We start from the raw sequence: 71,240 nt of genomic DNA, 5'->3' as shown, positions 1-71,240 counted from the left end.
CATTATGTCATTTTACAAACTGGTTGTCGGTAGCAACACTGTTTGCTCCTCTTGGTAAAATAACTTGACGTCGAAGATGTTGTCAAAGAGAACCAAACAGAAGTCTTTGAGATTGCCACTTTGAAACAAAACTGTGAATTGAAAAATACCCTACAAATTTAATTTCAACTTGGATTAAATTTATGGCCATGATTTTTACTGCATCGTTAATCTCACTGCCAACAGCGTGGAGATGGAACTGTCAAATGTCAAACCGAAGAATAGGAGCTTTGGGATACTCATGAATTCAAACTCATGAATGCGAACAGAACGTTGTCAGACAGCTATAGCCACGTTTACGTTTGTTTTAAGTGATCATGACCAGATGATGTCCCTCGAGCGTGTTTGGAACTGTTGTTGCGGTTTGCTATCAGTGTTTGGTTACTCTAGAAGGAAGAAAAAGACAAAGAGCTATTCACCCTCCTGCGGCCTATTTTAAAGTAAACAAGAGTCAGTTTCTGGTTCAATAAGGCCAACAGGCAACTATCGTTGCCTAAATCTCTTGCACAAATTTATCTTGGCGCCAGTTTTTTTATATTTCTTATTCCTTTAGATAATTATATTTGCTAGAATGTTGAAACATTGATGCTTTGTTAATTTGCTACGAGGCAAGTTAAAAAAAAAACTGCCTTCTTTTTGCAGCAACGCATGCACCTATAGCAGCAGGCAGGGTTGGGCAGTGGCTGTGGGAAGTGTCTGACTGAGCAAAATGGCCTGCAAGGATCTCGTTGGGACTTATTCATAGAGGGAGGAAGGCAGGGTGGGACGCATATGTATGATTGATTGCTTTTGTAATTTTTTGTAAAAAAAAAATTGTAAAAATTGCAAAACCTGATAAACAAATAAAATAAAATGTAATATTCAAAGGTGAATAGAAAGGCTTTTCTCAGATGAGATGTTTATGCTATTCTTCCGAACGAGCAAAGGGTGCAAGATAAAATTAGTAAAATCAATTATTGCCCAGCCAAGGCCTGACTCCCCTAGCACTGATTGGTCCGTCCACTTTTTGGGTTTGGATGGAAGTTATTTCGGCTTACTTTCCACCAAAATGTTGACACCTCAAAGCAAAAGATACAAAGAACCAACTGACCAGCCGAAAGAGTTTGAAGAAGTCAACGTTGGCGTAGAGGCGGTCCTCGATTGTCTGCAGCCGCTGGGGCGTCAGGATGCACATGGCGTTGCGGACGGCGTGGAGGCCGAGGCGGCTTGGGAACGCCAGGAAGCGCTCCAGCAGACTCAGGCTACAGGCGATGTCCTTCAGGTGCAGGTCAGGCACGCCGCCGGCAAACTGGAGACGGGAGGAGAGTTGGAGGAGGACTGCAGGAGAGTCCACTGAGGCGGTCAAACCTGACCTCCAACTAGAGGCTGTCTGGAGCCTCGACAGACCTCGGTCCAAACCGACACAACATGACTACAGTGGAACTCTGTCATCATCGTGATCATCTGTCAACGTCCATGTTCATGGCGACACAGCATGACATCTTTCGTACTCAGTCAGTTTCTAACTCAGTCAGTGGGGGAAATGATGTGGTTGGAGATCGGAGGTTTTTTCTGTATGAGAGAATGTCCTTTATCAATTCACTCCGGCTACCGGTCACACACATTCTCTGCTCCTCCTCGCCCGTCGTTCTCCACAAACGGTTTGCTACAAAGATAAATGGTCAAACATTGTACACAAACACACACCACAGCGTGTGTCTCCATTAGACTGAGTACACACACTATCCATGTGTGTAAGTGTGTGTGTGTGTACTTGGTTGCAGGCAAGTGTGAGGTTGCTTGTGTCTGTGTGTACTTGGTTGCATGCATGTGTGTTTGTGTGTGTATTTGTGTACTTGGTTGCATGCAAGTGAGTGTGTGGTGTGTATGCGTGCGTACAAGCACGTCTGTGTGTGTGATTGTGTGTGTGTGTGTGTGTGTGTGAACACTATGTCTCTCAAGGCGGGTGTACATGTAGATGCATGTGGTCATCCCCTGTACTAGTGACCAGTGTGCTGCCTGGTACTGGGCCAGCCTCCCCATACCGTTGTGAGGACCTCCACATGGGAGTGTCTGCTGAATGTGGGACCAGCTGTACCCTCCGCTGGCTCGGCCCGGCTCCTCTGATTGGTATCCAGGGACTTAGAGCCCGGCCAGCGCCGTCCCGAGTGGCATGCAGTGCTCGGATGAATCAGCCAGCACCGAGAGAGCTAGCCCGGCTCAGTGTGAGGGTGACCCGGCTATTCTGCCTGCCCCTGCTTTCCATATGAAAGCTGCGATGAGGGGACACTGGGACACTGATGTCATCGGACTGGGCTGTCCTTTCTGGGAGTCTCATTTTTTTTGTGTGGGTCTGAGAGCTCACAGGTTGGCACTTTCCCTTTCATTTCCTGAGTCAAAACGGCTGCCCGGAATCAAAAGGGGGTCTGGACTGGAGGCGGTCGCTTTGTTACTGGATACTGGGGAGAAAATGCCCCGTACAAAAAGAGTTTGAGAAATGAGAAATCTGTCTGCTAAGGTCACAGGGAACTGTGAATGTTTGTGTGTGGGTGTGTGTGTGTGTGCTTGTGTGTGTGTGCGTATCATTGTGCATCAGCGTCTTTCAACTCACAGTCATGTGGACTGTTTGTGTGTGTACTCGTGTGTGCGCACACGTGAGTGTCAGCATCTTTTTATCCACCATGGTGTATATTGTAAGCGTGTGTACTGTGTGTGTGTGTGTGTGTGTGTGTGTGTGTGTGTGTGTGTGTGTGTGTGTGTGTGTGTGTGTGTGTGTGTGTGTGTGTGTGTGTGTGTGTGTGTGTGTGTTTACTGTGTGTGTATTGTGTGTGTGTGTGTGTGTGTGTGTGTGTGTGTGTGTGTGTGTGTGTGTGTGTGTGTGTGTGTGTGTATGTGTGTGTGTGTGTGTGTGTGCAATGTGTGTGTGTGTGTGTGTGTGTGTGTGTGTGTGTGTGTGTGTGTGTGTGTGTGTGTGTGTGTGTGTGTGCGCGTCTATGTTTTCATGTGTTTGTTTGTGTACTGTGTGTGTGTGTGTGTGTATGTATGTGTGTGTGTGTGTGTGTGTGTGTGTGTGTGTGTGTGTGTGTGTGTGTGTGTGTGTGTGTGTGTGTGTGTGTGTGTGTGTGTGTGTGTGTGTGTGTGTGTGTGTGTGTGTGTGTACGTGTGTGTGTGTGTGTGTGTGTGTGTGTGTGTGTGTGTGTGTGTGTGTGTGTGTGTGTGTGTGTGTGTGTGTGTGTGTGTGTGTGTGTGTGTGTGTGTGTGTGTGTATTTTCATGTGTGTGTGAGTGAGAATGCCTGTCAGTCTGAGGGTAGATTTGGGTCAGCTCTCTATCAGGGCCAACCACAGTGCAGCCAGCATTATACCAACACCACACCACTCCAGCCATGCCACCCGTCATAGTGGACAACAAGCCATTGTGCATTAGACACAACAACAACCACAACATCAACACAGACATAGAGGCCCCCAGTGAGCCATTGGTTATATTTATAGTGATGAAATGCAAATGTTATCATGTATGGGATGCACCATTTTGTAGTTTGTGGTATTAAATAATATCCAGAATTAATACTTAAAGATCCCATATCATGCTTTTTTAGGGTTAATTATTGCATTTGGGGGTACTACTAGAATAGGGTAACATGCCTGTATGTTGAAAATACAACTTATTATTGACACACTTTTCATATCCGCAAAACCAATATCAGCATCTTTCAAAAATGTTCTGTTTTGTATCATGTGTCGCTTTAAGGCCTGTCTGCTGTGATTGATCAGCATGCCTACTCTGTAGCGATTGGTCGAACGCTTTACCCGTGTGTCGGCAAATTTACAACCCCGAGAAGTTGTAAACATGCGGGTAGCCGGGAGGTGCGACTTCTGCACTTCGGCACTGAAGTGCAGATGTCGCACTGCAGTCTGACGTCAAACTGTTGCAGAAGTAAAGTTTGTGCGCAGACAAGCTGTTTCACACTCTTAATGAGGGGCGTTCTCGGTGGGCAAGAAAACTCCTCCTGGCTCAGACTTATGTTTTTCTGGTTTAACAGACATTAAACATGTATACGTATGTCATACAACAGTCTAAAGCAAAGGGAAAAGTGAAAAATCATGATATCGCCCCTTTAAAGTTATGCTAAGCATAGCAGATGAGGTCACCTGCTCAGGTCGGATCTGGGCGTTGACCAGATTGTAGACCACCGATTGAGTGAGAGGTACGTCCCTCAGGAGGAAGGAGGTGAGCACTTCGTCGTCCTGCAGGATGTCCTCCACCTTCACACCACGGCCTGGCAGAGAGAACAGAACATCAGGAGGAGGAGAGACCAGCAGGAGGAAGAGGAGGAGGATGAGGGGATCAACAGGAGGAACGTGAGGAGGATGAGAGACCAACAGGAGGAAGAGGAGGAGGAAGAGAGACCAACAGGAGGAAGAGGAGGAGGAAGAGAGACCAACAGGAGGGAGAGGAGGAGGCAGAGAGACCAACAGGAGGAACGTGAGGAGGAAGAGAGACCAACAGGAGGAAGAGGAGGAGGAAGAGAGACCAACAGGAGGAAGAAGGGGAGGAAGAGATACCAACAGGAGTAACGTGAGGAGGAGGCAGAAAGACCAATTGAGAAGGACACTTTTGGATGAATCATAATTTTCTTTTTTGTCTTTTTTCCAAAGCAGAGAATGTCGGGGCCCTGATCAGAGCACTACAAGGCCACGGGCAACATCAACCACTCAAAGAGGACACCATTTCCCAGGAATCAGCCCATGAAAATGGCACGCCCACAACCACGGTAGTCATTACTCATCTGCCAACACTGGCCTGTGTCCAATTAGTCTACAACAAAAACCTGTTGTCCTCGTCTGATTCCTCTGATTTCTCACTGTCTCCAGAGGCAGGACATCAATGTTGTGGTAGGAGGATCTGCCTGGGGATGTTGTATATTTGGCATAACTGTGCAGGCGTGATTCATTTCAGTCTGAGAAATAAAATAAACATGTCAAAAGGGGCGGAAGTGTGCATAATTGATGCATACCTAGAAGACATGTACTAACAAACACATTGAGATACATGAGGAATGTGACTGAAAGGACAAACTGTGGTTTTAAGAGCGTGCGTACTTGGCATTGGGTTAACCGTGTTGAAACCGGGGTGAAACCAAGGTGATACCGGGGTGATACCTGGGTTACACAGAGGTGATACCTGTGTGATACCGGGGTAATACCTGGGTGATAACTGGGTGATAACTGGGTGATTACTGGGTGATTACTGGGTATAATGTCAAAATTGTAAATGTATTTCCAATTTTTCTCATGTCCTGTCTCAGTGTGGCTGTGGACCCAGATCTCTACTGGCCCTTCTCTGTCCCCCGGCAGCAGCGCTTCCTACAGACTGGCTTTAAGTAACCCATCACTGGCTAGAATGTATTATTCCTCAAAAGACTTCCATCATGGAAATTATACTTTTCATTTCCCAGCAAGCCACTTTTTCCATCTCCTGAAAAAAATGTAAATGTTGACTCTAGGATTATATATTAGCAGGGGAGTGGATGGATCCCAGGAGGAAAGACATGTTTACAAGTTCTTCCAGTATGATTCCGTTATCCACATTTCTTCTCCCAAGTTTTCTTACTTGAGCTTACAGGTGAAATCAGTACAAGTCCAAAAATAATCTTCATAAACAGACAAATGACAGCTCACTCCCTCTGAAGTTTGTGTGTGTGTGTGTGTGTGTGTGTGTGTGTGTGTGTGTGTGTGTGTGTGTGTGTGTGTGTGTGTGTGTGTGTGTGTGTGTGTGTGTGTGTGTGTGTTTGTGTGTGTGTGTGTGTGTGTGTGTGTGTGTGTGTTTGTGTGTGTGTGTGTGTGTGTGTGTGTGTGTGTGTGTGTGTGTGTGTACGTGTGTATCCAATGCTGGCTTCAAGATGCATGAGAACCAACCGCATGTCTCCACCAGCACTGAGACAATAGACCTCCAAGGACCTGTTTCATATGTTCTGCATGCCTTGCCAGTGACTCATGGATAAAAGTGGCTGTCGTAGCCATTAGCCATCGGTTTCATTTCATAGTGTCTGTGTGCCCCTTTATCAAGATATATTGTTGTGAAATGGAAGATACATTTTCAGTAGTTCAGAGTGACAGTACAGGATAGGTCACAGGTAACCTGTTGTGACACGTAGCCTTGGTGGACATGACGTTGTCAGTGGTTACACGATGAGACACAGGAAGTTGCGACAAGAGTTTACGGGCTGCAGACGGGGGGAGGGAGGGGGAGCTACAAGACTACGGACATGTGCTCAGGAGGAAAAGTAAGCAGCTTACATTCTTTCCTCCCATAAGAGCTAAACTGGTGATGTAATCCAGTCCTGCTTCTCTCCTTAAGGTGACTAACAGGTGAAGACGTGGGTGTGGCAGAGGGGTATCATGGGGTTCATAGGGTGACATCTTCCCCTCTGGGTGAAACCAAGCCTCCTCAAGGCTGATTAAGTCTCTTATCAAAGCATGTTGAACAGGGGTCCAGGCGGATGGGAATAACCCTTTGAATGACTGCATTCTGTTCTGTTACTTTGAAATCATAACTCTTATTTAAAACATAAGCACTAGATGATGGAGGGGTAAAACCTGTACCTTTACTTCAAAGCACATAATTAAGTAAATATATTTGTACATTATAAAATATATTTACAACGTAGGTCAACGTAGACCAGCCTACGTTGACCTACGTTGACCAGCTCCTGCTTTACATGAATCTTAGAAGTTTTAGCCCCTTCTTCTTCCTGGGACCATGTAAGTCTCTACCCCCCCCCCCCCCCCCCGATCTCAAGCTGAACGCCCATGTCCGACATCCTGAAACATTGAGGTCATAGCTGTGCAGGGGGGCCGCTGGTTGAAGCAGCAGGGAGAGACCACTGACCTGCCACCCGTTCAGGGTGGGTGCCCAGGGAGAGACCAGTGACCTGCCACCCGTTCAGGGTGGGTGCCCAGGGAGAGACCAGTCCACTGACCTGCCACCCGTTCAGGGTGGGTGCCCAGGGAGAGACCACTGACCTGCCACCCGTTCAGGGTGGGTGCCCAGGGAGAGACCACTGACCTGCCACCCGTTCAGGGTGGGTGCCCAGGGAGAGACCAGTCCACTGACCTGCCACCCGTTCAGGGTGGGTGCCCAGGGAGAGACCACTGACCTGCCATCTGCTCAGGGTGGGTGCGCAGGGTGTCCATGAAGGTGCTCATGGCTGTCAGTTCTCTCCAGAGACGGCCCAGCTGAAGGAACTCCGGCTGGCTGAACAAAATGTCCTGGGCATCCGAGTAGAACCTGGCCAATCTGGTGGGGGGAGGACAGGGAAGAACAGATTCACATCGACTGAACTCAGAGCCACACAGGCATGCCTGAACGGACCTGCTAATGCAGCGGCGCAGTAAACTTCAAATGGACATTCTCCCAGAGCCTTTCACCTACTAAAAGCCATCCGTATACTAAATAATAGCTCTTAAATCGTACCTTCAGGACAGCAAGGGAAATAATCATCTAGCTGTGTCCAGAGCAACATGGATAATACGCCTCACATGAAACACCTAGACTCCCACTTATACATGGTCAGCACATGTGTGTAAACACACCTCGAGTGCATTGTAAAACCCATCCCTCCTCATGTAATGAACCATTTATTGGTGTGTAGCTTAGTTCTTAACGCAAGATTCAAACGAAAGTCAGGCCCTTGAATACATTCACGATCCAACAAATGCACAGACACACAGACCCTAAACACGCTCACGCATCCACATCTGAAAGTGAAGCCCTCGAGCCCCCCCCCCCAGCACCGCTGAATGAGACCCATGCTCTGTCTGAGTCGCCATGACGCCACACTGCTCCCTAACCGGCCTCAGTCTGAATGGGACGCCGTGCTGCCTTTGGGGTGGAGGGCTCCAGGGGGGGGGCTGAGGGGGTCGGGCGAGGCTCACATGGAGTTGTTGTAGTTGGACACCAGCCCCGGGGCTTCACCGCGGGTGGGGTACTGGAAGCAGGGGTTGTTGGCGTTGCAGAAGATCCCCAGGATCCACGGTAGGACCCCAGCGGAGGGCATGGCCTTGTTGGGGAAGTGGCCTGGAACCAGCGGCACCATGGGAGGAAGGGAGAGGCGTTAAGGCGTGAAGGCCCTAGTGTGGAGACACACACCATGAGGACGGGCATGCTGCCTACATTCGTGTTGGCGGTACGGGGGATGGGCGCCCCTCAACCACACCAGTCCTATGAACAGCGTCACAGGCCACATGATCTCCATGAAGAAGCGCCCCTGGAGGAGAACCACACAGCATGTCTCAGTGTTGAACGAATGCTTTCCTTTACCGCTGTCTACAAGCCGTGTTTGAGAACATGGCCTACATCAGTTGGCCTACATTCAACCCATTGCCGTGGGAGATTACCGTTTATCTACAGAACATTTAGAGTAATGTCAGTAAAATTCTGATTTAGATCTTCTGTGTGTACATTTGAAATAATAGGATTTCTGACGCTAGTGCATTCATAATAATAAGTCCTAAAATGAGAGTATATTATAAGGCGTCTCCTTTTTGTCATTTTGAATGCATCTGGAGCTAAGCATGCAGGCCCTACCCAACCTATGATTGATCGGATTGCTAAGTACAATTCACCACAGCGTCAAATCACTTTTCAAACAGCATTATCAGTGGCTTTGTTCTAGTCACTATTCAAGACAAGGAAAAGATCACCTTCTGTCTCTTGCGAATGGTCCAGTTCTTCCACAGGAGGAGCTTCACCTGGTACCCCATGCCTCGTCCCTCTCACCCCCCAAGAGGGATCACCACCGCACCAAAGACCTACATCCAACCCCCCTGTAGCGTTCATAGGCTCTGTGAATAACTCTTTGTCTAGGGCAGTCAACATTGTTGAGTGAAATAACTTTGGTAACCAAATCCTGCTCCAACATGGCGGCTGCTCATCTATGATGGTTTGGCGGTGACTGTGATTCTTAACATGGCCAATCATGTCATTAGCCTATTAAAATAAGGAAGTGAAAGTATATACCTTTCACCTGAAAACAGTGACACTAGGCTAGGTTTACAAGAGGCGTGTCTGACACCAGGTGTTGCTGAAGCATGTTGTTATACAATGAACGAATATGAAATGTGAATGTCGATCACTGTCTTGTGGCTGGTATACACGCTCAACACACTTCACCTGGTATAACTTTAGACCACAGATGTACATTATAAAAATACATTGCGATATATGATCTACTGATCATATATCGTATCGTACAATATACTATCAAACACATCATCTTTGCTAAATATGAGTGTCCTGGGACATTATCCATGACTGTGTCTCATGTCGCCAACCACACAATCCCGTCACATTGCGTAAAAGAAGACATTGATCATCTGCACACGGATCGATATGAAGATCTTACCTCAGAGGAACTCAGTCATCGCTGCTGTAATGGTCCATAACATACATCACTGCCTGTAGTGTCACAGGCTCCCTTAGCTCGTCTGCCCAGACCGTGTGAATAGTTAAGCAGATTGGTTTAATCTTTCTCTAAATCCACCAACCTGTTGCTTTGAATGGAGCATACCAGCTGTAGAAGCCGCAGGTTATGGATCACTGCTAAACATTAGTAAACTAAATATATCATATAAGTTATATATCTTTGTTATAAGATATTGAGGGCGAAAAAAATTAACAATTGCCACTGTTTGAGGTTGACACATTTTTTAATAACTTACAAAAAGGCGTTTGCTTTTATGTACCTAATTTGCATTTCAAACAAAACGTAATTAAACATTGTGTCAACCGAGCAGATTTCCATGAAAAACAGATACCATTTGACATGACACATACATCTCTATATAGTGACCACCTGGTGAGATTATGGATATTGATACAATTCAAATGGTCTTGGGGAGAAACCACTTTGGCTTTTGACACATTAAAAAGAGATATGTTCTCATATTTAAACGAGCAAAAAAATCTTATCATGAAACGGATCTCCATTTCTAAAAGCTATTTTTCATTTTATGGTCAACTATATATAAAATAAAGTGACACACACCTCTCCAACTTGTGGCATGTCACCCTTGTGAATGTCACTCGGGACAACGTACTGTAACATCAACAGATTAAATTGCTTCATACACAAGTTCTCACTGAAATGATTGGATAAAAAGTAGCTTAGTATAAACATTTGTTTTGCCCTAAGTAGAATTGTTTTTTGTTTAAAAGATAGCGGATCATCAGCCAAGCGAAGTGCACCCAACCTGTTCTTGAATGCAGTGGCTAATATCGTTGTAACAGTTGAAGTCATACTTTTTTGGTATACATGAACAATTCACACATAATGACCAATGAAGAATACAAAAAATATTTAAGTCAAATGTAATTGCACTTCTTTAAAAAACAATGAGGGTTATAAATATTGTCTGGCTATGGGCCAGCGAGTAGTAAGCATAGTGACGGGTCAATCAAATGTCTGTTTGACAGTGAGCTGAAGCAAATGTTTAATAAGTGCATTCTGTTTTGCCTTTCGGGAAGTGGTATGACTATATATATATATATATATATATATATATATATATATATATATATAATAACTAAACAAATGTTTCCACACACATTTTTCTTCTCAGTCTTCAGTCCTTTTGTCTTCCTCTTATACAATATATGGCACAGAATACCCCCCCTGGGAGGAGCCAGCCGCTAAAGCCCTACCGGGTCCGATCCAATGGGTACTGTGACGCCAAGAGAGGGGCCAGACGGCCGCTGGGTGAACCAGGCCCGTGGAGCCCCCCAGGCCTTCACACAAAGTGGGCCTCGCGGTGCTCCACCTCCTGGAGCCGCCGGGGCCGGAGTCTCTGGTACAGGGGTCGCGCCTGGCCCTGGCCCAGCTCCTCAGGGCTGGAGCTGGAGGAGGAGCGGGACTCCCGCTCTTCATCCTCCTCCTCCTCCTCCTCCTCCTCCTCCTCCTCCTCCTCCTCCGGGGGCTCATCCACCGACACCTCGATCTCAATCCCCAGCTCCTCTTCGTCGTCATCGTCCTCCTCCTCTTCTTCTGCGCTGTGGGCCTGTGAAGAGCTCTGCAGCAGCTTGGCGCGGGCGCCGGTAGAGGGGGGTTTGTAGAAGGTGCCCGGCGGGGGCCTGAGGGTCCGGGGGGCCCTGAAGGGGGCGGCGCCCAGGCTCTGCTCGTCCACGTTGTCCTCCCTCCTCAGAGTCCTGCCGGGCCTCACGGCCACGGCGTACTGCCGGCCGGGGCCCCCCAGGGGGCCGGCGGCGAGGCACACGGGGGGCCCCGAGGCGGGCAGGACCAGGCCCTCGGCCGGCGGGGAGCCACAGGCCGGGGCCCCGGTGGTAGTCCTGGGGGCCCCGTCGCCGTGCTGCTTGTACTGCCGGTCCCAGGTGCGGCGCAGCGTGTGTGTGTCGATGAGCGTACTGCGGTACCGCGAGCTGGCCCGGGACTTGGGGCCGTCGAGGTCCCAGCGTGGCTCCCCCTCCTCCTCCTCCCCCTCCCCCTCCTCCTCCTCCTCCTCCTCCATGGGGCGGGGCCCCGTCTCCAGGGCCGCCGCGCTCAGGGGCCCGTGGTTGTTGTCCAGGTGGGAGTGCGAGGCGGGCGGCGGCGCCCGGTCCACGGGCACGCTGGCGGGCCGGGAGTAGACCTTGTTGCGCGTGTGGCGCAGCTGGACGCGGGACACGCCCCCGTGGCTGGAGCGGCTGAGGCCGGCGGGGCGCGGGTGGGAGACGCCCGGCAGCGCCGCCCCGTTGACCGAGTCTGTGGAGTCGGTGTCTGGAGCTGCGGGGAGAGGAGAGAGGCATGAGGCTGATGGACTGCTGGAACACGTCATTCACTCCATAGGGGCTGAGTGTAATTAATGTAATCAAGTGTTAGTATTTGATCAATGCAGACACACACGCACACACACGCGCACATGCACACACACACACACACACACACACACACACACACACACACACACACACACACACACACACACACACACACACACACACACACACACACACACACACACACACACACACACACACACACACACACGCATAAGCAGAGAATCTAGTATTTCCAGCACTGACCAGGTTCAAAGTCTGTCCTGTCTGTCCTGTCAAGCCCTGGCATGGTCTCCTTGACCTCAGCCAATAGATGGGAGGAGGGGATGATGGAGGAATGCCTCTTGTACACCTTGGAGCTCTGCTGTAATGGGGAGACAATGTAGAGAACAACATATACACAATGAGCTTTGGTGGACATTATTTATTAAACCATTACCTTCTATTTAGCAGCAGTTATTATGCATTATGGAATATTAAAAAGTAATAAAACAACTGTACTGTTGATTATTGATTGATCATACTATAATTCCATGATAAATCCTATTTTACGGAGCACTAATCTAGCTCTGCAAAAAAACTAATTTCCTTCCAAGCAAGTATACAACTGAAACTGCAAAAATGAATGTTTGGTAGCTAGCAATTAAAATGTATCATAGTTCATAATATATGTGTATTAATGTTCAGTATTATCTATATTCATTGTAAAGATGTGTCTTTAGCGTATGCAGCACTGGGACATAAGCAACAATGCAAAACCATCCTAAAAACAAACCTCCTTGATGTCCCCCAGGGACTTGGAGTGCCTGCTCAGCTGCTGAGGCTTGAGGCGGGGCTGGGCCGCGCCTCCACCTTCCCCTCCACCTCCGCCCGGCAGGGGGCTGAGGGGCGTGTCGAAGATCATCTGGTAGTGGCGCACCAGCAGCTCCACGATGAGGGCCTGGTAGGGGTAGTCCACCAGCGAGGAGAGGGACACCTCGGCGTCCGCCTGCCGGGGTTTGACCAGCGTGGGGCCGAAGATGATGCCCAGGTTGCTGGCCGTCATCTTGTTCTCCTCGGCGCGCTCCGATACCCTGGGGGGCGGAGAGCCGTGGGTTAGAAGGGAGTCCAGTCGTTGGTACGTCTCATGCTACAGATGTTTTGGGATGGCAGTAGCTCAGGAGGAAAAGCAGGTTGACTGGTAACCGGAAGGTTGCTAGTTCCATCCCCAGCCTCTCCTATCGGGAGTGTCGATGTGTCCCTGAGCAAGACGCCTCACCCTGACTGCCCTTGACAAGCTGGCTGTCGCCCTGCGTGGTTGACACTGCCGTCGGTGTGTGATGTGTGAATGAATTGTAAGTTGCTTTTACTAAAAGCGTCAGCAGAAACCTCTAAACGTGATGCTTTGTAACAGCAGATAAGAGCCGGTGAAAACACGGGCCTCGACCGAAGTCGCCGCTGGTTCAATCCTCGGGGCTGGTTCAAATCCTCGACCCATCCCCCAGAAAGAGATGTCCAACAGGCAATGCCACTATGCCGCTCTGCTCCCAGACATTGTTGTCTGGGAGTAGAGCGGCCTATGAATGAGTAATTAATCAATCAGAGTGTGTGTTTCACGGCCCTGTACCTGTGCAGGTGCTGGATGATGAACTGCAGGGTCCTGTAGTAGGTGGAGGGGAGCTGCCGGAGGAGGTCCTTGATCTTGAAGAGGACCCGGTTGAGCTCCACGCTGACCTGCGGGGGAGGGGGCAGACACGAGGGGGTCTCCGGGGGGGGGCTGTGCCGCGAGGCCTCCAGCTCCTCTATGATGACCGCCTGGCTCTCCTTGGCCAGGCCGATGAAGTCGTTGTAGTAGCGGAACATGATGAGGGGCTCTGGGAGCTGGGGGGAGGGGGGGAAGAACACGGACAACATGTTATCACGGGAGCTCAGACCTTTTCTCCCGCCACACGCCGGGCTCGTCTCACTAGCTTCGTTAATGTCATTACTTAGCCAGATAAAGGAACACCCGCCTGATCCCGGCAGCATTAGTAACACAGAAGTAGCAGTAGTAGTAGTCGTAGTACACAGCAGTAGCCCACCTGTCTCAGGTAGAGCTTCAGCACGTTGCTGATGTCGTGGGGGTAGAGGTCCGACAGCTCCACCAGCTCCTTGCCGTTCTCAAACGCCTGGCACAGCTTCTCCACGCGGGACTTGGCGCCGTTCACCCGGTAGATCCCCTTCAGGGTAACCATGACGACAAGAGCAGTGAGCAGGAGTAGAACTACAGCGATACCAATCGGCTTCAACCCCATTCATTTGAATGATCCACCAGTGAACGGATCCCTCCCTACCTTCAGGTTGAGCGCCCTGGCCTCGATCTCTGAGGTGCACTTCCTGATGATGAAGGGCACTCCGTCCGGGCTGTCCTTGGAGGCCTGCGTAAAGTCGATGCCGAACAGGTGCAGTCTCCCCTGGAGCTTCTTGTGGCCACACTGGATGGCCAAAGTCTCCAGACACTTCTTATGGCAGGCCAAGGAGCACTGGGGCGGCACACAAACTTGATCAGTCACCCACCGTTTTAACGCCAGAGTATAAAATCTGATTTCTTTATAAATGTTATAACAATTAATGTAGAAAATAACACTTGGTCCGGCTTTTGCATTTTTGGCTGAGCCTGTCAATTAAACAAGAGGTAAATATGTTATTGTTTCATTCTACCATTAAAACAATATAGAAATGTTTCGCCTTTATTAGTGCTGAAATATTTTATTATAAGATAAATAAACAGATTGACAATCTACTTTGAGTGCTAGTCTAGAGATTATTCAGGCTGAGACTGTTGTTTGGTGGACAGGCTGAGGCACAAATAATTTACGAGAATGAATCTCATGAATCAAATTTTGAGTCAACTGCGAGTCCTTTTCTGAAAGTTCCTTCGTCTTACGGCAACGCTCAATGCATCTGATCTCAAACTTTCCAAAGGAAGTGAGCGAAACTGGATCTTGCTAGGGGCAGAGTAGCGGGTGAGAACCGCAGGGCTTTGGGAAGCAGGGACAGACCTCAGAAGACAAACAGAGATCCTTATTTTCCACTGCGTGTTGCCCAGACTGCAGTCTATTGGTGGAAGGGTTCCCCCGGGGGGGGGAACAGGGCCAATCTAAACATCAGCGCTCACGTTCTATATCGCCGGGTTGGAGTGGGTGCTGGTGAATCTTTTTGATAAAGTTTTGCTGAATCCAAGTGAATAAGCAGAGACATTCCAGAGAGCCAAAACACTGCTGCTGTAGGTCAGACTCTCAGCCTACTATTTGCGTGTAGCTTGTTAGAATGGCACAGAAGTCTGTCAGCTATTCGTGAGTGCTATGTGCTGTGAGGATATCTCTTCTGGTAGAGTACGCCCTCCCCGTATGAGGCTATTTCGTTTTTAGATGATGCCGGACTGTTGAGTCGCCCAGCCGCTGTTCCCCCTCTGATCCCTTAGTTAACGCTGGATTTACACTACTGTTCAAAAGTTCAGGGTAACTTAGAAATGTTGTTATTTTTTGAATGATGATAACATTAAATTAATGGATTTACACTACTGTTCAAAAGTTCAGGGTAACTTAGAAATGTTGTTATTTTTTGAATGATGATAACATTAAATTAATCAGAAATACAGTCTAGACAATGTTAAGGTGGTAAATGACTATTCTAGCTGGAAACGGCTGATTTTTACTGGAATATCTACATAGGTGTACAGAGGCCCATTTCCAGCAACCATCCCTCGAATGTTCTAATGGCACATTGTTGAGCTAATAGTGTTGAAAGGCTAATCGATGATTAGAAAACGTCAATTTTGTTAGCCCTGCTGAAAACTGTTGAATAAAAGTGTGAGTTTTCATGGACAACATGAAATTGTCTGGATGGCTCACCTCCTCGCACTCGGCTCCGTGGAACACCACCAGGCTGTCACACTCGCGGCACTTGGACGGGGCGCGCAGCTTCCTGAGCTTGTGTGTCTGGGCCGCCTTGGACATCTGGGTGTTGCGGAAGGGCCCCGGGGAGCTGGCCATCTCCGTCCCCATGTCCATGTTCAGACCTGGAGGAGCAGCGCACGGTGGGGCCCCGGGACACAAGAAGGGCGGGAGGGGGGGAGAAGAGTTAGCTAGCTGTAAACGCCTCCCAGCGGTCCACCGCAGCGTGGCTAACTGGGGCCAGAAGCATCTTTCATTTACATTTAAGGCAGTTAGCAGATGCTTTTATCCAAAGCTAATTACAATAAGTACATTTGTCAGAATTTGTGAGATCTTAAAGAACCCTGATGCAACCTTTGCCCTTTCACTTTTGCACCCGTGGTCCTTTTCAGTCTGACAACCAAGGAAGAATGAATGTTATGTTGCCAGTAGAATACCTTCTGTAGCTGCACTATGAACTACATGTCTCTGAGAGCCAAAAACGATTAAAGCTGATATACCGGTTGTACCTCCCTCGGGATTAGAGAACAAAAGACTGATTACTCTAACAGCCTTTGCAGACATCTACTCATGAGCCACACTTAACCGTCTGTGGAATTACAGACGGCAATGGCCCAGTATGACTCAATGTTTCTATTCAACAGGAGCTCCTGTTTTTAAGACATTCAGTGGCTCAACGCTCCTGCTGTGGTCGTCTGCCCTGACACATCAGACAATACACTTAAATAAGGCAGGGCTGCTTTTGGCATCAATAAATATGAAGGACAGTCAAACGCAGTTTCATTGAAAGCGTAAACGGTGTAAGACCAGATACTACAATGTAAACAGTGATGCTTCCTCCAATGGTGTCTACACTGCAGAGGAGCAAAATATCATAGCAACATATTTCCAGATTTCAAACTGCATTTATCCTTACTGGTGGGATTTCCACCTTCATTCGAGAAGAAAAAGAATAGTAATCAAACAAGGCAAATAACATGGGTCTAAACCAATGTAGTGAGCCTGGCAGCACGTGTCTAGCAGCCGCTCTCATAGGGGCGGGGACAGGGGCCCCCTCTGGTCCAGGTATATGACATGGGTCTAAATCAATGGCGTCCGCAGCACCTACCGCTCTCAAAGGGGGACAGGGGCTCCCTCTCGTCCAGGTCGTCGGCAGAGGACATGGTGCCCGTGGAGGGGGTCCGTGGGAGCCTCCTCTTGAAGTCCCCTGAACAGGACCACATGCACCAGTTAATCCTCATGGCCAGGCTACACAGCAGCGTGTAGAGGCCTAGTGTCGCTTGTTGCTATGCTGTCCCTGCATCGGCCCGTCACTCTCCATCTGACAGGACCCCACTTTATGGGATTGGCTTTAGGTGCTGTGGGGGTGTGGTCGACTTCAAGTTGGTAATATTGAGGGGGGGGGGGGGGGGGGGGGGGATTGTTTCATCACTCAGATGAGTGATTGTTTCATCACTCATCTTTCCATTGCCAATAATGCCATTCCACCAATCAGGGATGACTTGCAAGGTCATGGAGGTCAAGTTCAGTTTGTGGAGGTCTGAAAGGGAACAGTAGGGGGAGGGGTGGGGGGGGGCAGGGCTAACTTGGCCTTCGTATCCGCCATTTTGAAGCATCTATACATAAGCCAACACGGAAAACAAATCCAAAAAGTGGAGTGATCAAACAGGTCTTGTTAACCGATTTCACCCCCACTTTGAGTTTATTGGAATACGTTTTTTTCATATTGATGCACTTTGACAATTTCGGTCTCGGAGCTCTCAAACGTCTTCTTCAAAGAGACGGTTCGGTGGGTACCCCCGGCCCTATAACCCTTACTGAGTGATGGAGAAAAAGGAGAACTCAAACGTAGGAGTGAGAAAGAAACCATGACAAAAGCCCTCAAAAGAGGGGAACCCCCTTTTCAGTATGGCAGGGATTGCAATTGGTGCAGAGCGGACAGCTGTAGCATTGCAATAAAACATGTACAATAAGGTGACAACTAACATTAGCCGCAAGGAATGCAGCCATAGTGCAGGGGAATTAGCATAACAGAGGAGGGCAGGAATGGGAGACATTTAGATTCATGAAGATTAGCAAATGATCCATTGTGATTCAACTGTGATCACATGCAGCGCATGTGATTGCAGAAGACACATGCAGCAATAATAACCTTATACTTACTAAAACAACAAACAGACATGCTTTATACTATCGGTTTCCCTAAACAAACTGGCGAGGTCACAAAACCTCACTTTCACTTCTGTGAAACAACCACAGAAGTGCTTTTGATTAGATTGCGCCTTGTTTTTGAGATCCAAGTCGTAACTTGGATCTCAAGTTACGGCGGGAGAATCTTGAAAGACAATTGTTTCTGTTTGGCGCCTTTAAAATCCTTGTCATGATAAACATGTCTTAACAACATTGTTTTTTAAAGTAGTTTTTTTTTAAGGTTTCATCTTTTTTACTGTAGCATGAGTAAGACAATTAGGCATGGGATTGCGGGCAGGAATCTAACCTGGGTCGCTGCGGTAAGGACTGGGAATTAATGGTACGCGCTCTACCCAGTGACGCACCGGGGAGCCCGATCTTAACAACATCGATGTACAACCTGCAGCGAGAGTGATGCACACAGACACTCCCAACATTTTTGTGAGCACTGTTGACTGCCAAGTTTGGAAGCGTGCGCTGCCGTATCGAACCCGCATCTGTTGGAACACGATGGCTAGGATAACATTGCATTGGGACACTTTGGTACCATAGCAACTGGGACACACACACAAACACACAAATACCACCCTGCACACATTGCGGCTAAAAAGCGTTAGTTTATGCGGATGCGTGTCTGTGTGTGTCATCCCCAAGGTGGCCTTGTTTTTATAACACAGCTAGATATATCAAATCACAAACAGAACCCTCAACAAAGTGTTTTGCTACACGAAATGTTCACAGGTTTCCAGAAAACACCCTTGCTGCTTTACTGGGCGAGCACCAATCAAGCTTTTACCCCATAGTAAAGTCTGCTGCCCTTCTTGTATCTCTGGTAAACACACTTTCACAGCAAAGCCATAAAAACAAACAGCCGCCCAGCATGAAGGAGAGATAAGATGAAGATAACTGCACAAAGACCCTCAGACCTGGCATCCTGTATCTAGATATCAGCTACTACACAAGTCCCTTCTTTCTAGAACAGAATGCAAACTGACTAACACTGAAACTCAATTAGGCAGTTTGGAAGCTGTGGTTCATGGTTTTGCGTAGTCTCACTTTTCCACGCTGGTATCGGTTACCACATTATGGGACATGCTTTGTGAAAGTCAAATCAGAAACGGAATTATTTTTATTTTATATATAGGCCTATAATATATTTTCAGATACAAGGAAGGGGACTCTGTGCATCCTTGCTGCCATAAACCCAAAGCATCATCTGATGTACTCTGACTGGAAAGGAACATGTTTGATACTTTGTTATAATGAAGCATTAGTCAGTAACTGACACTTAGTTGTTTATAATGAAGTACTGGTCAGTATTTGACACTTAGTGGTTTATAATGAAGTACTGGTCAGTAACTGACACTTGGTGGTTTATAATGAAGTACTGGTCAGTATTTGACACTTAGTGGTTTATAATGAAGTACTGGTCAGTATTTGACACTTAGTGGTTTATAATGAAGTACTGGTCAGTATTTGACACTTAGTGGTTTATAATGATGTACTGGTCAGTATTTGACACTTAGTGGTTTATAATGAAGTACTGGTCAATATTGGGGCCTTAGTGGTTCATAATGAAGTACTGGTCAGTATTGGGGCCTTAGTGGTTTATAATGAAGTACTGGTCAGTATGACACTTAGTGTTTTATATTGAAGTACTGGTCAGTATAAAACACTTAGTGGTTTATAATGAAGTACTTGTCAGTATTTGACACTTAGTGGTTTATATTGAAGTACTGGTCAGTATTTGACACTTAGTGGTTTATAATGAAGTACTGGTCAGTATTGGGGCCTTAGTGGTTTAGAATGAAGTACTGGTCAGTATTTGACCCTTAGTGGTTTATATTGAGGTACTGGCCAGTATTTGACACTAGTGGTTTAGATTGAAGTACTGGTCAGTATTTGACACTAGTGGTTTATATTGAAGTACTGGTCAGTATTTGACACTAGTGGTTTATAATGAAGTACTGGTCAGTATTTGACACTAGTGGTTTATAATGAAGTACTGGTCAGTATTTGACCCTTAGTGGTTTATAATGAAGTACTGCTCAGTATTAGACTATTAGTAGTTTATATTGAAGTACTGGTCAGTATCTGACACTTAGTGGTCTATATTGAGGTACTGGTCAGTATTGGGGCCTTAGTGGTTTACATTGAGGTACTGGTCAGTATTGGGGCCTTAGTGGTTTATATTGAGGTACTGGTCAGTATTGGGGCCTTAGTGGTTTACATTGAGGTACTGGTCAGTATTGGGGCCTTAGTGGTTTACATTGAGGTACTGGTCAGTATCGGGGCCTTAGTGGTTTACATTGAGGTACTGGTCAGTATTAGGGCCTTAGTGGTTTACATTGAGGTACTGGTCAGTATTTGACCCTTAGTGGTTTACATTGAGGTACTGGTCAGTATTAGGGCCTTAGTGGTTTACATTGAGGTACTGGTCAGTATTTGACCCTTAGTGGTTTACATTGAGGTACTGGTCAGTATTAGGGCCTTAGTGGTTTACATTGAGGTACTGGTCAGTATTGGGGCCTTAGTGGTCTACATTGAGGTACTGGTCAGTATTAGGGCCTTAGTGGTTTACATTGAGGAACTGGTCAGTATTGGGGCCTTAGTGGTTTACATTGAGGTACTGGTCAGTATTGGGGCCTTAGTGGTTTACATTGAGGTACTGGTCAGTATTGGGGCCTTAGTGGTTTACATTGAGGTACTGGTCAGTATTGGGGCCTTAGTGGTTTACATCGAGGTACTGGTCAGTATTGGGGCCTTAGTGGTCTATATTGAAGTACTGCAGTGCTCAGTATCGGGGCCTTACCGGGGCTGGCGGTGGGAGAGTCCATGGAGCGGGACTCGCTGCTCCCTCCAGCGCTCTCCGAGTCGCTGCACATCCCTCCACCCTGACTGGCCGAGGCCCAGGGTCTGAACGGGCCCTGGATCCTCAGAGCTGCCCAAACAGAACCACACAAGGCTTAGGAAAGAAACCGGCATTCTTCTTTGTGGACTCATCATTCGATTAAGTTTCACTGATTCATTCGCTTGTAACAACACTGTTACAAGTTGCCCTTTCTGAGTTCCCACAACCCCAGAAAAATGTCAGTATTATGATTTGATAACAGTCTGAGAGATGATTGCCCAAATATCTGTATGTCTGGAGAAATAAGTAAGCAAATGTATTATCTGCTTCTGTACTATTTATTCAATGCAAAAGACAAAACTAGAGGTTGCAAGTCAGAGTTGTATAGCGATGTTCGGCAATGTCAAGTTTGGGCATTTGGATTAAGCTGGATCTCTCTCTCTCTCTCTCTCTCTCTCTCTCTCTCTCTCTCTCTCTCTCTCTCTCTCTCTCTCTCTCTCTCTCTCTCTCTCTCTCTCTCTCTCTCTCTCTCTCTCTCTCTCTCTCTCTCTCTCTCTCTCTCTCTCTCTCTCTCTCTCTCTCTCTCTCTCCTCTCTCCTCTCTCCCCTCCCCCCTCCCCCCCCGTCTCAAACATTACCATTGTCCTGTGATTAGTCTTAAATGCTCTGTTGAAACCCACTTCAAACCCCCATAAAAGTCTTGGCTAACAATGGTCAATTGTTTATTTCATACTAATATTCAGGCAGCTTCCCTCCCTTCACCACAGAAGGTTACCACTTATATTCTAAACCCTTAACCATGTGTCATGCTTTTCAAATACTGATCAATGAAGACCTAAGGGTTAAACAAAAACAATGGCTCTTGCCAACGACACGCTATCACCAAACAAAAGAGCTTGCCCCGTAAAGCCGCTGAGAGTCCCAGTGTCAATCAGGGTCAATATCGATGGTGTCAAACACATTTGTTCTTGTTTCACATTCCAGGGTACTTGCCCTCACATTGACACCAATTAAGGTTACAAATAGTTAGTCTTTTGTCCTCATTTTATTTGTAACGATTTAGAAATAAAAAAAGACAGCTAATAAAGAGAGCTTCTGAGGTGAGCTGAGGCTACTGTTGAAAGTATCCTGGTTCATCCATTGTGAGGAGGTCTCATCCTCAGGTCAGAAAGGCCTGAGGGTGCCCACCTTGGATGTCTGTGCTGCTGTTGGAGCGGCGCTCAGAGATCTTGGCGGGCCGTGCGTTGACGGGGCTGTCCACCTCGTCGGCGCTGAGGCAGTCGGCGGGCCCGGACCCCGCAGGGGAGAGGTTGCATTGAGAAGAATGGCTTCCGGTCAACGGTCGCTTGGAGAACACAGACCTGAGGAGGACATCCGACAAACGTAAGGCCATGAGAAGAGACTCGCTGGTAGTCATGAGCAGCGAATGAGCGGTAAAAAAGCGGTGTTTGTTATCGGATTGGTTAAAGGAATACATTGTTGTTTATTTGAGGAGCCTTACGTAAGAGTAGATGTAACCAGTGGTTTAATGGCTTTCAGGAAGGCAATGTTCCGGAATTGTGAGCTCAAATCACAAACTAAATTAGAACTGTGTACATGATAATAATTATAAGGAATCTTTTTCAATAAAATGAAGAATGATATTACCATACACCCCATAGTAAGATCAAAGTAGAAAATAGAATCAGTAGAGTGCCAGAAGGTGCTTGTAAAGGTGTTTCATAACCCCTTCAATGCTTTGTAACATGGGGGCAGGATGAGAGTCCTTCTCTCAATATATCTGACCCAGTTGTCTATAATAAACCATTCAAAGACCAGTGTGTGTTCATTTCCTGACTCTCATGCTCCATTCTTTTGATCAGAAGCGATTAGGGTCGGCCGAGAGGTAAACGTTCTGAGAACAAAGCTTTCTCTTATGGCCACCTGCTTGGTGTGTGCACGTGTGTGTGCATGTGCGTTTGTGTGCATGTGCAGTGCGTGTGTTTGTGATGCCTTGGGGACCGCAAACAAAACTGAACAATAAAAATGACAAAGGAAAACATTCTCTAGGCTACAACAGGATTCCCACTTTACTGGGTCACAAAATTAGATGCCCTCTTAGAATTGCAACAATAAACTATAAACAAAAATCAACTTCTGAATGACTAGATAAATAGCTAGCTATTTAAATGGAGAAGATATTTAGACAACTTATGAATGACTAGATAATTAGCTAGTTATTTAAATGGAGAAGGCTATTATAATAAATGACTCATAAGTAAACCCTACATAGAGCTTTTGAGTGAGGCGATGATGTGATGGTATATACGTGCGCGCGTTGTTGAACCTGGTACGTGCCACACACGCCGGTGGATCAACACGCGCCTCCCGGTGGTCTCCTCCACTGACCACCGCTTCCTCAGGAAGACCCCCAGCCCGTGCTCACTGGGGGGAGACCCTCTCCACAACAACGCTGTTCCCCTACGTCCTCCCACCCCCATCTGACCTCACCAAGGGCCCCCGGTGTGGCAGGGGCCCTTCTGCCTTACTCTGCAAGCACCAAGGGGCCAGTGTGTGTTAGCGCGTGAGTGCATGTGTGTGGTTGCGGGTGCGAGTGCCTGTGTCTGTGTGTGTGTGCACGTGTGTGGCTGTGTGTGCGTGTGACTGCATTTGTGTTGTTGCGTTTGTGGGTGTACGTTTGAGTGCCTGCGTGTGCGTGTGCCAGCGTGTGGTTTTGTGTGTGTGTGTATGAGTGCCTGCATGTTGTTGTCTGCGTGTGTGCTTATGTGGTACATGCGTGCTTGCGTGCCTGGCTGCGTGCATGCGTGCGTGCGTACGTATGTGTGTGTGCGTGCTTGTGTGTGTGTGTGTGCCTGTGTGTATAGCTCACCCTGCCTTGGGCTCAGAGGAGGCGTCGGGGCCGGCGGGCAGGCTGCTGACGTACTGGACGTAGCGCTGGCCCGGCTCGTACAGCTTGGCCCGCTCACACAGGCTCTGGTGGTTGACCGGCAACGACACCACCTGGGCTTGCTGCAGCTGGAACCAGTTCACCGTCACCTGGGCGACCAGAGACACACAACATCATCAGCCAACTGCTTATCCCTTCACACGTCCACATAGACATTAGGGTTGGCAAACTGATGATGTTGAACTTGTTTCTCTCAATTAATTGATTGACAGCCGTGGCAACTGAGCTCCAGCGTTGCCCAATATTTGCTGGCATTACACGGGAAAGGATGACTACATCTGCCCTAATGGGTGCTCTGAAGGGGCACTGAAATACAGGTGTTCTGCTGGGCAGACCACAAAATTGGCTCCTCTCCCTGCAGGTAGGAGCCAATCAGGTCCTAGATCAGCTCTTTAGCTCTTTGAGCCCCGAATATATTCTGTTGAGTGGTGTAAAAGTCGTCCAGGGGTCACAGTGGTGCCCCCCGGGGTTGAAGAGGTCCTCGGAGAACAGGGACTGGACTCACGGCCTTGAGGGTGAGGTCACACTGGAAGACCATCTCCCGCAGCTGGCTGAGGATCAGGCTCTTGGTGGCGGCCATGTCGGCCCTCTTCACGCCAACGTCCATCTGACACGCCCTGCAGTGTTCCCGGGCCTCCTCCGCCTGACACACACAGGGGAGAGAACTCAGTGAAGCCAGCAGACGGGCACATATCCCCACAGCCACACGTTGGACGTTGGCAGATAATGTTGTGTCTCTGGCCTGTTACCCTCTGCAGCGCCTCCTCCTCCAGCCTCCTCTTCTTGTCCAGCTTGGCCCCCACGGGGCCCACGGACCCCACGGGGCCCCCGGCCCCGCCTTGCTGCAGGGGCAGCTGCTGCTGCAGCTCCTCCTCGGCGCGGCCCGTGGCGGCGCGGGCCTTCTGGTGCTCCTCCTGCCGCTGGCCCCGCAGGAGACGCGCCTTCCTCAGGGCGCTGTCCGCATCGTGCTGCACACACACGCACACACACACAAACACACACACACACACACACACACACACACACAGACACACACACACACACACACACACACACACACACACACACACACACACACACACACACACACACAGACACCTTAATTCTCATTGTTCCACACTTACTTACTCCTTACTTATCCTTACTACTTATGCATGCATGACTTTGCACAAATACAAGTTATATACATTGATGTGTATGCCTGTATATGCCTGTATACACACATACATAGAATGTTCATACATTTATCTGTATGCTGCCTCATGCACAGTCTATGGTTGTTTATACCCATCGATTCCTCCGTAAAGAAAAAAAGAGAAAAACATCCCTTTAATAAAGCATTATGAAGTATTAACTATCTATCCCTGGAACAGAGAATAAGCTGACATGCAGTAGCCTTGTGTGTGACAACAAACGATTCAAAAGCAGGCACTCCTCCAGCTACGATATCGGTTCAAATGAATTCAGTAGAACATTCCTTCTGACCAGGGACAGACCATTGGGGTTTGTTGTGTCAACAGAACCTGGCATACTGAAGACCCTGGTCGACCATGAACCATTCATACCACAATGTCTCAGACGCAAATGTGAAGCCTGGAGCTTGGCATCATTTGAATCGGTCACAGTCCGATTACAGCCAAGCAACCCAGCTCATCTACAAATGAATGAGCAGAAAACATAAAAGCGGCAAAGAATTTTGGGATGGCCAAGTCAAATTACGACGCTAAGGCCTGGAGAACGCTCTTTATGAATCCAACAGCCTCAAACGTCGGGGAACAAAAGTCCCTTAAATCCACGTCAATGCTCATTTATAATTATATATCCTGTAGTTCTGCTGAAGGGCAACTGAAGTACTGGGCCGTGGAGAGTCATTGAATTTTTACACATGGCCTCCGCGGGTTGGCTTAGTTTCTCTTGATTACATTTACATTTAGGGCATTTAGCAGATTATTTTATCCAAAGCGACTTACAATAAGTACATTTGTCAGACGAAAGAGAAACAACAATATATCGCTGACGGTACAATAAGGAGGTTCATAGAACCAAGTGCCCAGCACTAACCATCACTAGGTTAACCCATTCCCTGTATACAACAAAGATAGCTAAGATAAGACGCTACACAACTAAAAAGTATGACACACAATAAGTGCGTACATAAAGTGCCAGGACGTACGACATACAATAAGTGAGTACATTAAGTGAAAGGACGTACGACATACAATAAGTGAGTACATTAAGTGCCAGGACGTACGACATACAATAAGTGCGTACATTAAGTGCCAGGACGTACGACACACAATAAGTAAGAGGGTTCTGAGGGGGTGGCTATGCTTATTAACGATGAACTTCAAATGGGTAGAGATTGATCTTTCCAAATGTGACGTTCAACCTACCATTCTCTTCTGCTCCCTCTGCCACTGCTCCTTCACCTCTTTCCGCAGTTTGTCCAGCTCAGACTTTCGGGTCTGCAGAGGCTACAATGGACACACACACACACACACACACACACACACACACACACACACACACACACACACACACACACACACACACACGGTAAGTGTTTGATTGGATAGTGGTTGAGTGTCAACAGCGTGATGTTCAAGACACAGAAGGGGTGAAGGGAGCTGGAGATGTGACGTGAAGGAAGGACCCACCAGGACAAACTTGTTGCTTTGGAGTACGGCCGCGGTGTGAAGCAGGAGCTGGCTGTACTCAATGTCGTTTCTGAATGCTGACATGTAGATCTCGCGGAAGGCCATGAACTCCTTGAAAATAAGAACTTAAAGTCAGACCACTGTCGATTGACTTGACGATAAACTGAACTGAATTTGCTGGACACTCACCTGTTGACTCGCAAGGTTCTTTGCCGATTCGGCCATTTTGGCGTAACTTTTGGCACACTCAATATCTGTGAACAGAGAAAAGAATGTGAGGATCAACTGAATGTGTAGAGTCCAGCCCTGTAAACACTCCTCTCAAACAAATCTGGGTTTTACAATCAGTAACGCAAGTAGTTCATTAGATAAAATGACCATTGCACAAAGCAATAATATGACAAATGAAATTGTCATATGATTACGATGGGAATAGACCATTAAAGTGTCATTGTTGTGGGTAAAGACATTCATATATATATATACAGTCGTACCACTCTCCATCATCAGGGTGCCTATGAGGGGTTGACAAACATAACCAGCCTTGTCTACCCATTACCAGACCCTGAAGCGTACCACGATGCAAGCAAAACAACACTCTCAAAACAGTTAAGTGTTGGATTGACGACACATTGAGGACAGCTGCATTCTCCAGCTGTCAGACAGCAGACACAAGTAGATCACGGGCCTGTGCTGACTTGTTGAGTGACTCAGACCATAAATTAAGCAATGAAGTAAAAGGAGTCACAGCATCGTGCAACAGCAAGACAACATGCTAGACAGCAGGTGATCTTATTTAACCCCTAGAAGCAAAAGCTAGGCTCGGACCTGCTACGCTTTCGAATGCATTCGTCAACAGAATAATGTTAAGAAACTTTACAAATAGACCAAACAATTACACCTGCAAATAAGTTTGCATGCAAGTCATATAGTATGTTGTTGACTTTATAAAATGGGACCAAAAAGCAATCATGAGATCATACATCTAATAAAGTCAATTGTTTAGTATTATACATAAGATGAGACTGGAGGAGGGGAGGAGGAGGGGGGGAAGGTTCTCAGTGAGGGGGAAACTCATCAGAGGCACTTAATATTATTCATAAGATGAGACTTTTTCCCCATCTTTGTTCAGGCCTGAATTTTTCTTCATTACACTTTAGAAGAAATACCATCCAAACCAGCAAAAGGGCACATTTTTATCTTTATCTGACTACATTAAAATGACGTGCATCTTTTCTCGTGTCATAAAAATCTGTACAAAGCATTGTCCCAGATTATTACTGCAAATCTTAAGGACTAATGCTGGATGACGCGAATGACACCGTAAACTACATTTGCTTGCGCTGTTAAGTGTGTCACATTCCTTGTTGATTCATCTGCTTGAAATTACAACATACTCATCTTGTTTAACCATGTTCTGCTTGCATACTCGAGCATCATATGTTGCGCTACACGTGCGCTCCAAATAAATCATCCCTCAAAGGTGGAAGAAATGGGAAGATGGGTAGAAATGGGTAGAAATGGGTAGAAATGGGATCCCATTTCTACCTCTTACCCCTTCGCCTTACCCCTTCAAAACAAGGGGGAGGGTTAAGGGGAAGGGGTGAGGGGTAGAAATGGGATTGGGCCTAAACCAAACCTGGCGGGGTAGCAGCTGGGACGGGACCGGGGGACTCACCCATGGCGAGCCGCCTCTCCACCCAGACCAGCAGCTCCTTGGTGTACTTGGACCAGGCCTTAGCGTAGAGCAGCGCCGACTCCACGCCCGAGTCGCTGCGCTGCAGCGCGGCGTCCACCTCCCCGGGCTGCGCCGGGGACAGCGACGAGGGTGCCGGGGGGGAGGGTCCTGTGAGGGCCAGAGAGGAGACCCCCAGGGGGGCGCGAGGACAGAGATGAGCCCGGCACCGGCACCAACTTACACCCACCACCCATGAACTAGTCGCCCCATGGAGGGCCTCCTCGTTTGGCGTGCGCCAGTGTTTGGGCCTACCTTGGGAGCTACCCTTAGTAGAACACACGTAACAGACATTTTGACATTGGTGACCACACTAAGTGTGTGATGTGTGCTAATGCTAGTTTCGCTAAGCAGGCCTGATAGAGGGTTGAGTGACTGCATTATCTGTGAGTGAGAGTGGACAGTAGCCAACGACGTCAGCCTCCATGACACACACCTCCCCGTTTCCACTTCTGCTTTTATCTTCTTGCTCTTAAGTGCTCTTAATATTTCATGGGGTATTAGTCAATCAGCGTAACCAGGAAGTAAGCAGAAGGTGTAATCCACCAGTGTGTGTTGCTATGGTTCAGTACTAGTGTTTAAGGAGGCCGGATCTTACCCGTTGGATCATCTTTCTCTGGACCGGATCCTCCAGATTCCACAGAGAGGTTCTCGAAAGACTAGAGAACAGGAATGAAACAGTTAACCCTCTATGGCAACCAAGGGGGGACAATCCCAGGGTTTGCTCACACATAAGCGCTATACTGACTTTCTCTTTTGCCCTTTTACAATTGGTCATGAAACCTAACCACAATGGGAAATAATAATGAGCTACGAACTCTTTGCTGTCTATGTTCTTATTTGTAGAGGGAGGAGATAAAAACCTCTGGTTACACTTATAGTCCACAGTACATAACTGTAAACACAGTCACAATGAAAACCAGTGGCTGTGTGTGAGCTTCTGCTGTAGCTTCAACCTGACAAGTAGGAGTTGTAGACGAGTTAGACCTCACGGTCAAACTAAGTGTTTGACCTGCGATGCTTTCGAGTGCAACGGTCAACAGAATAATGTTAAGTAACTTTAAGTGGCAAAAAACACCAACGGATAGACCAAACAATTACACCTATAAATACGTTTGCATATGAAGCTTTTAGTATGTTGTTGACGTAATCAAAATAGGACAAAAAGGCAATCATGTGATCATACATCTAATAAAGATTGGATCAATTCTCTCACCAACTTTCATGCTGTGTTGAGGAATTTTATGTACAAATGTATGTGTCGACTTCTAGAGTCAAAAAACAAACTAATAATTGCACTCACTGACACTAAACAGAGTGATACAAGGTACTCCTCTGGGTTGTGGAAACATTGGAATCGATGCTTATATGTATTTTAATCTGTGTGACCTCGTATTTGTATTGTCATGTCATTTGTATTCTTGTCTTGTAAATGGAACTTCGAGTCCGGAATAAAGTAGTCATTCATTCATTCTCATAAATGACAAATAAGATGAGACTTTTTCACCATCTTGGTTCGGAGCTGAATTTTTCTGCAATTAATTTTATGTGTGAGGCGTAGACGAGCTAGATCTCATGGGCAAGCTAACTGTTGTCAAGCAGCATATCTCACCCGGCTCCTCTTCGTCAGGGCGAGCCCCACCGCCGTGCCGCTCTCTACATCTCCCATAAGGAAGTCAGACACCCTGGAGACACAAGACAGGGGCCAGGAGGAGGGGAGGAGGAGGGGGGGAGGAAGGTTCTCAGTGAGGGGGAAACTCATCAGAGGCACTTAATGACCGATATGTGTATGTAACAAGCAACATCAGCACAAGCACACTCGCACGCAGAGGGAACTAGGAACAAGTCGTTAATACAGGCCAGGAATTTGGTGCTTTATTTATATTGGATGAAACTTGGCAACACATTTAGTGTAGGAGGAAAGCAAGGTGCAAGCGCCCTGGTGGTTTCGATGGTGTGGACAAGTCAAGACTGGTGGTGGGTGTATTGTGGTCGCTGGGATCACTGTCTGTACTCACACATTGCCAAAAGTGAATGCCAATGTGTCGATAGCGGTGTAGATCTCGCCAAACAGCTTCCTCTTGTTGTCGCTATTAACCTCCTTGAAGTTCACACCTAGAGAGAGAGAGAGAGAGAGAGAGAGAGAGAGAGAGAGAGAGAGAGAGAGAGAGAGATATTTTAACCACAGAGGAATAAAAAATCTCTTCAGAACATTCTGTACTGTTTGGGGAGAACATGTTGGAAGGCCAAACTGACATTTTTTCCTTATGAGACATTGACTAAACACATCAATGAAAAATCTTTTCACAATGAATTAATAAACATTGACCAACAAATCCTTACTACCTCCACAATAACCCTAACCCTATGCTTCCAAAATGGAGGCATTCATTGCGACGTGACGTCACCACATCCTAATGACCCTTAACCATCAAGTAGAAACAGGAGACATTTGGTAACAAAGTGCTGTGTACCATGGTAAGCTTAACCAATTGGATCCTCTAAGTGTTGAGGGCCCTTTGCATACAGAATAAACATCTTCAAATAAATCGTAAAATAATAACAAACGGCCATAAATAAGAAAACTGCATCAGTTTCCCCGGAGTTTAAACATGGTGATGAATGAGACGGTAAACAGCCAACCAAAACAACAACGTAAATATAATGAAATCAGCCATCAAAATAAACTTCCTGCCATGGCCAGGGAAGAGGGAAAATAAACTTGCTTAGTGGCCAGGAAAGCAAGTGCCAAGAAAAAACCCCAAGTGACGTCAGTGTCAGTTCCTGGGCTTCCGTAATCCCATTATTCTTCAGAAATCCGTTTTTCTGAGCTTTGTCAGAAAATAAATGGAATACGCCTCAATGTAAATGGAGGCTGCCCTCCATGTTACTCGAGATATACATCATTTTGGTGAAACAAAATCAAACACAAAGGTTTTGTTTAAATGAATGGTTGGTTTTGTTGTCGAAAAACAGAAGTATTCCAGTACAGGAAGTACATTTTGAGCAGCTCAGAATTGGCCAAAATACCTTCACCTATCTTTAACTTAGAATATTTTTTCAAATGGTAAGACGGTGACATGTACAAACACATAATATACAACTTACCCAAAACCAAGACCGTATCCACTGGCTTCATGAAAAGGGAACTTCAGAGTAGCATACAATAATAGACATGGACCTAACAAACAAAAACTGAAAAGTCCAATGCAGTGTTGAGCACACCAAAATGGAAACCTATGCTTAAAAAACCACAATCAAAAGTACAGGTTCGAAGTACATAAGTAAAATAAAACTAAATACAATAAAAAGGCCCAGGTAGATCTTTGGCATAATGGCGGTCCAACGCCAGATGTTCAGAACATCCTAGATTGACCAGCGCTGCTTAAAAAACCAAGAACTAATGAGTCCAGATCTGTTGGTCTTGTGACCCCCTCCCCCCAGCACTACAACTACCATCCCCCCCCCTCAACAGGACATCCTGAGCCTTGCTGGAACACAATGCCAGCACTCGCACGGGCCTCCACCAGCAGCTCCCCGACGTGGAAGTTACATCACCCGGGAAAAATGGCATTGTGTTGTGTGTGTGTTGGACGAGCAGGTTGGAGGTGGAGGGGGATGCATGGGGGAGAGGGAGAGGGTTGGGGTTGACAACACACACACACACACACACACACACACACACACACACACACACACACACACACACACACACACACACACACACACACACACACACACACACACACACACACACACACACACACACACGCACATCATACATACACTGCAACGCATCCCAGATTGGAGGAGCTGAAGTTGGAGGGGGAAATGCAATGTCGAAATTAAAAGTCTTCATAGTGTAGGGTACTAGAATGCTGTGATGCATTTGATTAGCCTTGATTAGCCAGAGCTCCTGGTTGAACTCTGAGGCCAGGGCCACTGGCCTGCCAGCACTGCCGCTTGCCCTCGCTTGGCAAGGCTTTGAAAAAGTCTCTACTAGGATTCGATGCTAAAAGGTAACAAGAATAGAAAAATTACTATATGTCTGATGTGCCTGTACATTCAATGCCGTTACCAATTGTGATTTCAATTCATCTACTGCGGATTAATAATATTTTAATATTGTTTAAGCAAATTCAGCATTCACAGTATAGTTCCAGTTGGTTGTGCCATTATTTGCACTTTCGCATTCTACAGTCAACACCCTGGAATTGTCCACTTCCAGAAAGTGTACTTAAAAGGGGACATCATTGGATAACCTGACGCCTACTCCCGTTTGTATACACAATCTACCTCCTTCATGTGCGACTGGAAACCCAATACAAACTAATCTCCCAGGTATTGATGCTCACCTCTTGCACAAGGAGGGGTTATATTCCGGTCATTTTTAAACACTGTAGTAACAGTGAGAGAGAGAGAGAGAGAGAGAGAGAGAGAGAGAGAGAGAGAGAGAGAGAGAGAGAGAGAGAGAGAGAGAGAGAGAGAGAGAGAGAGAGAGAGAGAGAGAGAGAGAGAGAACATTTCAATGTACACATGCCATTGTACAAGGTGCTTAAAATGATGAATGACAATAACACATTTCTTGCATTAAGTACACTTAAAATAAATTAATTTGAAGTCGCTTTGAAGAGTGAAATACAGTATTTTAGTCAGAATAGAACATTAGCCATCGTTATGAAGAACAAAAGGAGGGAGAGTGCATTGCAACATTGCATTGGACTGAAAAAAAACAATACGACCAAAGTCTATGAAACGTAGAGCAGCAGACGCCTAGTATAACGTTTCAATAGAGCGTCAGCAGAGGCATCCGTATGATTAATAACAGAGGTGGGAATAATATGTGATGAATGTAGCGCAGCAGCGTTGGACATTCATCACTCCCGCACTAACATGAGCTCAACAATGAACCTTAAGATGAGCTGTTCAATCTTACGTCTCCAATTCAGAGGATGAAAGCTAATGTCAATGTTGGTGTCTTGACTGGGGAGGGCTTAAGCCTTTTGCTTAAGAAAATCATTAGAAATTAATATCACAGGTTTGATGCATTTTTCAGTATGTTGCCATCGAAGAAAACAATCTCTTCTGTAGCTGATTCTATTTCATTTCCTATGTAACAATAAAGCAATATACGTTAGATTTGAAAGGTATAAGAAATCCCCAATATTTATCATTTGCGCATTGCTATTCAACCACGCTGTTTTACTACAATGGTTGACTTTCAAACGTAAAGCCCTTTTCTCATGGTTTAGTCCATATCATAATACAGAAAAAAAGTTACACATTCAACTAGCTATGGTATATCTGTCGGTCTGGGGCCAGATATGATGGGGTATAATTCTGCTTCATTCTTTTTTGGTTGACGGGATGGGAGATACAGGACAAAGCCATGGCATGGTGGTCAAGAAGTAGCCCCCTGGTGGTCACTTGCTGTATTACACCCCAATAGATAAGAATGGTTGGCTTAGCTCTCCAGCAAATTTCAATAACATTGAAGATCCACGGGCAGTACTCATGAATAGCCAACATCTTGGGCTGTGGATTATTCAATGGCGTGAAAGAGACTTAAAGGGTCCTCATTATTTAGATAGAAACAACAATACCCAGAGAGAAACATTATTATCAAAGTTAAGAATTGGCATGCATGGTAGATCTTAAGTTCAATGAAATACAGACGGACAGAAATGGCTCCAAGTTGCCTGGCATCAGTCAGTCAGTCTGTCTGGACGTCTGGAGGTGAGTGTCTGAGAGAGTGGGGCTGCTCACCTTTGACCCTGGAGATGACGATGCCAGCCGCGCTGAGGATGTCCACGGAGTTGAGGCTCTGGTGTTTGCCGATGACGGTCTTCAGGACGCAGAGCAGCTGGCCCAGGCGCTCATGGACCGCCTGGTGGAGGCAGTCCTGGTGCTCTGGAGGGAGGGCACGTGGTGTTACAGAGCGGACCACACTACCACACTGTGATGAGACATGATTCCCAGAGGGATGGGCTCAATAACAGATATCCCAACCGGTCCCCTTGGTGTCTGATATTAGACCACAACGATACTACAATCCTGTTGTCAGCCTCCCTCCCTGGTCTCCTCAGATAAAAGCAGGACTACATTAAAAGTTGTATTACTAACTCCTAGCCCAAATCCTAATTAACAAATAAATAAATCCATGAGCCTAAAGAAAGTGTGCCATTCAGTTAAAACATTCTAAGAAAAACACATTTCTGTGATTGCAATGAGGCAAACCAACAATAACACTGTTGGGGCTTAGGTTGGGGTATGTTGGGGCTTTAACAGTAGTGGTTGGTACTCCTAATACCAAGCGATCATATCACATATCCTCCCATCACAATAAGCCCTCGCATTACGGAGGCAAAGACATTCAATGAATGCCTTAAAAAGGGCTTTAAATAAGGGGTTTCCATGGCGCCATGTTTGACCACATCATACTTGGGCCAACCAACAGTGCTGTAGTCCCCAAGTCGGGCCTTTAGATCAGCAGAGGACGAAGCCTTCAACATACTTACTCAAAGCCCTCAAATAGGGTCTAAACTGCCAAATAAATACTGAACCAAAAATGACCTGGGGTAGTCTTCCTACAATTAGTGGTTAGCTAGTCAGCTATATCCAACGAGTATACGGAGCACCTCAGGTATGCGTGTGTTCGCAGTTTCACTATAAGCACTGTTGGACTTTACCCTGCAGTAATGCACTGCAGATATCTGGTGGCCCTCAGCCTGATTAGCTTGTTGACATGTTTAAAGAGTGAGGTCATGGCGGGTGAATGAATGGGAGGTTGAGGATGGCGGTGTGAGTGAGCGACACGCCGACAGCAGTGTCCTGACACGTTTTATTGGCAGGCAGTATCATGGATGGTTGGTTCCACATGCTTTAAGCTGTAATGCATGTGTGTAGCAGGCCGTCACCTTTCTCCACTACAAGCCGTCACTGTACAGTGAACGCCTTGTAGTGGAAGGTTGGGCTGCTAGAGACGAGTCACAGGGAGATCAACAGTTCCTCTTGCACGTCAATAGTACAAAGAAATACATGGAATATAAGGCATGGAAATCCAATCGCAACACCTGGATTAATGAGGAAAGAAATCCTGACCATTGATCTAAGAATGCGGTTGTGGACAAATCTAAAGTTTAAATTTGAACTGGTCTACATACTTCTGTAGAAGTGCGTGGAGTAAATTGCTTATTTTTTTTATCCTGGTTTGATATCATTTTAATTGAAGCTGCATTTTAGGTGGTGATGACCTTGAGAGTTACAGCACCAAAGCTCTCACAAACATGTCATTACACACACACACACACACACACACACACACACACACACACACACACACACACACACACACACACACACACACACACACACACACACACACACACACACACACACACACACACACAAACACACACATTTCAAAGGCACATTTGTGCTGACGGCTATCCCTGGATTACACCTTGCATGGAAAGGGGATCATGGAGACTTTAGCAGTCTCCTGTTTTGACTTTTATTTGTTCCTGCCTCCTTTTTTCAAAAAGAGGACCAAAAGGACCAGTGGTCGCGGCCAGCGTTGCGGCCGTGGTGACAATGGGCCAGCTTTGTCACTGCCAGGAAACCCAGCCAGGTGACCAGGTGACCCCCCAACAACTGATCCATTACACTGCAACCACAAAAACAAACCCGCAAATGGCTCCACACATGAGGTGATGCAATGTTACACTTATAGATTTGTGAATTTAAAAATAAAACAAAAGCTCTGATATGTTTAAAGAAAAAGTGAACAAAAAAACAAATCTGTAACGTATATCTATTTTTTAAATGTGGTAATATCAAGGGCTATGCCGATAACCATATCATCGCAATTTGTATTTAAATTATTTTTTTAAGGTTTTCTGGTGAAATAAAAGATTCAGCGTCAATTCAGCTTTGTGTGCAAGGGGAAGGGATAGTCCATTAAACAGAATTTTTTTTAATACAATTTTAGGTATACAACAACACAGTACACAGTCAAAAAATACATTCAGAGAGAAAACAGTTACACTAAACAGGTACACTTTAATTACAAGTACTTATATCGAATAATCCTATCGGTTAGTAATACTCATGCAGTTCACGGATGCAGTTGAAAATTTTATCTGTCAAATGTGGAAATGTGTGTATCTAAGATCACATTTTGAAGGACACAAGACCTCCAGCTGAGACAGCTGTCAACAGAGTAATCAAATCTCTATAAGGCTGTCACTTGGAGAAAACAGTCACTGCCATCGGTTTGTGAACGTTCTACGATGCTACCAACGCCACCATCATTCTTCTGTTGCTCAAGTGCCTCTAAATGACGTCAGAGTGCTTTGGGAACGGCACTCTGATGTCAGGACCGGGGGACAGTGACACGTGTTTGTTGACGTAAGTCGCTTTGGACAAAAGCGTCTGCTAAAAGTCCTAAATATAAATATAGCAGTGTGTTACGTATATAGAGTCTGTCAGCTGTGGACCCACAGGGAGATTAGCTGATTGGCATCAGCTGATGAGGATCCTTTAAGTTAACAAATTTAATAAACAAATAGCCCACCGTCCCCTTCCTGGTACTCGTAGCCCAGAACACTTCTTTTTTATTCTCATATTGGCCAAGTCCAACTCTTCGAAGCCTTTGGTGAGAAGTTCAAACTTTGACTATTGTTGTGGAACTTAACTGTTATTATTCAATATGTAGCTTGAGCTCCAATGCTGGCAACCATTTTCATTTGCGACAGCTATAGTGTTATGGATATTATCACGTGTACTAACGCAACATAGAGTAATCAATAAACATTGGCATCGCTAAAGTAACAACATAACAGCATGGCCCTCTGCCTTTTGCCTAGCCTGCCAAAGGCCCCCTCACCAATGTGTGTGTGTGTGTGTGTGTGTGTGTGTGTGTGTGTGTGTGTGTGTGTGTGTGTGTGTGTGTGTGTGTGTGTGTGTGTGTGTGTGTGTGTTAGGGCTGCTCGATTAAGGAAAAAATCATAATCACGATTATTTTGGTCAATATTGAAATCACGATTATTCAAACGATTATTTTTGAGTTTGAAAACATCACGTATTTATTTAGCATGTCTCTGCCAAAAACACTTTGTAACTGAGAACTTTGAAAAAACACACAAAATGGTCAAAAACCAAAAGTTCAATTCTAAAATAATGTACAGATATGTATCCAGCTGTCCTTCTGCACTTTCTATAAAACATTAAAAAAAATTAATTAAAAAAATCGAAAACCCGATTATATTAGTTTTGTGATCGTTTGACGATAAAATCGAAATCGAGATCGAAATTTAATTAATCGCCCAGCCCTAGTGTGTGTTAGTGTTTTTGTGTTAGCATCAGCTTCATCCATCTTCGTCACGTGTCTGGCCTGGCTGGGGCCCCTTGTCCCAGCGGTAACAGTGTCCCCGGGCGTACAGCCCTGTGTGTGTGTCTGCAGTGAACATGTTATTTGTATTATATGCTTCCAGTTATAAGACATCTGGCAGTCGCTCAGTCAGTGGAAGAAAGTGTGTGCATTCTCCCTGGGTTCACAGGACACAGTGTCCCGCCGTTATGGGCATTTTTTGGAACTTTCTATGGCTTCGGATTAGGGCTGGGCGATTTGGCCTAAAAATAAAATCTCGATTTTTTCTAACTAATGGACGATTTTCGATTTAAACCTCGATTTATTTTTTCTGTTTTTCTCTAAACAAATTCTATTGAAACCCATGTACGTGTGTGGCGCTTATGGGGTGTCGCACCACACTCACCAACGCAGGGGTCTACAACCCGCTGATTTAAGAGTATCACGATTATCAACAATCATGGAAAGCTGAGTAGGTTTATCAGTTTTAATAACAGTATGAACAAATAGAACACAAAAATGACAAGTTGTCCTTTGTATATCTATAGTAGCAATAGCACATGCTAAACAAGGACAACATCTACTCAGAATAATTGAATGAACTGTTTACATCCATGGCTAACCAGTGCATGAGAAGGAGATGACAGGAGACTAATGTTTCACTCTTTCAATTGCTCCAATTTGAGCTCTTACTGTTGTTATCTAACATACCATACAGTAATTTAATTGTGTAAAAGTGTGAAATTACTGCCCCTTAAAAATGACCATGAATTAGCTATACTCTCATTTGCATAGTGATTAACATTATGAATTTAAATTGTGTATACCAACTGTATGTTGGCTGACATTTACCTATAACTTTTTTTCCCTCCACTCTAACCAAGGATGCCTGTTTTTAAATTCCCTAGCCTGACACCCAGTCTGAAAGGCTGGCCAGGGGTCCTCATCTAAAAGTAACAAGGAGATATAAAGTGGGATTAAAACATTGTCTTCTGTTGACTACTTATTATGTGGTTTACACATTAATATGGGAGGACTGGACACACACACACGCACGCACGCACGCACGCACGCACGCACGCACGCACGCACGCACGCACGCACGCACGCACACACACGCGAGAAGGAGGGGCTCGGCCCGCTAACTAACGTGCAGAGATGCAGGGGCAGCTTCGCGCTTCGTAACAGAGACAGGGCAGAGCGCGAGCGCGCAGCGGGAATTTTATGAATGGTGAATGTAGGAGATAACTTCCCCTGCTTAAAGTATTTTATTGCAGTTATACCAAACCGATATTTCCGAAAAATAAACACAGAAGTGAAAGATCTGTCACAAGACGATTGATACGTATCCGTGCACATTTTTAAGTGGGTATACGCAAATCCTGGTGCGTTCCTAGTGGGTATACGGCGTATACCTGCGTATCACGTAGACTACACCACTGCTTGTAACTAAGAGAACACACATGTGAGTTGTTGATCACAAATTATTTGTATACATAACGTCATCTTTGCAAAAGACGTTTAACTGAAAAGTGTTTCAATCGACCCGGCTCTCCCCCAAGTCTGTCGGGGGCGAGGTGAATGTGATTGCAGTAGGCTGAGTTTTGCGCGCGTTCTGGAAAGTGAGAGAGGAGGCTACTACGGAGTCTATTCAGCAAAACAAATCGGAAGAGTCTAGAACTGTTTTTAAATCGCGATTTTTCGGTTCAGCCATTTCACAAACCGTAGGAAAGAAAAAATGCAAATTAATCGATTAAACCGAAAAAATCGCCCAGCCCTACTTCGGATCAGAGAAGCCTTGTAAAAAATGCAATTGTACAATATCTAATAAGGTTTTGAATAAAATATCTCCCTTACACCATGTGATGTGTTCGAATCCCAATTTACAAAGGTAGTACCATGATCCAAGAACATAAAAACAAATGCTTGCTTACTTCACTTCCAAGTGTACAGAATATACGAATATATACAAATATAAATATCTCACACAAAAATTATTCAACCACTCTTTTAATTCTATTTTTACAACTTGCTCCACCGATGAAGCCAAAAGCACCCTTCTATCAGAGGTCCCCCGGAAACCACAAACACAAACACACACACACACACACACACACACACACACACACACACACACACACACACACACACACACACACACACACACACACACACAATTAGAAGAAGGCTTCTTAAAACCTAAGCTCTTAATTGGTCAGGGTCATCTTAGTTCCCCATCTAACGACATTATCTCCGGATTGAAAAAGCAGCGAGACGTTCCCCGCCCCAGTTCCCCCAAAGCCAGCTCATGCTGAAAAGAAAGTAAGTGAATCCATGCACCAAGTGTATGAAGAGGGCACCAGTACAGAGCAGCTCTTCCTTAATGAAACACAAACACCTTCAGTCTATATTCTCTGTGTCGTGGCCTATGGGGAAATGCTCAACACATGGGCTAATTTGCCAGGCATTAATTAGCCAGGCATTAATTAGCCAGGCATTGTGGTGTCCACCTCAATAGCAGGACCAACAGTGATAAGCAGAGGATGATATAACCAATGCTGTTCGGTATGCTTTTCTTTTTTCCCACTTAGGTTGTCATTTTATTTTGCAGGTTACAAGTAAAATATATACACCAATGTGAGAGCCTTTAATATGCCCCCCGGCCGCACACAAGAGCAGCCCCGATCCGACCGTTCAGTCTCCTGCTGGGAGGACCAGTTGGGATATCTTTAGTAGGGGGGTAGGTCGTTTGAGTGCGGAAACACAGCTATTGTCTCTGCGGGGCCACAAGCAAATAGAAGAAGCGGCAGCCTCGTAGCTCTGCCTCATAAAGCATTTTATGGAACAATAAATCACTGTGCCAGCTTTCAGCATTTCACACGGTGCAGACAAGCTGTGTGTGTGTGTGTGTGTGTGTGTGTGTGTGTGTGTGTGTGTGTGTGTGTGTGTGTGTGTGTGTGTGTGTGTGTGTGTGTGTGTGTGTGTGTCTCTATATTGCCAGACACAAGAGACCTGTGGTCCTCATAGCTGCGCAGAATTCCAATTTCTATTTGCATGCCATAAATAGTTTTGTCTGCAAATTGTTGAGTTATAATAATGTAAACAATTATAATAAAAGAAGTGGGGAAAATAATCACTTTTCACAACTTAAAGATACATGCCCACCAAAACAAATTTTTTGGGGCTTAAAAACATCTATATTTGTACATTGGTGGTATTTTGTGCGTCAAAATGAAAATCCTGCCTCAACATTGAACCTTTGCTAAACACATCATATATCCTGATGTATTGGCAGCCGCTCCGAGCTTATATAAAGAGAGAGGGGTCTGTCCACCGCCCAGGCCTGCTGAGGAGGAGAGGGAGGCCGGGGCGTGGATTTGGAGGCGAGGCCTGCCAGCGCCACATTGCCAGGTTTTAACTTGATCGGCGTCATGGAAACCCAGCATTCCAGGCCCATGTGAGGGGACCAGTGGATGGGGTTTGCAGCGGGGTTGGGGTGGGGGGGGGTTTCATAATGAAAACATTGTTGGATCATTCACCATCGAGATGACACCTCAATACACAAACAATTTGTTGTGCTCCCGTCTGGCCCAGATGTTGTTGTTTTTTGTTGTGCAGTCATCATGACCATCCGTTACCAAACATTTAAACCCTTGGGAAAAAGATTGAAACTACTAGAATGACAATGGTAATACCACATCAACACTCACTTCCAGTTCTGGGAGGCTCACTTTGCAACATGTAGCCCCAGCGAGATGCATGGTCTCTGGCCTGGCCTGAGCACCAGTCTATCCAAGGCAGTGTGAACCTCCAGCCTGGCCCGCCACAATATGACTGGGCAACATTCCTTTGGCAGTGACCGCTCGCTATGCTCAGTCACGCATTGCAAATGATTGCAGCTATAGATTATTTATGCTTCAAAACTTTTGCGGGACCAGAGGTGAGCTTATTTTCTGGGCGTGGAATCGCTCCAAATGTCACAACAAGGACCGTAGAGTTTAGGTCAAAACATTTACAAAAAAACTGTGAGTTGGACAGGCTTAGCCACGACTAATGTCAATCAAAAACCTTCAAGGATCTGCTATTAAGTCGGGGCCCAGCTGGACATTCCAGTTCTTCGGCCAGTGAATAACCCACCAAGGGTTCGGGGTGGCACTCGTTTCAAAAGAAAAGGTGCATTCATGAGTAGACAGTAGTGAAGCTCAGTGGGGAGGCGCTGCTTTGAGACTTGCATTTCCTCATCAGGCAACAAGAGCCAAAATGTGGGTCCCATAATCAGTCTATCAGTCATTCACTATTGTTTTGCTCCAATAGATGAAGTCAAAAGCATCCAACCTCTTACAGAGTATGATCGAAGATCACTATTGCCTACAAAGATAACAAAAGAAACATTGCAATGACCAAAAGAAAAGGCTAATCTGTTTGTCCAGTAATAGGAAAGGTCAAGCCTAATGGTTCCACTTAACCTTCTAACCCATGGCCCTCACTCTGGGAAAGACACTTCCAACGGGTGGCCTATACGTCTCTGGTCCGACCCCAGCCTTAAACACCTCCTGAGGCCAGCAAGCCACATCCACAAGCAGCGGCCTGAGTGGACCACCGGTGTGGACTCCAAGGATTACTAGATTACACGCAGCTGGTCAAATAAGGACCTCTTGCCTCCGCTGGGCCGGTGCTCATGCCAGGGCATTCCCTGCTGCTCCCACCTTTGAAGAACTCTTTCCCATGACTGCACACACAAAGAGCCAACGTTTAAAGAAGGAGCCCCAGGCTATAGACACACACACACACACACACACACACACACACACACACACACACACACACACACACACACACACACACACACACACACACACACACACACACACACACACACACACACACAACCTGCCGTAGGTAGGGGGGCTTAGGCGGTGGACTCCACTAGACCTTGGCCAAAGCCTGTTAGCAGTTTGATCACAAGAATACCAATGAAAGCTTATAGAAAGGTTTCCAAGTCAAAGAGATTGTTTGATAAAAATAATGAATTTCAGAGAAAGAAATTGCAAAGCTATCTCGGTGGGCCAATATTTAATTTACGCAGATTGAGACTGTAACTATGTTAGACTTAAAAGCACACCACAACCCAAACTCACAATTCCATCCGTCTATGAGCGCACACACACATAAAACACAGACTCAATCTTCTACCCAACGGCCTTGTTACCCTCAATCATGTATCTCCACACTTCTAGCATATGGGTGAGGTTCATAGCGTGGAGTAGGGTCTTTCCCCCTTTGATTAGTCCTTGGAGCTGTCCATCAGTAATAAATAACAGACCTATTTGTCCCCCATTCCTCTTGATATCCCCCTCCCCCGCTGCCCCTCCCCTACCACTCTCCACCCCCTACTATTGTTGATGAAAGCTGGCATCCCAACTATGCTCTCTGGAAAAGAGAAGGGAAAAACAGTCCCCCAATGTTAGCGGCCAGAGTTAAATGGTGAGGAGGCGTTGGTCCTGGCAGTCAGAGGTGGCTTGCCGTGCTGTTCAGCCTTTGCAAAATAAACTATTAATAAACCCCATCTATGCTGCTCTGGGAGAGCCCCCCTCCCCCACAGATCCCCCTGCTGCACACCTGTCAGAGGAGGAGGGAGTCCTCTGCAGTGAAGCACAAGAGGGGCTTGTTGAGCTTCCCTCCATCCTAATCCTGGGTGAATAGAATTTGTGCACTTTTAGTCTCTCGCAGCTGACTCCAGCAGAGGCCTTCAGAAACAACATTTGCTTCATAAGGGAAGAGATCATCTCTGTTGTTTCACCAGACAGCAGTAATTGGTTATCATGTACATTCAAAATTTTATTTTAACGAGCAGGATTTGTGATTTGATGGGGAAAAATGTAACTGGGTCTTATTTGTTCAATTCAAACCATCGGCGAATTAAATAAGATATATATATTTAAATCGTATTATTGTTTCGAAATAGATGTAACATAAAAAGACAGGAGTCCCTCTCAAAAACAACCAAGCCATGAGGGGATTTAAAGCCCTGTTTTGTTCCTCAGCTTAATGTCGTCAACGCACAAAGACCAGCTTGGAGCACAGGACTGCCAGCACATTGGTTTGAAGCACTTACGGTCCCTTTGCATGTGATCGGAGAGGGGGTTAATTTGCACGTGTCGGTCTTGCCATAGAAGATCTTAATAGAGAAGGGCCAACCGAGCAAAACAGGAAGCCGAATCCCTTCATCGGGAGTTATGAAATGTAGAGCTTTGAAGGCTTTAGGGACAGGGAAAACAACGGGAAGACGAAACAAAAACAAAAACTTGTTCTACCAAATAATCAACATTCACATTATAATATTATTATTGTCTTTATCGTAAAACTGTTAATTGCAACCATAAATCTGTTCACTTTTGAAGCAATGTAGCATTCTATTATTCATCCTTTTTCTACCTTCATAATTGGTGAATTGACAATGACATTTTATTGTGCGGATATTTCTACCCAAGGTTAATGCAATGAGGCCCATGCTTCACACTGCCTCTCTTTAACACAACCCAACCACCCCCACCACCCTCCCCTGGTCCTTGAAAAAACCTCTCCTTCCCCATTATCTCCACCCCTCGACCCTTCCCACAATGCAACCCCCGACAGACACAAGAAGGCCCCTTATCTATCCAGCGGGCAGACGGATAGTATTCGGCCCTTGCTTCGCTTTTACAATCAAGTCTGTTGAGCTCCACTTCAATTGAGGCACCCCCCTTCGCCCCAACATAACTGGCAGGTCTTTGGACTGCAGATGGAACCCTGTATTCCCATCTCTCCGCCACCAGCTCCTGTGGGGTTTAACAGGCTATGAGCAGCTCCCAGGGTGGGACTGTTTGAATCTATTCTAAGCATTTTATCCAAAGCGACTTACAACCATCCATTCACACATTCACACACCGACGATGGAGTCAACTTTGTAAGATGACAGCCAGCTCGTCGGGAGCAGTTCGGGTGATGTGCCTTGCTCAGGGACACCTTGTCACTCAGCAAAACGAGAGGACGACGGACATTGAGGAGGTTGTGGATCTGATTTAAAACAATTTATAATTTATCCATGATACAGAAATCACTGATTTCGGCAGTTAAAGACTTAATAAATGCATATAACGATCACATGGTGGTACATGCAATCTTGGCTAAACCTAGACAAGTCCAGTGCGTGGGACGGGGGTTCCAGGTCCGGCGAGCTCTACTTAAGCTCATTTTGCAGGAGAAGTTTTGTATTCAGTCTTGACCATCAAAGAGCCTCTATGGTTATTGGTTCTAATCTGCCTGCGCGATGTGTGGGGAAACTTCTGAAATAGCATTTACGTATCTCTCAGAGACTGCAGACACCTCTAAAAAAAGAAATGAGTACAAGAGTACAAGTTGTTGTTTTACCTGCACAGGCTGCAGTATATTCAAACCGAGCTGCGTAATGGGTGTTACGGTATGTGTGACGCGGTGTGTGGGACCAACAAGCGATCTCAACCACAAAGTGACTGCAAAAAAACATGCTAATGTGGTTATACCTGACAACATAGGGTGTGCTGAAGCATTATTTTCTCCACTTTATAATTGCAGCGGTGAGGCAGGCAGTGATGCAGGAATCCCGAGAACACAGGGAGAGGAGGTAGAGAGAGAGAGAGAGAGAGAGAGAGAGAGAGAGAGAGAGAGAGAGAGAGAGAGAGAGAGAGAGAGAGAGAGAGAGAGAGAGAGAGAGAGAGAGAAAGAGACAGAGTTGAGAGACAGAGAGAGAGAGATAGAGGGAGAGAGGAGAGACAGAGAGAGGAGGAACAGAGAGAGGAGAGACAGAGAGAGGAGAGAGAGAGAGGAGAGAAAGGAGGAACAGAGAAAAGATTGAGAGAAGAGGCTACCCACTCTTTACAAATTTTACACGGCTGCTGCTGCTGGTTTTTAATACGAGTTTGACATATTTAGACATATTACATCAAAATGTCAATTTTCTTCAACTGTCACAAACGTTAACCTATCTGAGCTATGTGATTCATAGCCTTTGAGCTTTTCAGCGTTAGTCATTACTTTGAGTCATGCTCCCCATACTTGTGGAATGTTCAGATTCCATCTAGAGGCAGTGTGTAATTTCATTTTGTACTACTGGTTGTTTATACTACAGTCTACAAATAAATAAACTAATATTATTCATTTGAACTTGATCATAGCATGTATAGTTTACTCAGCTGTTCTTTACCACTACATCCCTGCAGGGCTCCATTTGCTAAACTTAACAAATCTGCATATTGTGGTCAGAAACCGACCACCTGCATCCTGTGCAGAGAGGTTACCAAAAGGCTGTATCCTCACAGTCAGACTTGCTCCATAGCGATATATATTTTTAACGTTTTTTCCTCGTTATATATGAGAAAAATATATGCCCCCAGCCATAAGTCCAGTGACCCCAGGCATGCAGCTTTGCACCATAACATTACCAGGGGGCCTTAAGAAATCCACAAGTTAGAGACCAGGTCAGGACATGGGAGATCCAAGCTAGATTTGATCTTGTAAATACATGTTTGAAGTTATAATGCCTGGTTGTTCTGCAGCCAGGCACATTGACAATGGCTACACTGGTGGCGGCGACCATAAAAGGAGCTTTTTTTGGAGGAAGGAAGGTTCTTAATGCTTTATGTTTGATAGCAGACCCAGAGGGACAGGCCATCTAAACAGAGTGCGGTCTCAGTCATTGAGAAAGCCTTGAAATGGGCACTGAAAAGGAATAAGTGGAGCTAATTTTAGGCTGCCAATTCACAAGGGGTGATTTAGACCACAAATCACAAATACAGCGTTTAGGTTTCGCTAGGTTTCCCACGGCTTTCACTTTCCCACAAAGCTTTGGTATTATGGAGAAGTGCCCCTCCCAGCACTTGAAAACCATATATGTCCTCGAATCTTACTTCATAATGAGTTTGAAGTACTTATAAATATCTAGTTAAAGGAAAACATTGTTTAATTAATTTAGAGTTATCAAGAATTGGGAAATAAAAACAAAAGTAAGTGAAAACAACTCCTAGCCAACTGCTTAGGAATGGCCCCCATTCCCACAAGTCCATTCACAGTGCAGCATTATACATTACACAACATCTGTACGGTGATACAGACAAGTTAATCATCCACACACCCGTCGTTTACAGTCACACAGCAGTGTGGAAGTGGAAGAAGCTCTCACATGAGGTCATCAACACTCCCAAGGTGTCACTGCTCTCTTAAAAAAGATAAATGCACGTTGTCCCTGCGCTCCACGCAGCTGACGCGACGGAAGGGAGGGGGGGGGGTGTGTATGAGTCATATTGTGGCAGCATGGGTATCAGTTAAAGTGTGACTAATGGTGAACTTATCCATGGTGACCAGTTGAGCAAACCTCCTCTGGTTTAACAATGCGATGCGGAAAGCAGGGTCGTAAAAACCGGACTGTGTTTGAATGGACAATCGTCATAAACTGCTTTCTTTATATTGGACATCTTACATGAATGAAAAAAACACTAAATAAATACTTAGAGGATGATACTTAGAATTTACTTTTTTTTTAAATGACCAAATACAAAAATAAATAAACAGTAAGATTGTAACTCGTGGAATAACCACCACCAGTAACACCACCAACCCTACCCAAACACACCCACCACCAACCGACCTCACACTACAGGCCAGCATTATCAGAAGATACATAGCACTGTGGTCCCCTGGCAGACAGCCTAATAACACTGAGCAGCCAATGGTACCGTGTATCGCTCGGTGTCCCTACACACTGCATTCTTAGTGTTAAAAGAAAGTCAGCCGCAAAGGAAGACACCAGAGAAACAAATGGGTGTTTGTTCCGTAGGAATGCGGAGTATGTAAGGCAAAGGGGGTAGAGTGAGATAGTGGTTGAGGAGGGGTATCAAAGTAGTCTTGCTTTGGGGAGCTAGCCCCTCACCAACCAGAATGATGAAGACTATCAAAACTATTTGCTTAGCAAACGGCTAGATCCTGTGTCACATGCCAATATTTAACCTTATTAAAACTGCACTCTGGTTCGGTCATCGAAATGCAAAACCTTTAATTACAGAAACGAGGGCTCCGTTGGGCACATTTGTGTCTCGGCAAGAATTAGAGAGATGTAAAACTCCCCCGCTTGGTCTATTTCCCGTAATCCTAGTGCCATGAGTTACATTATACTGGATACAAACTAGGACTTGAAGTAAAAGTAAACTACTACCATGAGCCCAGTGCAGATTTACAGCGAGCACCTTATTCTACACACACACACACACACACACACACACACACACACACACACACACACACACACACACACACACACACACACACACACATACACACACACACACACACACACACACACACACACACACACAAGGGAACAACATTAATATTAGCACAACTCTAGCTTGAAACATGAGCCAGCCTTATACTCTATCGTCAGAATTGTTGAAGACAGATTCTCGCCCATCTTGCGGTCCTATCTCGCTGCAGACGGTCTCACTGTTTAAATCGCCAGCTCTGCTTCCCTGAGCTAACCGCGCCGGTGTTGTTGTCATTGTTAAATGGCTGACGCACAAAAGCCATAATTTTCTGCTTGGCGGAATAGAAGCAGGATATTACCACCGGTCACACACACACACACACACACACACACACACACACACACACACACACACACACACACACACACACACACACACACACACACACACACATACACATACACATACACACACATACACACACAGACACACACACACACACACACACACACACACACACACACACACACACACAGACAAACAGACACGCACACAGACACACACAAAGACACACACACAGCTCTGTATGCCGCAAAACAACATGGGACAAAAGGTTTTGCTTTTGTTTTTGTGTTCCCCCTCCCCCCCTCAAATTAAGACATACTAGGAGACATATTTGAGGATATAATTGATTTTTTTGTCATGCTAATCCACCACGAGCAGGAGATGTTTTTCAAGAGAACCCCTCCACCGCCTCGGAGTCTTACCGTCCACAACAAAGGAGCTGATCCCCGAGCCCTCCAGGTCACCATGCGTCCTCCGTGACCCCGGCCCCGCGTCTGCACAACGCCCCCGTCCAACGCCTGACACGGTGCCTCAGTCAGCACCCCCACTGGCCCATGTTCACCAGCCTACTCACGTCCCTATAGCCCACGGTCACTCGTCGACCAACGCACACAACAACAGTTCAGAGGCAACAGTTGCTTATTACAGGCAAACAAACAGAGAAATCTTCCTGCCACAGAGTTTACTCCACCAGAGACCGGCCAGAGTGAGGGCCATCGGCTACGGAGAAACAATGGCAAGTTTGATGTGAAAAAGGAAAAAAACGTCTTAGTAATAAACAAACAACCGTTAATGGGAATGGCCAAGAAGACCCCCCTCCAGTTCACCAACCCCTGGGAACAAACCCCCAGTGGATGTGGCTATTCTTAACATGGGAAAATAGCATCGTGGCCAAGAGCGAACGGCCTGCGCGTCTGAGGTTGCCTCCCATACTATGGGTGTCAGACTCACACGGGTGACCGCAGACACCGCGCCGGCGGGAACCCACCCCCGACCCCCCAGGACAGAGACAATATGGTCATAAGTGTGTGTGTGTGTGTGTGTGTGTGTGTGTGTGTGTGTGTGTGTGTGTGTGTGTGTGTGTGTGTGTGTGTGTGTGTGTGTGTGTGTGTGTGTGTGTGTGTGTGTGTGTGTGTCTCTAATCTGTATTTTGTATATCACCCTCCTGCCTGCTGCCCTATGAAGATAAGCAGTGAACCAGAGCCCTAACTGGCTCAATATGATCAGCCTCATCATGGGGGCGATTAACTGATGTGCACTTCCACTGTTTACTGCAAGGAAATAACAATAATTTTGCAAATGAGCGCTTTCCTGTAGTTAGCCTCAATAATCTGCAGTCACGTGGAGTAGATTGGAGTGGGTAGAGAGGGAAAGCCAGACCACCATGTTTTCAATCCTGTATGTTATATTGGTTATATTTTGCCTTGACTAATGGGATGAACAATATCCACGGGGTGGTGTCTTCTAGGCTGCTGTACTACCAACACCTTGCTATTTAAAGTGTTAGCTTGAACCATGTCGTGAACATGTTTGACTCTGACAAGGAATACAAAGCACTGCAAAAGGCAACACATCATAACAAAACTATCATAATACGATCAGAGATATAATTAGTTATAATACGTATAGTTATAAGAAATAGTTATAATTAGATATTGCATGACAATGTATTTATCAGAGTCCTAACCAGAGGTTGAGATTACAGTATCCATGCAGCTTTCACGTTTGAGTCATGTTTGCATTCCATCATTGTACAACCACAAAGAAACACTTCTGATCAACTCCTTTGAACAGAACCAGAAGTATGCCACCCGCCAGAATGAATGAGTGCATGAATAAAAAAGTATGCCATCCCACAAGAGACCTAGAGATGACATACAGCACTTGATCTGTATGGATGATGGAGACAGAGAGACACTCAAAAGTCCCTTACGCATGAAACAGCCAGACCTGTTCAAACCCTGGTGAAACAGCCAGACCTGTTCGAACCCTGGTGAAACAGCAAGACCTGTTCAAACCCTGGTGAAACAGCCAGACCTGTTCAAACCCTGGTGAAACAGCCAGTCCAGGTGAAACCCTGGTTGAACAGCCAGACCTGTTCAAACCCTGGTGAAACAGCCAGTCCAGGTCAAACCCTGGTTGAACAGCCAGACCTGTTCAAACCCTGGTTGAACAGCCAGTCCGGGTCAAGCAGACATGGCCCTCTCTAACCTCCAGGGACAAAGCCTCCTCAGGATTGCTTCATGGTCTAAGGGTGTTGGAATCCAGAGTATTGTAGCACTAATAGGAGGCGAAACCGAGCAAATACCTTTCCATCTCACACAGGAACACATGCATTTGTTCACTGGTATATCGACCTGCGTAACACATAGCAAGTGTAACTCACACGATCTTTGCTTTTGCTCTATCTAGACAAAGGGATCTATGACTATTGAATTAGTCTATTACACATTACAATGGATGTGTTAGTCAGATCCTCACATGTCCCTCATACATAAAGATCAACACGAATCATTTTTTTCTTTTTTACACATTCTCTCTCTCTCACTCCCGCTTTTTCGCTCTCACTCCCGCTCTCTCGCTCTCACTCTCACACTCGCTCAGTCTCTCAAGCACAAACAGACAGATAAGGTTGGTTGACTGACCGTTCAGCCAAGGCCAGAACTGTACAAAACAGGTAAAGGGTCTGGGAGGGGGGAGGGTAAATCCACAACACTATATTTGTTGTTGTCCCTTACCTTCAGAGGAGAACACTTCCTTTAGATGCAAGAGAACGTCAGCAAACTTGCGCACGTCGCTCACCAGCTGCATGATATAGTCGGGGTTAGCAGTGGCTGGTACTTCCGAGCCCTCAGAGCCATGGTTAGCAGTGCTCGGGGCCCGGGTCTTGGACCCTCTGCCCGGTGGGCCAGACCCGAAGGGGCCCGCACTCGACACAGACCCAGCCACGGTGGTTGTACCAATGCTCGTTGAGTTTGGGAAGAAGTGCGTGTTGGAGAAGCGGGGTATGGACAGGGAGAGCTTTGCTGCTCCCCCACCACCCATTCCTTCTCCTCCTCCACCGCCTCCGCTGCTCTGCCGCAGCATGGCCGCCAGCATGTCCGGCGGTCTGGGTTGACCCCAAAGCTTGACCTGCGAGACCTCCAACTGGCTCAGGCCCGATGGTGTACCGGAGTAAGGATGTGTAGACCTATTCCTTCCAAAACATAAGTAAAGAGAGAACAAAAATTTATCTTAGATCCAACACGAATGTTTTAGTAATGGAAATGGCTATTTTTGTCCAATATGGAAATATCGTTTGTCAGCTTTCTAAGCTTTAGGCCTACGATTAACGGTGTTGTACCTAAGCAGGTGGCCCACGTTAATCAGAGCCAAGAGAGCATCTCTACATGAGAACCGTATAGTGGCAAGATACGTTTATCGGAGTCAGGGATCCCGTATAGATGTGCACTGCACTGTATCATACCTGATCACTTATAATTAAACATTACAATCAGTGCGTAATCTCACAGACCTTCTAGACACAAACGAAATCAGGTCAACCCTTAAAATATATGAAAACGATGTAGCAACACACTGATTCAACGAACAACACATATTTGTATGCATGAGAGTTATTTTAAACAACTGTCTGTACGTTGACCACCAACAAATCAAACCCCAGTTGTTTAGCGAATATATATAGGCCTATATATATATATATATATATATATATATATATATATATATATATATATATATATATATATGTATGTTATATACGTGTTTGGATCGTTGTAATGTACAAACCTGCTGTTGAATCCTGAAACATTGCAACAGGAAGAGTCTTATTGGGGTAACGTTGAGTCTGTCTGAAAGGGAGACGCGGCTTAATCCAGCTGTATTAGCGGTACCCCTCACCGGTCAGTCGGCTCCGGATCAACACCACTGGCTGTGTGCGGACTTTAGCAGCACCGCCGGCCGGTACACTGAACTCTAGAGTGGATGGAGCTCCTCGGCTAACCACGTGATTTAGAGGATAACTTGTGATTTGCGGAGGGAGGAGAATTGGGGGCGGGGATTAGAGTGTGTCCCTCCCATCACAACAGGTGTCTTATTTGGTACAGCAGTCTTTCCTTCTTCAATGCAAAGTTGAATTCAAAGTTATTACAGTTTGATCTTATGCAATTATTAGGCGCAGGGTATTACATTCGTTACGTAATCTGAACCCTTACCCTATTAAAATGTAGGTTTCTAGTTTTAAATCATTCCAGATCTTCCCGAAAGCATATTGAGGAATGTATTGAGGGTTTCTGTGTAGCCTATGTAGGCTAACCTATTAGAGAAAATAGGCATACATACAATAAATGTGGTCCTTGCCTATGCAAAAGGCTGCCTGGTCTGCTAGCTTAAATTACTAAAGAATGTAGGCCTACAAGTTGAACAGAACACTGTCTAGGCGTATTGCCCTCATAATATAGGCTGAACAGAGACATAGAAAGCCGATTATCTGGTACTTCAGGGGCCTTTCACCGAGGAAACATGGCATAGCCTCGATGTATTTATATCGCTATAAACAGACAAATACAATTAGGTAACTACTTTATCATTCTTCGAAAATGCAATTTATTAACATTATTCTTTTGGTGGTATTTTTCGGATAAAATGTGTCATTGCCAGGCCTATAGGAGGGCTATTTATTTAGGCTCACAAGTCAGGACCTGTAACCCAAGTAAGGTATTGAACGACTGTATTTTAGTCGGCTGCAGACCGCCAACTGTTAGGTCAGGGAAGTGGGCCTCAGTCGGACAGGGTTGGGAGCCCCGGTGTAAGTACCATATTGGCTCGGCTACCAGATCGGCTCGGGGTCCGTCGTCTGCTGATTACGTTACACAATATCATTGGCTGTACGCTTGAATGGGCGTAGGCTACATTGTGATTGGCTGCTAAGGGACAGTTGTGATTGGCTGTTTTGTGCTGTAGCTCTGGCTGTCGTCATAGCAACCACAGCGAGCACATGTGTGAGCGCGAGTAGGTCTGTCTAGTTTCGGGTTGTGTTGCCAGATTGGGCATATGTCCCGTTTTTCCAGCCTAACGTGATTCAAAGTAGCCAAATCAGGCTGAAAATGTGCCCAATCTGGCAACACGGACGGCTTATCTTAACAGCCAAGATGATTCCGAGGGATGTTTTGTTTTTAGAAGAAAACTATCCATACAGATAGGTTGGGAATGGTCTATGTTCAAAATGAAAGATCATTACAGGCTCTTTAATTTAAGCCATAAAAGACCTTATTGCTGTAGATAGCGTATTGTGTGACGTAATCAGCAGACGACTGACCCCGAGCCGATCTGGTAGCCGAGCCAATATGGCACTTACACCGGCCCTAATGTTGCGAAAGGAAGTTAGGTTGAAAGTGCATTTTCCTTGTGTATGGCTCCCTCGTGTGTTGTTTTAAGGTAACGATTCTAGGGGGTGGAGAAGGAGCTGATTATCTGAAGTGTATTTTCCTTGTATATGGCTCCCTCCTGTGTTTTTTGCAGGTAATGATTCTAGGGGATGGAGAAGGAGCTGATCATCTGAAGGGGCGTGGGCAGAACAGGAGGTGAATGTTTGTAGGGGGAGAGGGAGGAGGTGAGTGGCTATCTCCTTCTATGTGGAGTTTGTATGTTGTCTCCAAATGCCACAGGGTACCCTGGGCCTTTAAAAGCATGTCAGGTCTCAACAGAAGCGGCCATGAAGTTCCTGACAGAATTGACAGAGAAGGCTGATCTAATGGCGTCGTTTCCAGAACGGGACATTTAACTTCAGATGATTGGACTGCCATCTGAACCCTGTTCATATCTCCCAGGCTCTCTGCCGTTTCCACCTAGAAGTTCTGCTAAAGAATAGAAGCACGGCTGGATCTGAGATAACATTTTATGTGCCATTGATAGGTTTCCAAAATCACATAATTCCATCAGGCTTCCGTGTTGGCCGCTTTCTGGGGGGGGGCTGTTGCATCACAGTGTGTGGATGGGTATAAGGTAGACGCCTAGGACGAGGCTGTCTGTACGTCTGTAGGATGAAATTTCTGTAGATCTGTATGTCTGCCTGTAGGTTTGTAGGTCTGTCTGTAGGTAGAGCTTGCTCTGCTGGCCTAGTGTTCGGCGTATGGTACGTCATCAGAGCGCCAGAGAAGAACATCATTAGATGACCTTCAATGTAAGAATTAAACGGATTGCCGTCTAAGATAAGGTGTGAATGCTTCTACTGATGTTCTAGTGTCAACTTGAAGTTCAAAATACTTTATTGTGCAGTATAGTATACAAATCCAAGTCACAAACAATCACGCACACAATAAAAAACACGATACAATCAATAAATTAGGAATTTATGGGACAAAAATGTGTTCCTTCTTCTGTCAACAGAAAAAGGTTTATCCTGAAGCAGTTGAGGATGATCCTACAAGTTGCCAGCAGGAGAGGTACCACCATGTCTTTCCTCACCTTGAGTCCATCATTGTTCTCAAAGTGCGGCCCGCGGGCCAATGGCGGCCTGCCGAAACATTTCCATGACATACAGATGTAAGTTAAAAAAGAAAGAACTAATTATTATATCAATATTAATTTAAACAAAAATAAATAAATATAAAGAGAAAAGTCGACTCTCTAGCTTTCAATTACACTTAGACCTCACTAGACCTCAATCCCAGAGGTCCACGGCGCAATGTTTTTTTTCACCACTGGGATGCTGACGGCGTTTCCCGCCTGATTTTTTGTCCTTTGCCGGCCCTCAAGTCAAATTTTGGGTACCTAAATTGGCCCTCAGCTGTCAAAACTTTGGGAACCCCTGATCTATGGGCTTCACAGTGCACTTATAGGGGGACTCGTTCAATAAAGTAATAATATCCTCCAATCACAGCTTTACAAGTCCTTTGTGGTCCATAAGCCCCCTTATGACATTTTTAAAAATGTATGTTTGGATACGTTAAAAAATAATATATATATCTAATATATATATATATATATTTATTAATAATAAATGAAAATGTTAATAATTATTATTATCATGACTAAGGAATCTTAATTTCAATGAGTTACGGAGAAGGGGTGGGATTAAATAAGTGTAAACTTCTTTCCACTCCTTTTCGACTTTTTACAATTATCAAGTATGTATCATTTATGCATCTAATTATGCTTTCTATTTTGTTTAACATCAGTAATTTGTGCATGATATGATATTTTTTTGTTTTATTTTACATGTTCGAAATAAATTTCAATCAAATCAAATCAAATATGAGTATGGATCCCATCCAGCTACATGATGAGGTTCTCTGCTCTGTAGGACTGACAGAGTCCAAGCTCCACCTCCCCCCACCCCCTGAGGCGGGGTCCCCCAGGAGGTGGTGGAGGTTCTGGGCGTGGCTGCGGAGGACTGCCCTCCCCAGGTGGGTCTCAGTCCTCCTGAACAAACAGGACCGCTTCAGTACGTGGTCCGTAGTGTCCTCCTGACCCCCCCTGTGGGGATGTAGGAGGTTGTGGTCTCCTTGCGTTGCCGGAGTCTGCAGCAAACAAATTAGTGTTTCATCCGGATTCAAAGATCATGTGCTCTCTATGTTGTATTACTGCAATACCTTTACTCATATCTCTTACTCACTATGACTTTTACGTCCTATATTTTCTATATTACTCACCATGACAGTTACGCCAAAGGCGAAATACACACTAGTAAGTGTACTGAGCCACATAGGCAATAAAGCTAACTCAACGCACACAGGCACGGACCTTCAGAGCTTTGTGCATGATATTATTTTATGAATGATTACTGATGATTGTATGATTGATTATTAATGAACGATTATTGAATTATTGATTATCAATGACTGGTCATTGATGATCGTATGATGTCCATCTTTGAACCCACCCCAGGGTCATTACATCAGTTAGGGGGCCTATGAGGAAGAGGCCAGCGGCCTGAAGGACCAATGGCTGTGCTACAACGATTTGAAGATGTCACAGACCACTGGCCAGGCCGTCTGTCGCCGGCGGCAACGCAGCGCCTACCTGGTTTTCTACAAGCGACAGGTAGGAGGATGATTTGCATTCACATCAACACCGCGATCAACACTGTGTAGGCCTGCCACAATATACACTTCCCATTCTGAGAGCTTCATCACTCGCGCTAATTAGTTTCTCTTAGTTAGAATATCTCGTAAGAAACCAGGAAAGGATCTCTAAAAGTTCTGCTGTAACATAGAGGACTGCCAGATCCAGGATGAGATCCAATGTAGATAATAATGTCAGATACCTATCTGCTGCATTCTACAACACCTGTTGTTTTCTCTGTCCAGCAGTAGAAGAGTCTGTTGACAGGGGGCACAGGGCCCTCAGGTATTGGGGGGCTGAGCAGACCGACATCCCATCTCAGAAACCCAGAGCACCCCGAGAACGCCCTGAGTCCCTCGCCCCACAGACAGCTGCTCTCATGGCCGTGCAGACAGGCAACGTGGACCTCTGGGAGTGAGGTCAAGTGAGGTCTAAATCACAAAACTGAGGTCCATCCTTTCAAAGTAATGTACAGTCGGATTAAAACGAACAAATATAACAGGATTTAATTGAAAGCTAGAGTCGACTTTTCTCTTTATATTTATTTTTGTTTAAATTAATATTGATATAATAATTTAAAAAAAGTTAAATCAATATTAATTTAAACAAAGATAAATAAATACAAAGAGAAAAGTCGAGACAAACCCTCACAAAAGTAAAAACACTCCAACTTCATCAGAAACTCAAACGTCTCGTAGAAACACACATATGTTGCATCAGGACTTAATAGATTCAAATGAATAAGGGCAGGCTACTGTATGTGAAAATAAGATCCTTGCAAACTTGAAACTTTATGAATTACTCATTTCTTATTTGTAACAACGTATCTTAAAGGGATACACAGAAATGTGTCACATTATCACTTTTCAGCTGCGTTTGTGTTCCTTAAAAATAACAATAATCCCCAAAAAAGTAAGTGTCACATTGCATGTGCAACCCTACTCAGTAAACTTTTTCCACTCTGTCATAGCCTTTTTGTAGGAAGAAGTCAGATCACGGTCGTGGATGGTGTCCAAGAGGACTTCGGTCTGCACAGACAGGAGTGTTACGATGCATTTAGGATACGTGAGATGAAAGGCATAATACCATGCCATGAGATACATCAGTCATAGATGTCCTCTTTTGCGAAGATTAGAACAGCCATTGTTCCAATGGCCAGGATGCAGTTTGTTTCGCAGACAACGACGACAGGGCTGGAGAGCGGTCTGGCCTGAGGAAAGGTGCTTGGGTCTTCTGTAGACTGACAAACACAAAAAGAAAAAATATGCTCACAATTTTACTCTTTTATCGTAGGTTCCACCTCTTAGGTGGAACCACAGGTGATGGGAACATGTCTGGCAAAGCCTTCAGCATGGTGAGTGACTGCTTTACTGTTATAAACAAAAATAGTCTCATTGTTTTCCTGCAGCCAGTTATTAAACAAACATTAATGCTTTTACGGAATTATCCATTATCAGTCGGTATTAATTTAACCTTTTTTATACTCGAGAGATCAAATGAGGGGTGACCCTCATTTGCAATGATGTCGAGTCATTCACCTTGTCCAGCAGTGGAGGCCTCATGATTTTTTTCAACACTCCATAAAACTGAGCCTTTGCATTTAAGTCCCCCCACCGGGTCTTCATTTCAGTTATGAAGTGGGAGTCCCCTCGATTGAGGATCCGCTGGAGTTAATCCTTTAGCTAACACACAGACAGACATAAGATAAAGAAAATTTAGAATCTAAATTATAATTAAAATCTGGCTATAAAACTATATGACAGTAAAAATATGGGGACCAAAACTAATAAATTAAATTGACAAATAGGTAAAAAAGGTTGTTCTGTAAGAACAACCTGAAGGAACCAAAACATCAAACCGCTTAGCTGAACCCCCTGATATAAAAAAATGCAAGTACCAAGGACTGTCATTGACAGAGCTGGCTTCAAAGCCAGCTCTGAGTGTAACAGCGGGCACCTTGAGTCAGAGCTAAACTTTCTCTCATGTCCAAAGCACCAAACTTTAGGGGAGAAATATTTCCCAAAAGACATTCTGAATTTGAATCGAATGACTCAATCAGTTTACTGGACAAAACCTCAAATGTGAAATTATTGCAGCAAAATTAATCTCTTAATGCCATAACTTGAACACAAACTATTGAAACTCATATGAAAACAGAAAATGTATACTACTTTTCTTTTTGATACTAATAAATAAAATAATTATTTAGGTGTATCAGAAGCACATTTTTGGAAATGTATGTTTTATATTTATATACAATAAACATTTGAATGCAATAGATATATTTGAGTCATTTACTGTATTTTGTCTATACATAAATCATGATAAACATATGTTACATGGCACAATTAGGCACAAATTTTCTTCTGATTCCATATTGTCACACTATTTGCGATTTGGTCTAGTGTTAACCAGGCTTAAGAAGCATATAGGGCTTTATACATTGAATAGATTTGATAACATGATCAATTTCTCTGAAGCAGGGATAAGCTTGAAGGATCTTGGTAGGCCTGTCCTGCTCCTTAGAGACATCAGAGTCAACTAGATAATGCATTTCCTGCAGAAAATGCGGTGAGTGCTGTAGTACAAAGTGAGGTTGAAAATATTTTGTAATAAAGCCACATAGATTAAGACATAAAGAAACGTTCAATGGCTTAAATCAAGTGAAGGGATTTGAACAAAAGTTCAGAAGTCTAAATGGAGTAAACAATGTAAACATGCTCACCGTTTAAGAAAAAGTAAACGGTTGGAAACAAATAAACTGACGGCTGAATGAAAAGCGCAAAGCATTGCTAAAAAGGCAGAAATGTAAAAGGTCAAATGCATTGCCCTGCACACACGTGCGTACGTGCGTGTGTCGGTGCGTGATTAAAAGCAGCTTAATAGAGTGGGGAAAAACCGCCCAATCTGGCAACACTGCCTGAACGTCCTCCAAAAGTAGCCCAATCCGGCGAGAAAAACTGCCCAATCTGGCAACACTGCTGAACGTCCTCACCAGTGACGGCTGGTGGTGATTTTGGGTGGGTGGGCTAACGAATGCATTACATTTTTTTTATCAATACTTCACAGGGCTCCAGACGCCATGAGGTCACCTTTATATCTCTGTTCATAACTTTCATATAATGTGAATGATTTATTTTTAAACAAGAATAAGGTGTAGAGAAATGCGGGTCTTTATTTGAAACACAAGTATAAATAAAAAGAAAAATAAGGTGTTTAAAGTAGGGCCCGACCGATTCATCGGCCTGCCGATTTAATCTGCCGATTATAGCCTTTTTGAAAATAATCAACATCTGCCAAAAAGACGCTGATTACAACCGATTATTATTATTCTTTTTAGAAATGTTATTGCGCTTAGTATCCTGCAGATTGCGCTCCTACCCGCCTTGCTAACTAACAACTTTAGCTGGAGTAAAAAAGAGGAGATTGAATTTTACGTACAACATGAAAGCACGCTCGCTCAGGCAGCTGCGCGCTCACCTCACCAATGTACACAAGATGCGTTGTTTGAGCATGTTGTGCCTGTTTTTCTTTAGGTCCCAGGCCATGTTAATTTGTTATACTGTAGATTCTAACGGTGAGACCATACTGCTCAGCACGCACGTGTTAGTCACTGCTCACGAGCGCAGCACATTGGGAGTTAGTTATTTATTTAACATTTTACATTACACTCATTTTTGACTGTAAATGTATTCTAAAACACTCAAAGGTTCTGCATTCAATTCACATATTCGTCGAAAGTGTTTAAAGTATATTTAAGGTGTCAAAAACTACGTTTTATATGCTTTTTTTTGTTGTTTTTAATCGGCCGATTAAATCGTAATCGTAATTTTTCTCTGAAAATAATCGGCATCGGCACTCAAAAATCAATATCGGTCGGGCCCTAGTTTAAAGTGCTTCACTGAGCTGAAATTGAACATTTCGAACTAAACCACTAAGCAAAATAAAACTTTTTTTGTGCTTAAAGTATTAAACAATTAAAATGTTGACGGTATCCCTTTGCGCAAAATGCGGCTGTAGACTCTTTGGTAGAGACGTCTGTGTCACCGTCAATCATGAAGGACATTTATGTGGCGTTTCCGACGTCCGCAGCTGTCTTTTGCTTTTGCTGTCTTTTTTTAAGGTGTCGCCTATTACCGCAATGAATTGTGCACATGCCATCTCATTGCTATACGTCGGGTGGACGTTTAATACATTTTTCTTCATTAGAATAATTTCGGATTTAAATTTGATGAATGGCAACTCCTCTTTGGCAATGTTGTATGCAACATTAAATTTGATCATTTCCGATTCCTTAGAGAACCATATGGCGCGTTTCCACTGCAGGGTGCGGAACGGATCGGATCGCAAAGGTGCGAATCGGGTCGCATTTCCACCGCCAAAAGTGGGCGTGACCCGGACTTTGCCGTACCCGTTCCGGCCTCGTTCTCGGGACTCGTCCGTTGGGGTACCGAAAACGAGACGAGACGCCTGAAAGGGTCCCGGGAAATTCTAGCTACACACCCCCTCCGTTGATTGGTCGACAGAATCATCACTTCCGGGTGACGCAGGGATAAAAACAAACAAACAGTAGCCTTGAGGTATTATTCTTTACAATTAACATGTCGCGTAAAACGCTTGCTTGGTCGAACAAGGAGGTGGAGACATTCGTCTGCATTCTTGGGGAGGAAGACGTTGTTTACGATGTTTACGTAGCTGCCACGGCAATCGACATCCGGCCTACCACAAAGGGTACTGTCGGCAGTGGAAACGCGACCTCGGAACTGAGCTGGGCTATACCGCCCCCTCCCTACCGCACCTTTGCGATCCGATCCGTTCCGCACCCTGCAGTGGAAACGCAGCATTATTGTTACTGCCTGTCGCTGAAATGCAGCTGGGAGAGGGGCCACTTTCTCTACACACTTGTCACGTCATGTTGGGTTATTTAGACATATGCTTTTTTAATGTTTCGATACGAAACGTAGTTGAGCCGCTTACAAATGCACTATAGGCCTATGTCACACAACAATTGAAGACAGGTATTTCAGTTCATGTCTTGACCGCGTTAACTGGTGACCCTCAGCAATAAAATGTCAAAAACATTCCCATCTCATTCGTTTTTGGAGTGCAATAGGAAGAAACTTGTCACGTAGAACCGTTTTAAGCCGAAATAAATGGAAAATGAATGTTTAAAATATGATACATTACGGGATTTGAATTCATACCATTGTGGGTAAAAAAATATAACAAACCGCAATTCCATTCCATTGTGCCGTTGACCCACTAGGGAATTCTCCGCCGTAGTATAGTAAAATTCACAAATTCTTCTTGAAAACAGGAAAGGCAGCCAGATCAACTTGTGAACCTACTATCCATGTAGATAAGACCATGCATTGGTCGCATTTCAAAAAAATAAGACGCCTTTAAATCCAGTTAATCAAAACCTAATGTTGTGTTTCCCTCCACTGCTTGAAACTAGCCAAAAACACTGTTATGCGCTCATTCTATCATTCGGTCGCCTGATGTGGTGTTGTTGTCCCCTTTTACTGGATCAAGCAGCGACTTCGGAAATCAATGTGACGCAAGGCGATATCACTTTGAGACACAACGTTTATTCAAATCAACAAAGCATACGTACATGTTGCCCAAGGGATGACAGTTGCCCTGACTCCAGTTATTTCAGTAAAGTAGCCTAAACGAGCACAAAAGTGCCACACACCGTTCAAATAAGAATAATTATTCACACTGTCAGAGATCGAAGTAGAGATTATTTGAACACATTGATAAATTACATGATACATGGTACAAATCCCAACAAACAGAGAAAGACTAGGATTTTGGAACAAAGGAGGGATTGCATTGGCGCTTTTCGAGTGGCCATACATTCATGGGGTTAACAGACGCTTTTATCCAAAGTGACTTGACGTTTTTTCTCAGAAGAAACATAAATAATATCTCACTTTCGGTAAAGTAAGTCTGTTCATAGAACCAATTGCCAAGCATTAACAATCGCAAGGTTAACCCATTCCCTGTACCTATAAAACAAATAAATAGCCGTAATAAATAAATAATAATAAAAAAAAATTGTAAGAGCATTCCTCCTGTGGCTCATTGGCAGGCTGGACAAAGAAAATGCATATCAATGTTGGGCCTTCCAACACACACCCAATGGAACCACAGTACACACTGTGTGCATTCAATCTGAAAGAAGGTAGATCAATTAGATATTTGTTTTACTAAAGAATGCACTTTAGACTTTACTTTAATTTAAAGGCTGACTACCCAATGGTCCACGGGTGCCTCTGAGGGGCTGCTTTCTTCCCCACAAAAACGGCAGAGTTCTGTCAGGTCATCTGTTAAATGATTTTCAAATTGCACAATGGATTAAGTAGGCTAGGGAAATGTTTTCGTGAGGTCCATATACAGTTGATTGAAGCGTACCAGCATCCTCAAACAATTTGCTGCCCATTTCTGTTCGAATGGAGTTGATGCCCTCCTCTGTGACATCAACCTCCATTGGATCTCCTCTTAAAGGGGTAGTTCGGAATTTTGGACATAGGGCCTGATTCCGAAGTGAGCATTGGTATTCTATATCACTGGAGACAGTTTTAAACACATTTCATTCAGTCCTTCTAGTTGCAGAGTTCGCTCGTGCTAGGCTAGCGCAAGTGAACGGGCAATGCTAGCCTGCTATTAAAAACAGTCTTACCCACTCCACAGTACACCCGAGGTAAATCAATTATAACGCCAGACTATAGATTTAAATTTCTGTGTTGATAGAATAATGTTAGAAATAAAACTAACCTTGCATCGCATGAATCATCGAGGGACTACTTTCTCAGCAGAAGCGGAATTCTACTATGCGCTGGTTAGGTTTGTAACCGAATCACGACAGAAGAACGTAAACAGAGAAGCGTGGGACAGAAGCGCAATTGAACGACTAGGCAACATGATGGTTCAGTGTGCTTTTAGAAATTGTAGAAATAAACGGTACAGATGGGCACCACAAAGTTTCCACCAATTTCCAGTGTGAGATCCAGAAAGGACTCAACTGTGGCTTGTTGCTGCTGGCTTTGACATCAAAACACCGGCTCGTACATGTACGGTTCGTTGGATACAACAAATTCCTCATAATCGTCTTCAAAAGCAGATGCATCGCTAACTCCTCCAAACGTGGCCATATCTTGTTAATTTAATACGCTTGTAGAATTCCTTCGTTCACTGTACTCTGCGTTTGTAGCAATGACAGCGGCAGGTAACCTAGGTATCAGTCCGCCGCTGCCGTAGCCTACGTACAGGAATATAAACACTGCTGCTGAGACCCCGCAATTCCCTCAAAATGCAATGCAATGCAAGGTTGGTTTTATTTCTAACATTATTCTATAAACAGACATTTAGATTTATAGTCTGTCGTTATAATTGATTTACCTCGGGTGTACTGTGGAGTGGGTAAGACTGTTTTAATAGCAGGCTAGCATTGCCCGTTGACTTGCGCTAGCCTAGCACGAGCGAACTCTGCAACTAGAAGGACTGAATGAAATGTGTTGAAAACTGTCTCCAGTGATATAGAATACCAATGCTCACTTCGGAATCAGGCCCTATGTCCAAAATTCCGAACTACCCCTTTAATAGCAGCTCTGATATCTTAAATTACAGCTTAGTATTATTTTAGTCATTTTAATAGATGTATAATTGTTATTGGGTTCATAATCTTACTTTGCAAACAATAACGCCACAGGAAGTAAGGTCCTGCTGGCGGGGATGGGGAATTGTACAGCCCAGCCACCTTGACAGATTCCCCATTTTTTTCCCGCATGAAAGCCCTGAAGACAAACAATAAAACAATTGCTTGTTACTTGCACATGTTATGTTAAAATAATTGAACACACTTGAAACGACTTAGAATATATTCTGGATTTGCTTACCTCGTTGAATCTTTGCATTTTTGAATTTTAGTGGCGGTGGCCCCGAAGGGATCAATGAAAACGGCCCGTGCTTCTTTTGGATACATGGCCTTTTACAGATCGGATATGTTAGTGTAATCTTAGAGTAGTAAATATATCTACTTAATTTGCATTAATTAAAGTGTAGTTACAACTAATGTCCAATGTCCGTCCTTGCAGACGGACCCGGTCAGTATGTCCCACTCCATAACGTCCAGCTGTAAGTGATGAGTTGAGTTATTAAGATGGTTTAATTGTTAATCAATTCCTTTTAAAAGCAACTATGGTCCTTACCTTCCTCATCCCCCGCGACGTGCCATTCCAAATGGCAGTCATCTGAAAGGTGTCAATGACCTTGCATCTTTTTGAGGACATTGTCAACACCGTCGATAGGTAGGCGTTGACAATCTAAACAGAAATTATTCCAATTCACTTTCATATCAACAAGGACATATTGGAATCACAAAACAAGTTAGGTTAACCATTTCCCTCTCCAACTCCTTCCCGGGGGCCAGGCTCTGGAGGTCAGCTCTAAAGATTTTATATGGTCCAATTTTGGACCATATAATCTCTCCTTGGTTCCCAGTCCAGATTCGTTCAAGAACTGTAAATTCAAAACATTATAGTAATTGAAAAGACTGGATATCATTATTATACTCAATGTCACATAACTGAATGTACTGTTACTTTGGTTGGGCTGCCTCTCCCCTGGTAATGTCCCCAGTGGAGGGTCAGGGCTGGATGGTGGTGGTGGTGGTGATGGGGAGGGGGAAGCCAGAGGAGAGGTGCCAACTTTTTTCAGTTTTGCTGGAATCCTCTCCTCTGGCTCAATGGAGTGGGTTAAAATGTCAATATTGGCCAGTTTTCCTGGGGGAATTAAGGGAGGCCAGCGTGGCAAATTCCCCCTCACTTGAAGAACCACCAAAGGGCCAAGGAAGGTGCTCTCCATTTCCCTCCCTTTCTCTCCTGCTCCTTCACATTTTTGAGAAGCACCTGGTCGCCAATTGCAAATATGGCTACCTCCCCCTTCTTCATCTTCCGTTTTCGGAAGGCCTCCAGTTTTTTACAAATGTTCTTATGGACCACCTTAGGTCTCCTCTTGTTTTTCGAGGCCGCTCCACCTTCTTAGTGGTCACCTAAAGTACAACAAACCAAGTGATGTTATAATCTCACCTATTTAGTCGAGTCATAATGACCACAATCCCTTGAAACATATACAAATACCGCCACCTACCTCGTACTTCTGTGGCACTGTCATGCCAAATTTGTACCGGCTGCCAAATTTGTACCGGGCGCGTCATCCATACGTAATCCATTCCAAACCTGCATGGCAGCAGATGATCGCGTCGTCCCGTTGCCGGGCAGGTTTCAAAAACATTCGCGCTCATGTTGCCAAAGAGGAAATAACATAATACAGTTAACGGATCGCTAGATAATGTAATGTTTTGTTGGGTTCCGTAATAAACACACGATGTATCTTGGAACAGACATCAACATGCAGCGCGCCAATCCAACTGCGCATGCTCCGTGTGACGGTCTAATAACTGATGTTGATATCATTACAGATAACACTTGTTTTTACTTTATATTTGTATTGTATTTAATTGTTTAATCAAATGTAGCAAGTAAACTGAGTGTTTAAAGCAGGTCAAGGACGAAATAGCACAATACAGATAACGGATCGCTAGATAGAAGGTTCGCGAATGTTCACGTCATTCGACGCGATCGTCCGTTGCCAGGCAACGGCGATCATCTGTTGCCAGGCAGATTTGGAGTGGATTACGTATGGATGACGCGCCCGGTACAAATTTGGCAGCCGGTACAAATTTGGCATGACACCACCTCTGAGGGGTATTTTGCCTCCCTGCCGAACAGCAAAAAATAAGCGCTGAACTAGGTCGTCAGCTATTTTTTGGGCCTAATTGCAAACATTGCTGGCTGGAGGAACTTATCCCATTGTTTGGGGTTGTCCTCCGCCAGTTTTCTGAGAAACCTGAAAATGTAATTTGTACATAACATAATTTAGCCTGTATTTATATTTTGCATATCTGCCAATTCAACAATATGCAACTTACCTCTGTATGGTGCCATTAAGCTTCTCCACTAGCCCATTCGTCTGAGGGTGGTATGGAACCTTATTGAACCTTATTGAATGGTTCAGCAGGATCCTACTGGGTCGTCAACTTCTCTCGAAGGCCACCCGGATGGTGACGAGAAACTTCTTTTAATCCCCAGGGCTTGACAAAGTCTAGCATTCACCTTATTCCATTAACCAGAAAACAAGTTAGCATTACAGTGTTGATTCTTAAGAAATAAGAAACATCGGTCTTGAGGGTTTTACCTGGTTCTTAAATTCAGTTCCCTGGTCTGTAAGCAGTCTCTGAGGTGCACCAAATTTGTATACAAAATCGAGAATACAATTGGTCACCTCTTCTGCAGATTACTCAAATCAATGCATCTCAGGCCTTTGGGAAAGCAGAAACCATAAGTGAAAGAGAATGAGTAGTTTGGTTTGACCGATCGTTAATTAGGCCCAGTGGCGCCGGAATGATTTCAGTGGGGGCGGGGTGCATGCGCGTGCATGTGTCGATCAGCGCTTGACACCTCATCAGCATTATGATAAATCAATCAGTCCGTTTCCCGGGTCCGTCGGTCTTGAGATGATCAGTGTGATACGAGAGGGAATTCCCTGACGTTAGGTGCCGTGGTTGTTCCAGCTGTGAGAATGTTTTGACCAATGAATGATCCTAGAACAGAGGTTTTGACTAGCCTACGTATCGGGGAAACCCCTCTTGCATCAAGACGGGGGCTTCAAAAAAATGTTTGGTGTCGTTCTCGGGCGCAGCATACCGACAAACATATAATGCCAGTTCTTTCAATCAATTCGTTTCTGCCAACTAAAGGGGGGTTGGACTGGAGTTAAGTGAAAGAGATCAACCTATTCTGTTCTTGATGCTTGTGACTGTCTCAGTCCGTAAGCTACTAAAACCTAGAGAAAGCCTCAGACAAAAAATGCAACGTAGGATAAAGGGTAGACTAGGGCTGGGCGATATGGACAAAATCTTATATCACGATATGAGTCATTTTATATCACGATATGGATATATATCACAATATGGTATTTTTGAAGTAAATTAAAATAATAAATGGCTTAAAATAACCATACTTCACATTTGATCAGTTTTTTCTTTTATTATGAACTTTAATTTCCATGCTTACAAAGGAGTAAGTAGCGAACAATCTGTCATTAACTGCCTAACCCTGTCATATAGTGCAAACATCTTGTAAACATTTTTTTCAATACAAAAAAAAAAAAAAATTAAAGGTGTGCTTCACACCTGCCTGGACAGTCTGCTGCAGGGCCCCGTTGTGGCGAAACTGCAGTTCCATCCACCGCCATTATTATTTATTTTTTTTCTCTCTCGGTATAAACGATATGGCCAAATCTCTCCCGGTAGACACTTTCATATCGTCCACGGTATGATATCGTCATATCGCCCAGCCCTAGGGTAGACTATATGCACTTTATACGTTTTGAAGTCTCCTATCTGAGCTGACAGCCGAAGTTGCGGTTGGTCGGAGTCTCCAACACGTTTTCTAATTGAATTACACTTAGTCCTATTCATCCCCAAATTGCAATGCGGCATGCCTGCCGCCAACTAGTCTGACCAAGATGGAATTAATTTTGCCATAAGAAATAATGCTTCGCAATCAATTGTCAGTCATAGCTGTGTTTTGGGCGTTACATGCATTAAACCAACATCTTCCATCTCAACCTGGTGCAATGAACTTAACGAGTTGGTAGCCTATTTTAGGCTAAATTCTCCGCAGAGCACAAAGCGAAATGAATGAAGCACAAAGGACCCAGCCTCCCTGACTTAAGCTTACTATTTTACATTACGAAGAAAGTAAATATTTCATCAATACAGGCAAAAAAAATATGAAATTGTTAACTACCAATGTAATTATTTTATGGGCAGGGGTGGTGTCATGCCAAATTTGTACCGGCTGCCAAATTTGTACCGGGCGCGTCATCCATACGTAATCCATTCCAAACCTGCCTGGCAACAGATGATCTCGTCGTCCGTTGCCTGGCAACGGACGATCGCGTCGAATGACGTGAAAGGTTCACGAACATTCGCGAACCTTCTATCTAGCGATCTGTTATCTGTATTGTGCTATTTCGTCCTTGACCTGCTTTAAACACTCAGTTTACTTGCTAAATTTGATTAAACAATTAAATACAATACAAATATGAAGTAAAAACAAGTGTTATCTAGCGATCCGTTAACTGTATTATGTTATTTCGTCTTTGGCAACATGAGCGCGAATGTTTTTTGAAACCTGCCCGGCAACGGACGACGCGATCATGTGCTGCCATGCAGGTTTGGAATGGATTACGTATGGATGACGCGCCCGGTACAAATTTGGCAGCCGGTACAAATTTGGCATGACAGTGGCCCTTGGCCTCGCGGCCTCATATTACCTCATATGTAGCTACCAATGTAATTGGTGGCTACATAGGTTCCGTCGCACCTGGCGCCGGGACCTATTACATTTGTGTAATTGGTAGTAGGGCTGGGCGATATATCGAATATATGCGATGTATCGCGAGATGTTCTCCAGGGGATGTATAAAATGCCCCTGTCGCGAACATCGAACACTAATTGGCACGCAATGTTTCTTTTTGCCGCCGCCGGCATACTCGTTGTGCTCGAGTTGAAATATTTCAACTTTGATGCGAATTTCGCTGATGACAGCCAATCAGCGTTCAACAGCGTGGCCACTGAGTGACATGTGTAACGTAACAGCCAACCAGCGTTCAACCGTCAAACTCGGTGCAGTGCAGTCCGGGGTGAACTGCAGCATGGAGGAGAAAGTGATTGTTGCCATTTGCGACTCCCGGAGCTCTATATTTAAGCAATAAATCACGCCAGGCTGTGGTATGTGCTCATTATACCACTGTGGCGTTGACCGGCCCCGACGCGCAGCGGAGGGCCGGCGACCCCATTCACAGTGGTATAATGAGCACATGCCACTGACTGAAGTGATCTATTGCTTTTATACAACGGTTACTATTATGGCGAAACGAAAGTCATAGACACACTACATTTAAAAAGAAACCAAGAAAGTCAAAATAGCTGTTTAATTAAAGAATACAAAAAAGTAGTCCCTCCTGGCTGCAGCTATGCATCGACAGTCGCCATGCAACACACTTTAGCGTCCCTCCGAGAGAAGGCTCCGATAGAGCGGTTCGCCGGCAATTTATCCTATGGAGCAGTTCACTCGCCGTGTGCCTAAGCTTTCGTCAGTCTCTCCATCGCCTTGCTCACTAAAGGAGTAACAACATTTACACGCTCTCACTCATCCAACATGTTTTACTTTGTAACTGTTTCTACTTCCAGGCGCGGAGTGATATGCAAACTTTCACAAAATGATCGGGCGTCATAGCAGTTATGTATACGCTCAATATACAACAGTTGGGAACCAATCAGATCGCTGGATTTAGGTCCCCCGTTGTATAAATAATAATTTATAATATAATATAATTGTTTATATAATATCACGGCCAAACGCTCTGTGTGCCTCCGGATGGCCATCCGGAGGCAGCTCATAGGGATTGTGCTTCTCGGGGTTTGTTTAACGCAAAGCGTTCCCTTCTCTCGCTCTTTCCTGTGGCTCTCTAAACACACTCACTCCCCCCGCCCATTGCGAGTCCACGAGATTCTCATGGACGCGCGTGTGTGACGTAGTCTGGAAGGCGCGCTGCTGTAGGTGTGTGTACCTCCGACGGGTGAGTGAGAACAGCCAGAGAGAGAAAAAAGGATGGAAACTGAGGATTTGGTTTCGAAAAAGAATAGCACTGGATCCTTCGTCTGGCAGTGTATATATAAAAAATATTATTCCAACTGTTAATAAATAATTAACGGTTTGAATAAATGCTGTTTTGGTAAATCTAACTTGCTGTGATTTTCCTTTTCTTATGTGCAAGTTCTAAATTGTTCCAATAGAAAGCACTAATGAGTTTAAACAATATGTTGTTTCATGTAATCTACCTGCACTTATGTTTCAGTAATACTAGAATTATTCCTGACGTAACATTATGCCAGACATGGTTGAATCGAGCATTTATGATGTGCTCTAGAGGAGATTCAAAATATATCGAGATATATATCGTGTATCAAGATATAGTAAAAAAATATCGAGATATTCATTTTGGCCCATATCGCCCAGCCCTAATTGGTAGCTACATAGGTTCCGTCGCACCTGGCGCCGGGACCCATGTAGCTACCAATTACGTTGGTAGCTACATATGAGGTAATATGAGGCCGTCATTTTTAAATAAACAAAGTAAATTGGGGGGACCATTCTAACTTACCCATTTGCGAATGCCTCCAGTGTTTCCCCCACGTTCACACAGCAGCGGCGCGCCGCCGCTGCTGAATTTTCTCCGCCGCTGCAATAAAAATCCTCCTCCTAATTTTTTTTTTTTACGTAGCTCCTTTTAGAAAATGTACAGCGCGTAACGTCAATTGCGCAGCACGCGGCACATCGTCACGTAACCAACATCAAAGAAGAAAAATACACAGCAAGTGTGGCAGTTGTTGGCAGTAGGCTACCCTACACGGTTGCAAAGTTACATTGATTCTAGCAGTAGCGAGTGAAGCGGAAGAAAGAAGGAAAGAGAGACAGACAGAGAGAGACAGACAGACAGACAGACAGACAGACAGACAGACAGACAGACAGACAGACAGACAGACAGACAGAGAGAGAGAAAGTAAGTTGCTAAAATGTGTCGCTACATCACCACCAGTGTTAAAAACCCTACCCTGCGTTCACACCAAAAGATGCAAAAAGTTGACGCGCGGCACGATCCCATTCAAAGTGAATGTAGAGACGCGTTGCTGCTTTGCTGCCGCAGCATTTGTTGCCGAGAAAACCGGCAGCAAAATTTGATTTGCGGCGTGGCAAAATCTGATTTGCAGCGCGGTATGCCCGTGTCCGGTAGGGCGCGTTCACGTATTTTGCGGCGCGTCAAATGCTGCTCGAGTTGAAATATTTCAACTTTTCGGCAGCAAACGCGTGATGACAGCCAATCAGCGTTCAACAGCGTTGCCAC

At 45.0% G+C, this 71,240-nt stretch overlaps 2 protein-coding genes across 5 annotated transcripts in view; both read right to left on the bottom strand.

The window, feature by feature from the left end:
- Positions 1-8,785, bottom strand: part of LOC130377244 (retinal-specific phospholipid-transporting ATPase ABCA4-like) — a 125,181-nt gene extending 116,396 nt beyond the window's left edge. The window contains exons 1-6 of the mRNA XM_056584280.1: positions 8,726-8,785; positions 8,196-8,289; positions 7,958-8,099; positions 7,180-7,319; positions 4,172-4,299; positions 1,130-1,327 (exon numbers count right to left, since the gene is read on the bottom strand). Coding sequence (XP_056440255.1) covers positions 1,130-1,327; positions 4,172-4,299; positions 7,180-7,319; positions 7,958-8,099; positions 8,196-8,289; positions 8,726-8,785 — 762 coding nt within the window. The remainder of the gene's footprint in view (positions 1-1,129; positions 1,328-4,171; positions 4,300-7,179; positions 7,320-7,957; positions 8,100-8,195; positions 8,290-8,725) is intronic.
- Positions 8,786-10,809: 2,024 nt separating this feature from the next.
- Positions 10,810-52,124, bottom strand: arhgap29a (Rho GTPase activating protein 29a). 4 transcript variants are annotated; one of them, XM_056584281.1, is made up of 23 exons: positions 51,924-52,124; positions 50,873-51,330; positions 33,912-34,055; positions 30,164-30,260; positions 29,758-29,830; positions 28,744-28,804; positions 28,089-28,256; positions 26,600-26,664; positions 26,411-26,521; positions 26,147-26,227; positions 24,503-24,721; positions 24,259-24,396; positions 23,676-23,842; positions 21,995-22,167; positions 20,769-20,897; positions 16,875-16,973; positions 15,725-15,891; positions 14,165-14,353; positions 13,913-14,050; positions 13,459-13,712; positions 12,628-12,925; positions 12,099-12,216; positions 10,810-11,799 (listed from the first exon to the last, which is right to left on the bottom strand). In XM_056584281.1, the coding sequence occupies exons 2-23, from the start codon at positions 51,231-51,233 to the stop codon at positions 10,811-10,813; spliced, it is 4,239 nt and encodes a 1,412-aa protein (XP_056440256.1). In that variant the 5' UTR covers positions 51,234-51,330; positions 51,924-52,124; the 3' UTR covers position 10,810. The 4 variants fall into 4 exon arrangements, with proteins under 4 accessions (XP_056440256.1, XP_056440257.1, XP_056440259.1 ...); XM_056584282.1 differs by having other exon boundaries at positions 12,099-12,213; XM_056584284.1 differs by lacking the exons at positions 50,873-51,330; positions 51,924-52,124 and adding an exon at positions 48,557-48,653.
- Between the last annotated feature and the right edge of the window lie 19,116 nt (positions 52,125-71,240).

The sequence above is a fragment of the Gadus chalcogrammus genome, chromosome 23 (genome assembly GCF_026213295.1).
Source record: "Gadus chalcogrammus isolate NIFS_2021 chromosome 23, NIFS_Gcha_1.0, whole genome shotgun sequence".
NCBI lineage: Eukaryota > Metazoa > Chordata > Actinopteri > Gadiformes > Gadidae > Gadus > Gadus chalcogrammus.
This window is presented reverse-complemented; position numbering and strand designations above follow the sequence as displayed.

Excerpts from the sequence above, each read along its gene's own strand:
- arhgap29a (XM_056584281.1), bottom strand. The coding sequence starts at position 51,233 with ATGCTGGCGGCCATGCTGCGGCAGAGCAGCGGAGGCGGTGGAGGAGGA. Across the intron at positions 34,056-50,872 it reads GGAAGTGTTCTCCTCTGAAG|AGCACCAGGACTGCCTCCAC; the intron begins GTAAGGGACAAC and ends CCCTCCCTCCAG. Across the intron at positions 12,926-13,458 it reads ATCATCCAGCACCTGCACAG|GGTATCGGAGCGCGCCGAGG; the intron begins GTACAGGGCCGT and ends TCCGCCCCCCAG.